This window comes from Sapajus apella, unplaced genomic scaffold, assembly GCF_009761245.1.
Source record: "Sapajus apella isolate SASKATOON/1434 unplaced genomic scaffold, GSC_monkey_1.0 scaffold14, whole genome shotgun sequence".
Lineage (NCBI taxonomy): Eukaryota > Metazoa > Chordata > Mammalia > Primates > Cebidae > Sapajus > Sapajus apella.
In genome coordinates, this window is record NW_022436954.1 from 4686908 (window position 1) to 4756111 (window position 69204).

General features: G+C 49.3%; 3 protein-coding genes and 1 long non-coding RNA gene across 9 annotated transcripts in view; 2 read left to right on the forward strand and 2 right to left on the reverse strand.

Annotated features, from left to right (window-relative positions):
- The first annotated feature begins 4642 nt into the window (after positions 1-4642).
- Positions 4643-7421, forward strand: MRPL11 (mitochondrial ribosomal protein L11). Of its 2 annotated transcripts, none has more exons than XM_032282748.1 (5): positions 4643-4974; positions 5367-5462; positions 5857-5950; positions 6037-6196; positions 6333-6489. In XM_032282748.1, exons 1-5 carry the CDS (start codon positions 4852-4854, stop codon positions 6403-6405), a joined length of 546 nt encoding a protein of 181 aa, XP_032138639.1. In that variant the 5' UTR covers positions 4643-4851; the 3' UTR covers positions 6406-6489. The 2 variants fall into 2 exon arrangements, with proteins under 2 accessions (XP_032138639.1, XP_032138638.1); XM_032282747.1 differs by lacking the exon at positions 6333-6489 and adding an exon at positions 7120-7421 and having other exon boundaries at positions 4734-4974.
- A 7009-nt stretch (positions 7422-14430) lies between these two features.
- NPAS4 (neuronal PAS domain protein 4) lies at positions 14431-20056 on the reverse strand. Of its 3 annotated transcripts, XM_032282749.1 has the most exons (8): positions 19703-20056; positions 18777-18928; positions 18495-18597; positions 18115-18376; positions 17824-17933; positions 17343-17478; positions 15787-17222; positions 14431-15175 (listed from the first exon to the last, which is right to left on the reverse strand). In XM_032282749.1, exons 1-8 carry the CDS (start codon positions 19875-19877, stop codon positions 15147-15149), a joined length of 2403 nt encoding a protein of 800 aa, XP_032138640.1. In that variant the 5' UTR covers positions 19878-20056; the 3' UTR covers positions 14431-15146. The 3 variants fall into 3 exon arrangements, with proteins under 3 accessions (XP_032138640.1, XP_032138642.1, XP_032138641.1); XM_032282751.1 differs by lacking the exon at positions 17824-17933; XM_032282750.1 differs by lacking the exons at positions 17824-17933; positions 18777-18928; positions 19703-20056 and having other exon boundaries at positions 18495-18770.
- A 3879-nt stretch (positions 20057-23935) lies between these two features.
- Positions 23936-32445, reverse strand: LOC116554697. Its single transcript, XR_004270277.1, has 4 exons — positions 31488-32445; positions 31221-31389; positions 30622-30739; positions 23936-24280 (listed from the first exon to the last, which is right to left on the reverse strand). It is a non-coding gene; the product is annotated as an uncharacterized LOC116554697 (long non-coding RNA).
- A 31068-nt stretch (positions 32446-63513) lies between these two features.
- SLC29A2 (solute carrier family 29 member 2) overlaps positions 63514-69204 on the forward strand; it is a 9752-nt gene continuing 4061 nt past the window's right edge. The window contains exons 1-8 of one of the 3 annotated variants that reach the window (XM_032282753.1): positions 63517-64223; positions 64473-64554; positions 65938-66101; positions 66290-66429; positions 66830-66964; positions 67634-67731; positions 67954-68038; positions 68918-69054. In XM_032282753.1, coding sequence (XP_032138644.1) covers positions 64195-64223; positions 64473-64554; positions 65938-66101; positions 66290-66429; positions 66830-66964; positions 67634-67731; positions 67954-68038; positions 68918-69054 — 870 coding nt within the window. In that variant the 5' untranslated portion in view covers positions 63517-64194. The other 2 variants (XM_032282754.1, XM_032282752.1) reach the window with 2 other exon arrangements.

Consider the following 69204-nt stretch of genomic DNA (forward strand, 5'->3'; position numbering starts at 1 on the left):
CCAATAGCACTACTTAGGATTAAAATAGCCCCAGGAAAAGACGTGGGGTTGTCCCCCTACAAGTTATTATATGGGCTCCCATATTTGGGCAGAACTACACCTCTCCCCTCTATAGAAACCAAGGATCAATTCTTAAGCAATTATATACTGGCCATATCCTTCACACTGTCATGCCATAGGTTATAAGGACTTCTGACTCAAACTCTGCCTCTTGAGTTCGCAGTTCACTACTTCCAGCCTGGTGACTTTGTGCTGATTAAGACTTAGAAATAACACAAGAGGCCGGGCGCGGTGGCTCAAGCCTGTAATCCCAGCACTGTGGGAGGCCGAGGCGGGTGGATCACGAGGTCAAGAGATTGAGACCATCCTGGTCAACATGGTGAAACCCCGTCTCTACTAAAACTACAAAACATTAGCTGGGCATGGTGGTGCGTGCCTGTAATCCCAGCTACTCAGGAGGCTGAGGCAGGAGAATTGCCTGAACCCGGGAGGCGGAGGTTGCGGTGAGCCGAGATCGTGCCATTGCACTCCACCCTGGGTAACAAGAGCGAAACTCTGTCTCAAAAAAAAAAAAAAAAAAAAAAAAAAAGAAATAACACAAGATCCACCCATGCTGGGAAGGTCTCTAGCCAAGATGTAGTTTATTATTCAATGCTCTTAACCACTGAAATGGCCATGTGAACAGCTGAACGGGGGTGGACTCACTATACTTGAGTCAAGGGACTAGTAAAAGAGACCCCAGAAGGGAAGGAAAAAGACTAGTGAGAAGTGCATGAGTCATCTGAGGAACCCTTAAAGTTAACTCTGAGAAAAATCTAAAAAGAACACATGGGCTGGTCCCATTTCTGGAAGTCAATATAGCTGGGATGACCTAATATACAAAGAGCAGAAGGTCAACATGGAAACTGCCAGTTGACTCCTCCTGACCCAATCACCCAATCTCCCTTGGTGATTAATGTGACCAAGACAGCAGGACTCCAAAGTATAAGATTTAATGCCAGGTCTTACCTTGTGGGAATTTGGAAAATCCAGTTCAAGCGATTCTCCTGCCTCTGCCTCTCTGGGATTACAGGCATGTGCCACCACACCAGGCTAATTTTTTATTTTTAGTAGAGACAGGGTTTCTCCATGTTGGTCAGGCTGGTCTCAAACTCCCGACCTCAGGTGATCCGCCCGCCTCAGCCCTGCAAAGTGCTGGGATTACAGGCATGAGTCACCACGCATGGCTCTGTTGACTGTAATAGACATAGTTCATCCAATCCACCTTCTTATTGATAGCCGACCACCAGAAGGTTGCTGACTCAAACCCAGCAGCTATTTGGTTTTGGGACTTAAATTCATGAGGCACCCGCCTTGGGACTCCTATTGAGTCAACATATATATTGGGATCCAAAGAATTTGTCAAATCCCTCCAGTTTTGGTGCCCATGTGTATTTTTGGGTATCTTATGGAACGTCAGGGTGGAGGGAATGGCCAATCGGCTAAAGCACAAGTCCTGGTCCAATTGGACGGTAACAGGTTATGGAGGTTCCTTTTCCCACAATACCACCAGACATTAGCCCGGGGTTTATGGAGAGCTGAGTAATTGCCATTGCCTGACTTGCCAGTGATGTTTAGGGTGTGGGTACAAGACGAGAGTTCTCCCACGGGCTTATTGAACTCTGCCCCCTGCCTAGAGAGGCAAAAGGAGTGGTACATATTCCCTGTAGAGAAGAAGGGGATTGCTCTGGGAACTGACCCCCGCAATGCAGGAAAGAACAATGACAGACTCTTAAAAGTCTCATTTCCCCATGCATCCTTGTCCTGGTATAGAGCCAACATGCAATGCATTCCTTCAGGATCAGTAGCCCATCCTAGGGAAATGGAACCACCTGTGCCTGAGGTCATCCCGCAGCACATCATAGCAGTTACTCTTGTTGAGAGCTTGTACTGAAAATTTGACCCATTCTACCCAGGCATTCACATCCCTGTACCCTGTCTCAATTTCTAAGGTTCGACTTGAATCCTTTACCTCAATTATTTTTACCCTTTTAGGATCGTTTACTTCAAGAACTAAAGTGTTTATTACGATCTGGGATTGGAGTAGTCCCAGGCAAATGGGTGGTTGAGTTCTTGATTCGTTTCAGAACAAATCACCCTAAGGGGGTCTTTCCCTGTGACGTCTGCCCCTTCCCCATATACCTGAGATGCTACTTTTGGTTCTTGGTTTAGAACAGCTGGATTGCCGGTGGTGATGGGTATAGGACTGCATTCTAAATTCTGGCAGTTATTTGGTGGGGAGCCCTTGGACAGATGTAGTTTATTATTCAAGGGTCTCCAGCTCGGAGTTACCCAACACATGTTTATCATCCAACCCTGAAATCGGGTAGTCCACCATACATCATCCCAGCTGGGGCAGGGTGATGCCCTACTGTAAGCTGTATCTGGTTCAAGGCAAAGATATTTATCCACCTGTGACAGCTGTCTCTGATTTTCCAATATTTTTTTTTTGTTGTTGTTAGAGACCAGGGTCTCAATATGTTGTCAGGATTGGTTTCAAACTCCTGGGCTCAAGTGATCCTCCTGCCTCAGCCAAATTGCTGGGATTACAGGCATGAGCCACCATTCCTGGCCTATAATAAAAGCATTTGCCTCATGTCATCGTGAGGATTAAATAATAATGCACTTGTGCTTAGGACAGTGCCTGACATAGAGCAAACGCTCAGAAAACAAGGTAAATGACATGCCAGGCAAGGTGTCAGAGCCCTGGCATCGGACATGCTTGACACATGAAGAATTTACTGACAACAGTATAGGTTTGAAAAGGAAAGTTTTATTTATTTGTTTATTTATTTTTATTTTTTTTGTGAGATGAAGTCTTGTTCTGTAGGCCAGGCTGGAGTGCAGTGGTGTGATCTCGGCTCACTGTAACCTCTGCTTCCCAGGTTCAAGCAATTCTCCTGCCTCAGCCTCCCAAGATTACAGGCACATGCCACCATGCCCAGCTAATTTTTTTAATTTTTAGTAGAGAAGGGGGGGTTCACCATGTTGGCCAGGCTGGTCTTGAACTTCTGACCTTGTGATCTGCCCGCCTTGGCCTCCCAAAATGCTTGGATTACCTGCTTGAGCGACCGCACCCAGCGAAAAGGAAATTTTTTTTTTTCACCCAGGTGTGGGTGGGCTGAGGCCAAAAAGGGCATCAGCTGGAAAGTTTTATTAGAAAGAAGGCCGTGCAGAGGGGGGCCTCAGCAAGACAGGACTGAGCAAACTGGTGGATTTTCCTTAGCGGCATTTATGGACCTTGAAGCAGGAGGTTGAGGGTAATTTGGACCACACTAGCCACATAGGTCATGATAAATGATTACATTCGTAGTAACTCTGGTGCCTTAATGTTAGCAAGTGTTGCAAAATGAGTTTTGGGATGGCATTCCTGAGATGTATAGAAATTCTAGTTGCTTATACATTTTAAGTTGAATAGAGGCCTAGAACCAGATGCTGACATTAGATACTAGGGAAGTTTAATTACTTTTAAATTCCTCATTAAAGGAGTTTTGTCTCTAGCGTCTGTTCAATGGTCACCAGGTGATTTTTGCTTTCCTCATGATACAGTAAGATGCTGCTTATTTGACTGGTCGCAGGTGATGTATCAAATGTTCTGGGTCTGTTAAGTCTCACAACAGCTCAGGTTTTATCTTAATTGTACAGATAATAATAGCACGTGCTTACTAGGTGCCAGACATTGTTTTAAGCACTTTGCTAACAGTCTTCACAACAATCCTGAGAGGTAGGTACTACACATTACAATACCTGCTGTACTGGGGAGGAGACAGAGCATAAGTAACTTGATCAAGTTCACATGCCGTAGAGCGATCATAGCTCACTGCCGCTTCCAACTCCTGGGCTCAAGCGATCCTCCCGACCAGTAGAGACAGGGTCTTACTGTGCTGCCCAGGCTGGTCTCAAACTCTTGGGCTCAAACGATCCTCCCGCCTTGGCCTCCCAAAGTGCTGGGATTATAGGCGTGAGCTACTGCGCCCAGTCCAGGGTCTACACTCTTTTTTTTTTTTTTTTTTTTGAGACGGAGTTTCGCTCTTGTTACCCAGGCTGGAGTGCAATGGCGCGATCTCGGCTTACCGCAGCCTCCGCCTCCTGGGTTCAGGCAATTCTCCTGCCTCAGCCTCCTGAGTAGCTAGGATTACAGGCACACGCCACCATGCCCAGCTAATGTTTTGTATTTTTAGTAGAGACGGGGTTTCACCGTGTTGACCAGGATGGTCTCGATTTCTTGACCTCGTGATCCACCCGCCTCGGCCTCCCAAAGTGCTGGGATTACAGGCTTGAGCCACCGCGCCCGGCACGTGTCTACACTCTTAACCGTACTGCCTTTCAACAGCATGTAAGGAACAGAAAGAGGACAGAGATTCCCGTTACCAATCAAGAGCTCCAGGTGTATTTCAAACCCTAGGATCGTCACCGTGTCCAGCAGATGGCGCACTGGCGCATAGCAATTGGCCGGACCTGCACACGGAGTCAAAACTACCTTACCCACAATGCTGTGGGGTATCACAGTCCCACCTCCTGGTTAGCTGTCCGAGATAGTGCCTGTGCGCGCACCTGGGGGAAAAAAATGTGTGTGCTAGACCATTCGAGCCCTCCCTTTATCTGCATAAGACAAGTTAAAAAGTATTTTCTCCTTCTCTCACCCTCCATGTCTTACTAGTTGGCGAGCAGTAGGACTGAAACAAGGCTGCTGTTGGCCTCACCTGCCTGAGCCTAACGTGAGGACCCTTGACCTCTGGCTCAAGATGGTGGCGCCCAGGGCGTCGCTCTTGCTGCTGCCCTGAGGTGAACTAAAGCTGGCAGCCCCGCATCATGTCGAAGGTCAGCCGGGCCACCCGGGCCCTCAGGAAGCCCGAGGTCGGCGGTGTGATCCGGACCATCGTGCGGGCAGGCCAGGCCATGCCTGGGCCCCCACTAGGCCCAGTGTTGGGTCAGGTGCGGCCATGGCGGGAACCGGGTGTGGGGGTTCGAGGGTGGAAGCTAGTACGCGGATGGAGGGCGCTGGCTCTGGAACCACCCGGGTCTCGGTTCAGATCTCGGGTCTCGGTTCAGATCTCGGCTCTGCGTCTCACACGCTTTATGTCCTTGTGCTGGTTACAAAGTGTCTTTCGCCTGGGCTTCCTCATCACTTCCTCGGTGTGCTGTAATGAGGATAACGTGGGAAGACGCCTACAAATCTTTTGGCGCAGCGCACCAAATGGTAGTTGAATCTGGGTAGAGATGGGAACCGAGAGAAGTGGAGACGAAGGAGGGAACGGACGGCGCCTCCTGGGCGGTAGGAAGCCGTCCCTTCCTCCCAGCACTAACCCCCTGTGCTTCCCTCACAGCGAGGTGTTTCCATCAACCAGTTTTGCAAGGAGTTCAATGAGAGGACAAAGGACATCAAGGAAGGCATTCCTCTGCCTACCAAGATTTTTGTGAAGGTGGAGTCTGGACTCTGATCCCTGGTTTCCTTCTCCCCTTGTTCTTCCTCGGCCCCTGGGGCTGGTCACCTGGGGTTGCTTCTCTGCTCCTGACTTGACTTCCTATTCCTAGGTTCCACTTTCCCCATTTAGGACTAGACCGTATTTTTCCTGAGCCCGCCCCATCTTGCCGTATTGCAGTTCCTCCCTTTGCCCCTCCATCTCAGAGCAGAGTTAGGGCAGGAATAGAGGGGACAGGGATGTTTGCTGCAGATTTATTTTTTCTTGTGATTCTGGGGTCTTTTTGAGGGTTGCCATAGGAAAGTGAGATGAAGGAAGCAGAGGCAGGACATTAGAAGTTCCCTGGGATGGGGCAGCAGGAAGAGAGAATCCCATATTTCTTTTTTCTGCTAAGCCTGACAGAACATTTGACATCAAGATTGGACAGCCCACTATTTCCTACTTCCTGAAGGCAGCAGCTGGGATTGAGAAGGGGGCCCGGCAGACAGGTGAGGGCCAGGATGGGCGTCGGAGATTCTGGGGGCGCCAGAAGGAAGCAGTAACACCTGAAGAGCCATTTGTTCCTTCCTTCCAGGCAAAGAGGTGGCAGGCCTGGTGACCTTGAAGCATGTGTATGAGATTGCCCTCGTCAAAGCTCAGGATGAGGTATTCGTCCTGCAGGATGTACCCCTGTCCTCTGTTGTCCGCTCCATCATTGGGTCTGCCCGTTCCATGGGCATTCGTGTGGTGAAGGAGTAAGTGTCCTGGCAGATGGCAGTGGGAAAGTCAGCTTTTGATTCAAGGAACCCTAGATTCTAGAGGAGGGGGCAGGGGTGGGAGGCCACATTCATTGATTTGGAATACACTTATTGGGCACCTGTTATGTATTGGACGTTGTTCTGCAAATGTTCTAAGAAATGGAAAGATTTCCATGAAGGATCCAAGTGGGAGAAGTTCAGTGTGATCAGGGTCTGTAGTCCTAGAGGCGAGTGGAGAATGGCATGAGGGAAGGACCAGTGGGGAAGGACTTTTGAGCTGCGTCAGGTTCATGCTTGTCCCTGAGGCAAACAGTGTACCCCTGTCATGGGGCTTTGGATGACTTCAGGAATTGTTTCATTAAAGCAAGATGTTGGGTGGGAGGGTGTCTGGCCTAGACAACAGGCTGGACAGAGACAGCAACTCAGCCCTTTACTGCTCTTTTGCTGCTGTGTCATATCCCATGTCAAGGCTGACAGTTGATTGTTTCCCAAGAAGGGTGAGGTTAAGCATGGAGCAGATGTGGACTTGACTTTTCTCAAATCTTTTCTTTTACTGGGAGCATGGAGATGGGTAAATCTGACCCCTGCCCTGGGAGAGACACACATGCTCAGCCCGTGATGTCCCTGTACAGCATATTTTGGGGCACAGAGTACCCCAGTTAATTTGGACTGGCGTATGGCTGATGTCTCAAAGGATGAGTAGGAATTTAATAAGGGAACAAAAGGTTGGGGGTTGGGAGATGGTGTCCCTGGAGAGGAAACATGAGCAAAGGTATGGAGGCTGAGAAGTCAGGGAGGGAGAAGGGGCCAGGCAAGCTGGGCTTTGAGACACAGGCCCCTTCTAGCCCCTGCAAGACGTGGGGTCCTGTGAGCTCCCGCCAGTGACCGACCATGTGCCAACTGTCTTTCTTCACTTACAGCCTCAGTTCTGAAGAGCTTGCAGCTTTCCAGAAGGAACGAGCCATCTTCCTGGCTGCTCAGAAGGAGGCAGATTTGGCAGCCCAGGAAGAAGCTGCCAAGAAGTGACCCTTGCCCCCCAAGTCCCAGATTTCAAAGGAAGCAGCTGGGAAGGGGGCCAGTTGCAAAGGCTGTGCCCAAGGGGAGGAAGGGAGGTCACACAAATATGGTGATTGTTTTTGTGACTTTGAATGATATATTTTTGTACATCTGGCTTTATCAAGGCATCAGGCCTGAATAAACATAAACATCCTTTCTTGCCCACTGTCAGCTTCAATCTTGGGACCCTGGGGAAGGGGACCGGTTTTGATGGTAGCCAACATGGGCAGACATTAGGAAATTGGGGTCTTCATGCTGCTTCTCAGATGTGCAAACTGAGGCTCAGCCAAGCCAAGTAACTTGTCCAGGTCCTTTTTCTTCTTTTTTTTCTTCTGCCTAAGCCTCTTGAGTAGCTGGGACTACAGACACACGCCACCATGCCTGGCTAATTTTTGTATTTTGTACTAGAGACGGTTTCACCATGTTGGCCAGGATGGTCTCCATCTCTTGACCTTGTGATCCGCCCACCTCCACCTCCCAGAGTGCTGGGATCACAGGCGTGAACCATTGCACCTGGCCTTTTTTTTTCTTTTTTAAGTTATCATTGTTTTGTTTTATTGCCCAAGTTCTGGATAGAACCCAGGCCTTCTCATTTGAAATCCTGTGTTCTTCCCCTCCCCAGGGTGGGAACCATGGGTGCTGGGGTTGGGGTATATTGCCTGCTGCTTCTATCAAAAATCTCTTATCTCTTAGGGACTTGCTAGCTTAGCAGAAACAGGTTCCTGTGGAGATCTCAGCTCACAGCCAGAGGCAGGGTTACTTCACAGAGTGCCCAGATCCCAGGGGCTATTTGAGGCCCTTCTACTAAGCTTCTGACCCTGGCTCTGGGTCAGATGTGGCTGAACATGAACTATTGTAAGGCTCACAGCTACCACAGAAAGACCAAAGCTTCAGCAGGTTTCTGTCTGAGGCAGAAGTCCTCGGGAGGCCCTTAGCCTTTTATTTCCTGATTGTCCTTTCAGAAAAGAGAGCAAGAGTTGGGGGAGAAAGGAGATTCGCATACAGTGAGCATGTGTTATGTGCCAGACACTTCATTTTACACTGAGAAAATATGGAAAGCATAGGTATATAAACACCTAAAAGGAAAACCTCATGTTATCCACCACCCAGATGATATTCCTGCCAATATTTGGTGTATATCTTTTCTGCTCTTTTTTTTCTTTGTGTGTATATTTATGTATAATGCATTTTGAAAAAAAGCAAGTTAGGGTCATACTCTATACATCTATACAACACTGTATACTTTTAACTTGGCAACTATTTAGAACATTTAAAAATTATCTTTCTGCAACTATTTTAAATGATGGCTTAGTAATCTGTCTTTTTTTTTTTTTTTGAGATGGAGTCTTGGTCTGTCACCCAGGCTGGTGCAGTGGCATGATCTTGACTCAGTACAACCTCTGCCTCCCAAATTTAAGCGATTCTCCTGCATCAGCCTCCCAAGTTAGCTGGGGTTACAGGTCCATGCCACCATACCTGGCTAATTTTTTTATTTTTATTTTTAATAGGACGAGGTTTCACCATGTTGGCCAGGCTGGTCTCAAACTCCTGACCTCAGGTGATCTGCCTGCCTGGGCCTCCCAAAGTACTGGGATTATAGACGTGAGCTACTGCACCCAGCCGAGACTTCATTTTCTTCTGCCTTAGCCTCCTGAGTAGCTGGGACTATAGGCATGCACCACCATGCCCAGCTAATTTTTGTGTTTTTAGTAGAGATGGGGTTTTGCCATATTGGCCAGGCTAGTCTTGAACTCCTGACCTCATGATATGCCTGTCTCATTTTCCCAGTGCTGGGATTACAGGCCTGAGCCACCACTCCTGGCCATTACGTTTTTCTTACTCTTTGAGTTTCGTGGACATTGTGTTAAAGGAACCATAGTTGCTTCAAAGTCCCCTTCCAGTGTCAGATGAAGTGAGTGATTATCTTGTTCCAATGACTAAGGTGAGTCAAGGTGGACTGCAATTTTATCAGACCTCTGGTTTGTGCCTATTCCTTGCCATGGCCCTCCTGGGCTTTGACTGAGAGCTTGGAAGATCTCCAGAAGACTGTGGGAATTCAGTTCTGCCTTTCAGAAGTTTTGAACTTAGCATTCCTCCCCATGCAGGTTTGAAATGTGGCAAATGTCTTGAAGGGGAGATGGTCATGAGTATGTGGCAGGCTGTTGCCCTAAGATACTCCATATGCAGTATATGTCAATAGTTTTTTCTACAAATACTGATTTTTTAAATTATATCAATAGTGTATATCGTTTTCTTTTCTTTCTTTTCTTCATTTTTTTCTTTTGAGACTGAGTCGCACTGTTGCCTAGGCTGGAATGGAGTGGAGCAATCTCAGCTCACTGCAACCTCTGCCTCCTGGGTTCAAGCGATTCTCCTGCCTCAGCCTCCTGAGTAGCTGGGATTACAGGCACACGCCACCATGCCCAGCTGAATTTTCGTATTTTTAGTAGAGATGGGGTTTCACCATGCTGACCAGGATGGTCTCGATCTCTTGAGCTCGTGATCCACCCGCCTCAGCCTCCCAAAGTGCTGGGATTACAGGCGTGAGCCACCGCGCCCGGCCTTATTTATTTATTTATATATTTTTTGAGATGGAGTCTCGCTCTGTCACTCAGGCTGGAGTGTAGTGGCACCATCTCAGCTCACTGCAACCTCCACCTCCCAGGTTCAAGTGATTCTCCTGCGTCAGCCTCCTGAGTACCTGGGAGTATAGCTACATGCCACCATGCCTGGCTAATTTTTGTATTTTTGGTAGAGATGGGGTTTTGCCATGTTTGCCAGGCTGGTCTTGAACTCCTGACTTCAGGTGATCCACCCACCTCAGCCTTCCAAAGTGCTGGAATTACAGGCATGAGCCACCATGCCCTGCCTTTCCCCTCCCTCCCTCATTCCCTCCCTCCTTCCCTTCCTTCCTTCCTTCCTTCCTTCCTCCTTCCTTCTTCCTTTTTTTTTTTTTTTTTTTTTTTGAGACGGAGTTTCACTCATGGTACCCAGGCTGGAGTGCAATGGCGCGATCTCGGCTCACCTCAGCCTCCGCCTCCTGGGTTCAGGCAATTCTCCTGCCTCAGCCTCCTGAGTAGCTGGGATTACAGGCACGCGCCACCAGGCCCAGCTGATTTTTTGGATTTTTTAGTAGAGACGGGGTTTCACCATGCTGACCAGGATGGTCTCGATCTCTTGACCTCGTGATCCACCCGCCTCGGCCTCCCAAAGTGCTGGGATTACAGGCTTGAGCCACCGCGCCCGGCCTCCTCCTTCCTTCTTCTTTCTTTTCTTTCTTTTTCTCTTTCTTTCCTTCGTTCCTTCCTCCCTCCCTCCCTCCCTCTCTCTCTCTCTCTTTCTTTCTTTCTCTTTCTTTCTTTTGATGGAGTCTTACTCTGTCACCCAGGCTGGAGTGCAGTGGTACAATCTCAGCTCACTGCAACCTCCACCTCCTGGATTCAGGTGATTCTCCTGCCTCAGCCTCCCCAGTAGCTGGGATTACAGTGTTTGTCACATGCAAAAATGAGGTGCCAGAGCCAGTATTTGAGCTCAGTCTTTGTGACTCCAAAATTTCAGCCCTTTCTCATACCTTTTTGCTCCCAGAACAGCAATCTGGTGTGGGTGGCAAGGGAACTCCTTGACAGTCAGATTTTGTTTCTGCAGTCATTTTGGAAGTACCATTGGGCAATTCCTTTCCTCTCTCTGGGCTTCAGTTTACCCATCTCTTCTAAGATGCAATATTGATGCTCTGAGCCACAGGGACCGTGCCAGGGAAGGGAACAGAAGCAGATAGTTCTATGTCCAGCAGGGGGCGCCATGGGCTCTTTCAACTTCGCACTGGCTGGCGGCCTGGCTCTCCAATTCTGAGTGTCAGGGTGCCTTCTCGTCCACACACATTACCATCTCGCGTCACTGCCACCAAATACCAGGGAGGGGTTTCTATTTTTTCTCCCATAATTTTTACCTTTTAAAGTTGTGGCGGTATTTTGTTTTGTTTTTTTCAAAACAGAATCTCACTCTGTCACCCAGGCAGGAGTGCAATGGCGCGATCTCGGCTCACTGCAACCTCTGCCTCCTGGGTTCAATGGATTCTCCTGCCTCAGCCCCCCGTGTGGCTGGGATTACAGGCGCCTACCACCAGGCCCGGCTAATTTTTTTGTATTTTTAGTGGAGACGGGGTTTCACTATGTTGGCCAGGCTGCTGTTGAACTCCTGACCTCAGGTGATCCACCCACCTTGGCCTCCCAAAGTGCTGGGATTACAGGCATGAGCCGCCGTGCCTGGCCTAGAACAGGTTTAGACTTAGAGAAAAGTTGTGAAGATCATACGAAGTTCCCACAGACCCCACAGCCGCTCTCCCGTTATCAACATTTTACACTTACATGGTGCATTTGTCACAATTAATGAGTCAGTTGATACGGTATTATTAACTGAAGTCCATACTTTATTCAGGATTCCTCACTACCTTGCGCCCTTTTTCTGCTCTAGTATACCATATTCTATTTCATCATTAGGTTTCCTTAAGTTTCTCAGATTTTCCTTTTTGTTTTGTTTTGTTTTTGAGGCAGGGTCTTGCTCTGTCACCCAGACTAGAGTGCAATGGTGTGACCATAGCTTATTGCAGTCTGTAACTTCTGGGCTTAAGCAATCTTCCCACTTTAGCCTCCCAAGTAGCCAGAATTATAGGGGCACACCACCATGCCCAGCTAATTTTTGTTTGCAGAGATTGGGTCTTGCTTTGTTGCCCAGGCTGGTATTGAACTTGTGGGCTCAGGCCATCCTCCCACCTCATCCTCGTCCTCCCAAAGTTCTGAGATTATAGGCATGAGCCACCACAAATGCCTGGCCAGACTTTCCTTTTTTTTTTTTCTGATGTCCCCAGGGAGGTTTTTAGATGGGACTCCAATGTGTGTCTTGAGCTCATGGTCACTTAAGATTCCCTCTGGGGAATTTAGGAACACATGTTTATGGTAGAAACTGATGACTCTAATGGAATCCTTGGATTGATATTCAGAAGTAGTTCCCTCAGTGGAGGGCTGTGCACCTGTAATCCCATCACTTTGGGAGGATGAGGTGGGAGGATCACTTAAGCCCAGGAGTTTGAGTCCAGCCTGGGTAATATAGTGAGACCTTGTCTTGAAAGAAACAAACAAAGAAAGAAAGAAACAAGGAAAGAAAGAAAGAAAGAGAGAGAGAGAGAGAGGAAAAAGGGAAAGAAAGAGAGAAGAAAGAAAGAAAGAAATTTTTTCAATAAATATAGTAAGACCCTCTCTCGAAAGAAGAAGAAAGAAAGAGAAAGAACAAAAGAAAGAAAAAGAAAGAAAGGAAGGAAGGAAGAAAAGAAGGAAGATTCCTTTCAAGGAGACATTTTGAGTATGCCTGCTATATGCCAGTCCTGTGCTTGGTGCCAGGGTCCTCCTGGGGCTGACAGCTCAGTTATTTTGTCCAAGTTGGAGAACAGATGCACAAGGATGGCAGAAGGCAAAATTCCACCCTCCTTTTCCACTCAAGGACCCAACCAAGGTGGAAAAGTGGTGACAGGTCCTCCGGAGTATCTTCCTTCCCATGGAACTCTCTTAAGGGCATGGCCCCAGAGCTGGAGGATTTGGAATAAAAGGAGGCTTAGGGGCTTTCTCAGGGTTACGCCCTCAGTTCCTGGAATCCAGCCCCTGTACTTCACTGGAGAAAGATGGAGGCATGGAGTTTCTTTCCTTTCCTTGAGAAAGAAATGTGCTCTAAGCCTTTGACGTCACCATTGCCTTCTAATTCAATTTGATAACTTAAGTCCATTCTGCACTTCTCAGCTTATAAGTGGACGCTATCAAGTTCTAACAGCATCTTTGGGAGATAAGTGCCGTATTTGTGAGTCCCACTTCACTTGTGGAGAAAGCGAGCCTCAAGTCCCATTTGGCAAATAATTGGTGGAGGTGAGATTTGAATCCAGGGTTCGCTCTGTTGCCCAGGCTGGAGTACAGTGGTGTGATCCTGGCTCACTGCAACCTCTGCCTCCCAGGCTCAAGAGATCCTCCTGCCTCAGCCTCTCATGTAGGTGGGACTACAAGTGTGCACCACACCCAGCTAATTTTTGTATTTTGTAAAGACAGGGTTTCACCATGTCGCCCAGGCTAATCTCAAATTTCTGGGCTCAAGAAATCTTCCTGCCTTGGCTTCCCAAATTGCTGGGATTGCAGGCATGAGCCACTGCTCCCAGCCCATCTCTTCATTTTCATTTGCCCTCACTCTACCCTGTGGCTGTTTGGCCTTCAAGCTTGGAGGAAAACAGCACTTTTGGAAACTTTTTTCTTTTGACCTACTGAATTATATTCTGTTCAGCTCAACTTTACAGACCTGGAGTGGCAAAAGGAGGGAGTTTCTCACCCCATGCTTGGGAGAGAGGCCCCTGCTCCAGCCCACACTTGCCCTTCTTGAGTAATCTGGGATGGGATGATTTGAGGTGGTGGTTCACTGGCTCTCGCAGCAGAGAAAACAGCCCAGGGTTGGGATGCAGATGCTCTGGGTATGTTGCCCACCCATGCATGCCTCTCACCAATGTGGGAGCAAATAACTTTTTACCTGTGGTCCTCAGTTTCTTCATCAGTGAGATGGGCTAATATGCCTGCTCGAGAGGCTTTGTTGCAGCAAATAAGATATGTAAAAGAGTGTGTCAGCTGAAAGCCCTGTGCAAGGATTACAGACATGTTTATAATTTCCAATGAGTTGATCCAGGGCCCCACAAGGAAGTTGCTTCCCTGAAGGATCAGGTGAAGAAATAACTTGTAAGCAGAAGCTTCAAGCCCGTGTTCAGAACCAATATCAAGTTGAATCCTCTTGTCCACCTCTAGGCCCTCTGTTCCCTCCCACACCATGAGCATTGTAAGCCTGGCGCAGGGAGAAGATGCTAATATTCTCTAGTACTGGATGCCAAGTGCCTTGAGGATAAGACATAACTTTTGTTGCAGCCCTAAACTTTCCATCATCTAGCACAGTATGGGCCACACAACGTACATATAGATGTTGAGTGAAAGAATGAATGAATGGGTAAATGAATGAATGAATGAATTCATGCGTAGATGAAGAAATGCTGGGGCCATAAACACGTTCAACTTTTACCTCGTGACCCCCAGGCTCCCAACCAAGCCTCCTGAACTTATCCGTCACTCTTCCTTTTACACAGCAGTGCATGACACCAGAGGTACCAAAAAGGCAAACTGGACTTTATTATAAAGTTGGCTACAAAGTCACCGCAGCACCACGAGGTGGCCATCTGGGCAGGCCCAGGCAGTCTGGCGGCCGGTTGAGTCCCGCACCAGGTACACGCACTCGTGCAAGCACATGTGTGACGGCAGGTCTGCCTTCCTCCATCGGAAAGGAACGTAGCGTCTCTTCGCACCCCCCACCCCAGGCGCGGGGCGCAAAAGTCACAGGAAGGGCCGCCAGGGCGGCAGAGTCCATCGGAATTGAAATCCCGTTACTGGTGTGTAGAGAATTCTACGTGGGTGTCAAGAGCCCCTCAGGGCACGGGCTGGCCCGGGTGGGCCCTGCCTTTCCCCCACCAAGGCCTAGAGGTGGCTTGGCCCCTAGGAGTGGAGAACTGGCCCAGGCCAATGGGGCAACGCGGCGGGGAAGTGACACTCCCCCATTCTCCGCTTGAAATCCCATTCAAGGAAACTCACTACGAGTGAATACAGATTGAAATGGAAACTGGGATCGCTGGAAGTCTCTTGATTTTAAAAAGAAGCTCCCCTCCCTTGCCCTCCCACCTCCCCCCGCAAATCCTGCAGGGCCTGGGGAATCATATATATCCCCCTCTGGCCCCCAGAATCCCCCCAACAGTCCCGGGGGGGTGGAGAGCGGCTCCACGTCTTGATGACAATATGCCATACTTGACGACGTTAAGTCACAGACTTATTCAAAACGTTGGTTCCCCTCCACTTCCATCTGCAGGGAGAGATAGAGAGAGAGCACAATCAGTTAGACCAATTAGGACAGAGGATCCTGGGGCTGAGAATGTGCTGATATTAGTATGGGTTTCAAAGATGTTGGCTCAATGATGAAACGATCCCCAGAGACTCAGTAGATTAGGGAGCAATTTGGATGGAGGGGTTGAAACTGAGGCTGTAGTCAGGGACAGCCTCATCTTTCTTTTACCAACTTCTATAAACTCTTGCTCTTTATCCCCTTCAGGGAGCTAGGATACTAGGATAGAGCTCTAGTCCCTCTTCCATCAGTTTGTTTAGTGCCCTAAGGAGAGTTTCTTTGATTATTTTCATCTGTAAAATGGGGTGGTGAAGACTGATCTAGTTAAGCACAAGCCCTTCCTTAAGGATTCCCTAGTACTCTATCCCACAGCCCCAACCCCTGCCAGGTCTACTTGTTCAAAACTTAAGTCTTTCATTTTTTCCTTATCCCCACTGCTACTCTTTGCAGCAGGGGATGTCATCCCTTAATAAAATAGAGGTACAGAGAGGGGAAATGATTCACCCAATTCTACCCAACGTTTCCTTGGCAGGAGAGGGACTTGGGTTCTTGGACCTTCTGGCTGGACTCACCTTCATGGAAGCTGTCTTGAACTTGGCTCTGGAGTTGATGCAACTCATCAGTAAACCCATCATAGGGGAATGCTGAGACACCTGTCTCAAAGGCGGTTTCATATGTGGCCAGGTCCTCCAGGAAGCTGTGGTCTTCTGGGGACAGGTTGTTGCAAGGCGATGGGGCCCCTCCTGGGCCCTCTGCCTCAGGATCCCCTGAACCCCATTCCTCATTGGGGTCTGGGGTAGAGAGATCCATGAAGATGTCTTCCACGGGCGTCTCTTCCAGGAACATGTTATCAGGGTCAGCCAGGAAGTCCAACTCCTGGCATTTCCAGGGTTTCAGGTCCAGGCTGAGCACAGGGGGGCCTGCCCCCGACAGGGACAGGTTGGAGTCCAGGGGCTCCAGTCCTCCAAGTGGCTCTAGTCCACCAGTGCCAGCCTCAGCTGAGAAGGGTCTGTCCATGCCCTGAGCCAATTGGCTGATCTGCTGGATGAGACGGTCTATCTCGTTCTGCTCCTTTTCAGAGTAGTGGAAGAAACTCTGTTTGACTGGAGAGGCCTCAGGTGTGAGCAGGCCTTCGGGCACCAGGGGGACATCCACAGAGAGGGGGCCCCGGAGCTGGGCTAGGGCCAAGAGCGTGCAGTCCCCATTACCAGGGCTGCTAGGACTTGGGGGCAACTTCTCATAGAGAAAACTGCATCCCTCCTGGGCGAAGTAAGTCTTGGTAGGATTGGGGCTCAGTTGCTCTGGGAAGGTTTGGCTGGGGCTGTCCAGGTGTGCTTGGAATGCTGTGCTGGGAGGAGTCAGCTGTTCATGGGAAGGGCTGCCCATAGGCTCTGGAAAGGTGGCCGTGCTGGGAAGCAGCTGGTCTGAGAAGGTAGAAGTGCAGGGAGTCAACTGGTCTTCGTAGCTTCTGACTGAGGTTTCAGTCAGCTGGCCTTGCAGTGGGCTAGTTAGTGGATCTGGGAAGGTTGCACTGCTGGGTGTCAACTGATCAGAGAAGGTCGCAGTGCTTGGAGTCAGCTGTTCTTGAAGAGTGCTGGATGGGCCAGGCAAGTGGGTCTGGAAGGGCTCATGGAGGCTGAAGAGGAAGGCACAGCCTCCTGGCTGGTGGGGTGTGTAGGGTGGAGTGCACACAAGATCCTTGCTCAGTTCTGCTTGGAGAGAAGGCTCAGGCCCAGAAGGGAATGCCAAGTAACTGAAGTCCAGTTCTTTGGAGGGTCGGGGAAGCTCTTCTGATGCAGAGACAACACTCAGTTCAGGAGCACTGGGGAAGCTGGTGCTTCTGGGAGCCCCCAGTGCTGTGGTAAAGAGTGGGTTAGTGCTGGAGCACTGTTCCTGGGAGAGAATGTTCTCAGGGAATGAGGGCAGCATGGTCGGAGTGCCCAGGACATAAGCTGCCTGGTTGTCTTCAGAGTTCAACTGCTGGCGGAGGCTCCAGGCTTCCATGTCACTGGAGAGGAGAGAAGAGGCAGCTGGTAAGGGTCTCATGTCCATTTCCAGGGCAGTTCCCTGATTTGTGTCTCCTCCATGCTGACCTCAGCTGCCCCCTAGACCCCTGCTTGTGGCTTACCTGATTGGGTAGTTATTGGCAGTAATGGGGCCCTCTGGACCTTCTGAGTATAGCAAGCAGTAAATCCATGCCCAGCCTCCAGTCTTGGCCTGTAGTCTCACCACCATCTCTGCCTGAATATCTCCACTCTCAGCCACTGGGGAGAAAGAAGATGCAGAGTTAGGATGCCCACCAGGCAACTCTACCTACTCCCCACCTTTGCTCACCTCTCCACTGAATTAAGATAGCCATGACATCCTCTCCTCTGACTACCCTCACCTGCACCACTCAGCTCTCTACCTTGACCTCACCACTCAGAGTCCCCCAATTCTGCTTCTATTATTGCCTTGAATCCTCACCCTCATGTTCACCCTATAGCATCTGAAATTGTTGGTCTCTGTTTTCTCCCCAGCATCACTCTTGGCTACAGCTCATTCTTTGTCTGGTCTCCCATGCCCTTTCTCAGCTTGCTCTCTTGTCCCCAGCCTCTCTGGACACTCACACAGGCGGTAGTGTTGAGCAGAAGCGTGGGCCAGGTCCTCGGGGTGCAGCAGTCCATACCATGATTTACAAAGCAGTTCACTGCGCTCAAAGCCCAGGTAGATTAGGACACTGGGAAGGTGGAAAGGGTGAGGTCAGCTTTCTGTTTTCCTTTCTTGATACCCATGCATCTCACTCCCTCCCAGATCCTCTGCCCCCCTAAACCCCATCCTCCCTGCCCCTGACTCCAGAATCTAGGGTTCCCTCAGCTCTGGCCTGCCTTTCTCTTGGAATCTGAACACTCCAGACTTACCTCTCAGAGATGTCCAGTAGGGCCAGGTCTTTAGCATGACGGCTCTGGAACATGGCCAGGAAGAGTGAGGCAGGGCCAGGGCCAGGGCCAGGGCGGGGTCTCGGCTCCAGTGGGGCACAGAAAGCTGTGAACACGGGGTTTCCTGCCCAGTAGGCCCCAGGTGGGTGAGCATGGAATCGGCCTCGAATAAGCACCAGTTTGTTGCCTGCACTCTGGCGCCTGAGGGACTTGGAGGTGTTGAAGCGGCAGCGGAAGAGGCGATCTAGATGGGTGAAGAGAAAAACCGTTAAGAGGGTGAGTGGCTGAGTGAGACAGTGGATGCAGGGGAGAAGGGAAGCAAGTGGGAAATTGGACTGAGGAGGGAAGAAGGGAGTCCTTACCAGTGTCCAGGGCAGAGGGCAGGGTGAGTTGCTGGCGCACAGTGAGGTGGTCAGCTGGGTCAATGATGTCGTAGATGCTGTCACCCTGGGCAACCAGGTCCACCTGGAGAAAGGAAAAGAAGAGATGACCATTAGTGAGAACAGCGGGAGTCAATCTTTGATCTATGATATCTTGTAGGGTATAACCTTTCCCTCCATAGTAATTCCCAGTTCTTCAGGAGTGGAAGGCTCATGGTGCCCCCTTCATGCCCAGCCTCAGCTGAAATGACCCTCAGCACTCACCATGGAGTGGCCCAGATGCTCGCTCACACTCTCAGACAGGTAGAGCAACTTCCCCTCGGCTGTGAACACAAGCAGAAAGCCGGGTAGTGCCGCTACGATGTCCTCAAGCTCTTGAGCTGAGAGAAGCCCCGTGGGGCCCGCCAGAGGAGTGCCTGTAGGGCGAGAAGACATGGTGAGTCAGGAGTAAGACTGGGAGGCAAAGCAGAAGTGAGGAAGGCATGGCCTGAGTTTCAAAGAATCCGGAGGAATTTCTCATGGACGTGCCTCTGCAAACACCTGTTGACCCGCTGCCTGCAGCTCTTGACCAGGGAACCTGTTGCTGTATCTCCATAGCCCGCAAGCCCTCGACTTCTAAACCGGGTCGGCGCCTCCTCGGCTCTGAATTTCTGAACCGTGGACAGAGCTCCCAAGGGGCTCTGAATCTCAGAACCGCGGACAGAGTTCCAAAGCGGACTGTGAGTTCAGACCCGTGGACAGCTCCCTGCTCGGCCGAAGCGGCCGTCAGCACCACGGGCAGCACCCCCCGAAGGCTACAGGAAACCCTTTCAGCACCGCGGACAGGGCTACGCTTCCCTAGACTCAGGCCGCTCCATCCCTGCAACTTCCCGGGCTTCCCTCCCCAGCTCCCTGAGCGCCTTTACACTGGCAGGCACCGAGGCCGCTCTGGCCTGGCTCTTCTCCTCTCCTCTCCTCTCCTCTCCTCTCCTCTAAGGCCCCTGGTGTTAGAGATACCGTCCAGGCTCTCTAACTCTCATTCAGAACTAAGGCGAGGTTTGGAGGGAGCTCAGGAGGAAAAATAGACAGTCCCGAATCTCCCCAGCTCGCCAGCACGCTGCCCTAGACATGCAGCAGCCCCAGCGGGTTCCCCAGCTCCAGGGTCTGCGGCTCCCGGCAGCTCGGATCTCCGGTAGTCCCAGCATGCTCACCTCCAGCGAAGAAGACGCCCTTGCGAGTGTAGATGCAGGCGAGGCTCATGATGTGCAGGTAGGACAGCCGGACCTTGTCCGCTTCGGCCAGCGGCAGCAGCTCCTTGAGGTTCCGGATCTCGGCGTTGATCTGGTCCCGGCGCGCCTTGGAGGCGCCCTTGGTGGAGCGGTACATGACCGGCGGCTGCGGAGCTCCAGCTCGGGCGCCCGAGCACCTTCGCTCCCGTCCCGACGCACCGGCGGCTTCCTCCTCCGTGCTTCCCAGTCTCTCGCTCAGGCTCGCTCTCTGCTCTCCTGGGCTCCGCTCGGCTGCGCTGCCCCCCTCGCCTGCCTCACGCCGCCTTATATAGCTCCTGCCAGGCGTGGGGGGCTCGTTTTAGAGCTGGGGGGCGGGAGAGCGGGAGGCTGGGCTAAGCGAGCTGCAGCGGGAGCTGCTGACTGGGGAGGGGGGCTCCTCCTCCCGCCCGGCTTCCGACGTCATCCCATGACGTAGAATGAGAGCGGGAGGGGGGCAAGCGAGGGGGGAGCAGGAGGCTGCGGAGGGGGCCGAGCCTGGCGGGAGCTGAGCGGAGAGGCAGGCGCTGCGTTAGGAAAGCTTGAATGGGGTGTGGGGACCCAGGCGTCCGAATGCGTTCAGTTGAGGGAAGCGACAGGGCCAGGATTAGGGCGGCCTGAAGCCCCCGGCAGGAGTCTGCAGAGGGCAGAGAGGGGCTGGCACTGACACTAATTTTTCTGAGGAGTTGAGGGAATGGGGAGGAACAGGGCTGTCTACAAATTCCCCTCGTTACTTGCCAGACAAGGTCACGTTCACATGCAGGGAAGGAGGACTTTCCTTGGCCTCCGTGGGACAGGTCACAGCTGGGGTTCCTCTCTGAGGACTACTCAACCTGGGATTCCCTTGGCCATTTTCAAAAAACAAATCCCCTCCCCCTCTTCCCAAACCGAGCCTTGGCGGTTTATCAGGGGGTATTCATGGGGGTCTAAGTCCCTAGGATGGGTGGAAAGACGGTCCGGTGGGAAAGGGACCAGCTGAATTTGGCGTTGATATTGTTTTCTCACAGCCACGAATAGAAACCAACACCAGCGCTAGGCTGCAGTGATTCTTGGTTTCCCTGTCAGCTAATTAACCTTAGCTGCTGAAGGGGGAAACTGAGGCAGGGACGCGGGGGACAGCGAGGACCTGGATCTGCACTTAGGCATCCCTTCCCCCCTCCCCCACCCCGTTACCGGCCCCCAAGCGAGCGCTTTCCCCCGCCCTGCTGCCAGCCTCGGTCTCCCCGCGGGCTGGGGGCGGGGGCGGGGCCGGGGGAATCCCAGCTCCATATTAGGACAGGAATCCTCCGGCGGCAGCCGCGGCTGCGGCGGCGGCGGGCGGGGCCTGACTGCCTCCGCACAGCTCAGCAGGGCTCCCCGCCCTGCCTAGGCGGGCAAGATGGGGGAGCAGCCGAGAAGAGAGGGGGCCTCGCCGGACCCTCCGTGACCCCTGCAGCTACCAGGGACCCTGTAACTTCGCCAGGCTCCCTCTACCCCTCTCCACATCTGTGGCGCTAGGGCTGCTGGCTCTGCCTCTCCACCTTCAACTCTCCACCTCTCACCTTCGTTTCTTTTTCTCCTAGCGTGCTTGGTGGTTGGCTTAGCTTAGTGCCCCGACCCCTGAAGCTTCCCCTTTCTTTATTCTCCATAGCCTGTCACCTTTGCCCTATCCGATACCCCCCCCTTTCTTTCTCTTTTCACCACAGATTATTGCTCTCTACAGGGTCGAGGAGATGCCGTTCTTATCCGGGGATTCAATAATGCAAGAAGCAAGAGGGCTAGCGAATGTTCTTATCTGAAATATCATTTGATGGAGTAGCTGTGTGTGCATGGAATCACTTAAGGGGCTGGAAATCAGACCACTTAAAAATTGGGAAGTCCCAGTCACACAGGAAGCCTGGAGATGAACTTTGACATCAAAAAGGACAGTTTGAGACCAGGGAATTCCCCACTCCTCGTGGAAAGGGGTGGTAGCAAGAGAGGTAGAGTGGGAGGAGAGGCAGTCGAGGAGACGTATGTCTTAAAAGAGGGGTACAAAGCTGTGGAGACCCTATCCTGGTGTCTTATGCATTTGGCAGAGGTTGGGGCCATCCTGTGGTAAGTGTAACAACTGAGGTGGAGGGAACGCTGTCCATGTGTCTGTCTGCCACTGTCTGTAATCCTATTGACATGGATGACAGAGAGATGGTTCCTTCTGGACATGGGTCTGTGTTGCTTCTTTCATTTCGATCTGACCTCTGATGTGCCCATCCACCTCTCTCTCTCAAGCTTCTATTTGAACAACACCTTGATCTTTGGGTCCCCTTCCATATGAAATTCCAGGGGGGTTGTTCCTGTGTTCTTCACCCACTGATGCTAAAGCTGCCTGGGAGAAATTCTGAGTGTCCTTCTCCACAATCAGAGGAGTCTACTGGGTGGGTCCCTTGGCCTCCAGAAATCTGAGCGAATCTGCACTAAAGGAATGGAGCTCTGGCAGCTGTCCGTGGTGCTGAAAAAGTCACCACGGAAGTGAGATAGGCTGCAGTTTGCCTGGGACATCAAGGTAGGGCCTGGGTTCCCACAGGCCTCAGAGTGAGCCTCCCCTTTGACTGTCCCCTTATTCTCTGTAGATGGATATGGGGGAGTTGCAAGGGGCCAATATTCCTGGGCTCTAGTAGGAGTGAAGTAAGCAAGGGAGGAGAACTGGGCTCAAGGGAAGAGCCCCTGGCTTTTTCCAGAATGGAATAGAAAGAAGCACTTTGGAAGGGAAGAAGGGTCTAGAAAGGGACAAGGGAGGGGGTAGAGAAGAGCTCATCCTAGTTCACCCACTCTGATTCAAGTTGAGAAGCTCTGTATGCCCCGATGTCTCCTCTCCCTAGGCCAGCTCCCACTCCCCTTGCCTCCCACCTCCATGAAGCTATTTTTAACTGTGCAGAACCAAAAATAGCTTGGCAGCAGCTTCAGGCCGTGGGAGAGGAGCTATTTATATCACCAGTGACGGTTCCGAAATAGCAAGCAGGAGGAGGGGGGTGGCTGGCACACTAGAGAGCTCCTGGCCGCTGCTAAAAATACTGGCAGTGTGAGTCATCCTGGCCTGGCTGAGTCACCCCACTCTCTCCCCCAAGTGGCAGGCAGCAGCAGCAGAACAAGCTAAGAATTAGAAGCCTGAGATGGGGGAGGCATCAGAGCCTGCTGGCTGTGGGAAAGTGGGCAAGGGAATGAATTGGGAGAGGGGCTTTGGGGTGAGTGTGTAGAAGGAATGGGAGAGCAGAGCCTCTCAGCCAAACCTACTGGGCAAGCGTGCAGCATCCCCAGCCAGCTATGCACTACTGCTCAGGAATGCTTGGGCAATGGAAGGAAAAGAGCCAGACTGTGTGTGTGTGTGTGTTCACTTGACTGAGAGTGTGTTTGTATGTCCTGTGTGTCTGCTTCTAAACCTGTCTGAACATATTTGTGTGTCTTTATCTGTGTATCTGTTTGCATGTGTGTTTGTAGCTGCAAGTCTCTAGCCCTGTATGTGTTTACCTATGTCTGCATCTATGTCTGTCTTTTTTAAAAAGTCTCCAACTTCTATGTTTGTGCCTGTGTGTATTTATGTCTACAACTTTCCATATGCCTCTCTGTCAGTGTCTGTGTTTGTGTCCATATCTGAGTCTGCTCTGGGTCTTTCTCTCAGCATCTGATGGCATGGTGGGATGTGCATGCATCCCCAAACTCAATATAGTTTCTGTTGCCCTCTCTGATGTCACTTGTTGGGCTCCTGCACCATCTATGTCTTTCTCACCTCTTTCTACCTAGCATCTCCCCCTCTTTCCAAGAACCCCCTAACCATTTGTGAAGCTCTCTCTGTTGCATGCAATCTGTAGTAAAAACATGGAGGAAAAGAGCCCCACATGACCTCTCCCTTTTCTCTTGAATCATCCTGAATTCTCCCTGGCCTGCAGGAGTAAGTGGTTTTCCATCACTCCATATTTGGAGAGCTGAGAGAAGAGAAGGGCTTTCTTTAGTTCCCAAAAAAAAAATTCCTGGTGTGGGCACAGGCATGCGTAGCGCGCATGCACACACACACAGGCGCACATACACATGCACGCACACACACACAACTGAGAGAATGAGAGAGAGAAAAAAATATCAAGGTCCCTTCTTTACTGAGACGAGCTCGCATCTGTTGCCATAGCAACCCACCCACTCTTTCCCCGAAAAATCACCAAGAAGAGGTGATGGCATCGAGGAGGGATTGGCTGATTCCTTTCTTTATTATTTTTTCCGAAAAAGGGTTTTTGTAACAAAAACAGGCTGTGAGAGCTCTTGCCCCTGTCTTGCATAGCTTTATTGGGAACCTGGTGGGGGGGCATCACCCCCCAGCCTTTATCAGAGAAGAGGAGGTGTATCTTTTCTAGAGATTTGGAGGAGGATGACCTCCTGGGAAGGAGTTGAAGGGTGGATGAGGAATCTGCTTCTTCAGAACCGGCATGGAGACTCCGGATACTAGTCTGGAGATTTGGAGCAAGAATCTTGACAGAGGGCTGTCAAAGTGTTATCTTGTCTTGCTCTGGACAAATGTGTCTATGAGAAAGAGAAAGCAGGGGGAAGGGAAGGGAAGTGAGGAGGGATAGAAAGAATATGAATGAATGAATCACTGGATGGGGCTTCAGAGAAGATGACAATATGCCAAAGGATGCAAGCTTGCAGTAGTGGTCAAACCAGACAGGTGGGCAAGATGGTGCAAGAAATATGTATTGATGCAATTGGTGGTGGCGCAAGTCACCAATGAGACCACAGCTGCAACTACTTAACTTGTGGCCATAGGTGAATGTTCCAGAGGAGCACTGAAGCCCATTTTTCATAGTTCTATTCCCAGTCAGAGTCCCAAAGGCCTCCTCCAAAGCCTGGCCACCAGCCACTGCAGCCACATCACTCTCTCAAGTGAACTGTTGCCTCCTGCCAAATGACTGGATGGTGGAAAGAAAGGGATTCCTTGTTTCCTCCCGTGCTTGGCTTGCTACAGAAATGGGGTCACTTGGGGCTGGAGCTTGGAAAGACAGATGAAGAATCTGACCCTGGAGAGAGACACCTTCCTTTCTGACAGGCTGCTGCCACCCTCAGCAGACAAGGGCATGGCCAGGTGAAGTTGGGTTGGGCAGTGGGTGCAGCTCCACTTAGCATCACACAGAGGGATGAAAAGACTTCAGATTTGCTCTGACCTGTTAGACCCATTCTCATGACAAATCTGACTGATATCATTATTATTATTTATACACAGAGCGCAGTGGCCTGATGATAGCTCACTGCCACCTCAAACCCCTGGACTAAAATAATCCTATGTGCCAGGCTCTTGAGTAGCTGGAACTACAGGCATAAATCACTACACCCAGATAATTTAAACTTTTTTTCTGCCCAGGCTGGTCTTGAACTCTTGACCTCAAGCAATCCTCACACCTTGGCCCCTCAAAGTGCTGAAGTTACAGATGTGAGCCACGGCACCCAGCCTTGACTGATATTATGATTCTTATTTGATAGATGGTGAAACAAAGGATCAGAGATGGAGAATGACTTAATCAAAGTCACACAGCAAGTCTCTGGCAATGCCAAGCCTCATCCCTAGCTCCTGCTCCCAACCTAGGCTTGTTCTCTTGCACCACGTGGTAGGGCTTAGGGCTAGGGTTTAAAAATTATGGACTGCAAATCTAGCCACATCTAGCCTGCTGCCTCTTTTTGTAAATAAAGTTTTATTGGAATATAGTCACATCCATTCATTTACTCATTGTCTATGGCTGTTTTCACATTACAATGGAAAAGCTGAGTAGTTGCAACAGAGACCATATGGTTCAAAAAGCCTTAAGTACTTTTTGACCCTTTTTCACTAACTGACCCTTTACAAAAAAAGTTTGCCATCCTTAGACTAGAGGATGAGTTCACACCAGGAATAGCTCCACTTGTTTCTTTTTCTCACCCAGAATGCTCTCTTAGTCCAGGGTATGCCAAGCTATCATTTAAGCTCCCTTTACTATTCCAAATGCCATGGAGAAGTAGTGCTCCTGGACACCTTAACGGAGGAGAGGTGGGAAGCCCAATGGGCCAGGCTCCTTATTAGCTTCCAGTCCCCTTTGTGTCATCCAAGCAGGATGACGCTCCACTTCCTGCAACAGGAGTTGGAACGGGCAATGAGGAGACAGGGTACCTCAATAAATCCCTATTCCAAACCTAGTCTTCAGGCTGCATTTTGGGAAGGGGGAGTCTCGGGGCTGGTGATTAAGGTATTGTCAGGAAGACAAAGTGTATGTATGAGAGGAAAAGGAGGGTATTGTGGGATCTTGGGCCTCCTGATGCCTCCAGTCTGACCCAGGGGAAGAATCTCTCTATGTCTTCTCAGAGAGGTTGATTAACTTGCCCAGGATCACACAGCTAGAATGAGATAAATCCACAATTGAACCCAGGTTTTCCTGACTTCTACTTTTTGTTTTTGTTTTTTAACTAGATTGTTCTTTTGGATTGGTGGATTTGAAACCAGAGAAAGGTTTTCTAACAGATTCCTAAGCACATCCCCAACCTGCGTCCACAGCTCTACGGTCAGTGCAGTGAGAAAAGGAGCCCCACGCAGAGCTGGCTTGTGCAGTGGCTGTGTTGTCTTCCGCTGCATCTTAGCAGGCTGTTTTCCTTTTCCTGAGGCCTTTTCATTATGCTATCACTCCCTCAATTCTACTTGCACATGAAAGCATTCAGAACATTTTATCTATTTATGGTTATGAAATCAACAAAGCTCATGTAACGAGGGTGCAGGCTGGCACCCACGCATTGAGACGGCCAGAGCTGGGTGAAGGAGCTGAGAGCCAGGAAGGTGAGGGGCATAGAACCATGGAGTGGGTGGGAGAGGGAGAGTGGAGCCCAGGTGGGAAAAATAAAACTTTTCTGAGCAACGTCCTGAAGGCAGGGCTGTGTGAAGAGGACACAAGGAATGCGGCGAGGAGCATGTCAGAGCAGCCACATTCCAAGAGAGAAAGGAAACCTAATCAACTAAAGCCACTTTCAAATGCAGAGCAGTGACCAACACTCCTGAAGTGCCCTGGGGAGGCTGGAGGAGACGACTTTCCCCACATTCATTTTCAGAGTCCTCTTCATCACCACTCCCAGCTGGAGAATTCCTCCTTGCCCTGCCAATCCTCCAGTGGAGTCTGGGGACCCCTCCAGTGTCCTCCAGCCCTCTGTGCTTCCTCATCACTGTGATCTGCACACTGCATTGTCCCTGAGTGTTTACTTGGCTGTCTCCACTATCAGCATCTACATCTGCTCTTCATGTTCCCAGCATCCAGCACAAGGCCTGGCACAGGGCAGGGGCTTGGGCATGTAAGTCATTCATGCAACCAACAGCTAGGGGCGGAGTCTGTGCCAGCCTCTGTGGTGATGACAGCTGGTCTTGGCCTCATGGAACCTGCAGCCTGGTGAGAGAGCAAGGGGTCTATCCAGCCACTTCAGTGGGCTACTGCTGTCAAGGAGGCACGCTGAGAATTCAGGAGAGAAAGAGGGGTGACCCTGCTGGAGGAATTGGCACTGGCCTCCCCAAGTTGGTGCATTTGAGTTGAGCTGCTGGTGACAAGTCAGTGCTGACTGTGCCAGGCTGTGCTGGGTGGGTGGTTGGGTGGACGAGGAGTGTGGCCTCATAAATGAGACTCAACACAGTCCCAGTAGCCACCAAAGAAGCCACTGTAGCTAAGGTTGTGTTAACAGGGGCACACAGCAAAGGTGGAGAGAGGGCAGCCTCTGTCAGGGCCAGGAATTTTGGTTCTAGGACTTGTGCTATGAGTTTAAGCCCAGCCTTGAGCAGAGCAACCAGTGGGGAGGGGCTGACTGCACCTGGGGCTGCGAGGGAGGGCCCAGAGCATCCCCCAGGCCTAGCTCTGGTAGGCCCTCCAGCCTGTCTGGCCTCATGCACCCCCCCTTGCTTCTCTTCTAGTTGCATGAGCCTTCTTCTAGTCCTTGGCCTGCCACCCTCCCATCTGCCACAGTGCCTTTGCACATACTGTTCCCTCTCCTGGGGTGCCACTGCCTCTTTCCTCTGCCAAGTTCTTCCTGTCTTCCCATTGAGGAAGGCGACTCAGGCATCTAGGATCACCTCCCCCTTGACTTCCACCCCACATTTCAATAGAATAAAAGACTGGCTGACTGGCACCTCTTAAATCATCTTCCAGTAAAAAGCAGGCTTGGTATTGGGGAAACTCTGGAAGACACTGTTTTTACTTAAACAAGATCGAACCCCCACTCCACTCCTCCATCTGGAGACCAGAAACCTTTCATATGTGATTCCTAAAACTGTAAACCCAAGACTTTCATATGTGATTTCTAAGGCTATAAACCTAAGATCCTTCCAGGTGTAATATCTAGAGTGTACGCCTATATAAAGGCAGAGCTTCTCTTTGTTAGCTGAGCTGGGTCATTTAGACAAATTATCGCCTGGCTCCCAGCCGTAATAATAATAATAAACACTTCCTTCCCAGTTTGGTGTTCGAAAGGTCTGTTTTATGTGGCTGCTCCTGCTACACGTTAGCTCAGCCCAAACATGACCTCCTCTGGAAAGCCTCCCCTGACCTTCCTACTGAGGTCAAATCCCCAGTTACAGGTTCCCAGGCACCCCGGGCCTCTGCTGGCACTTGGTGTTACAGCGATTTAATACTTTATTTTGGTGAGGAATTTATTGTCTCTCCTCCACTAGACAGCAGTCACCATGGCAAAGGACCGTGACTGCTTTGCCCACTGTCAACTCCAGCATGGAGTAAAGTGCTTTATAAACATTTGTAAGACTTTTTTTTTTAAAAGACGGGGTTTCACCATGTTGGTCAGGCTGGTCTTGAACTCCCAGCATCAGGTGATCCGCCCGCCTTGGCCTCCAAAGTGCTTGGATTACAGGTGTGAGCCACCGTGCCCGGCCCAAGAAATTTTTAAAAGATGGAAGGAATAGAGAGATGTTCCTCAGAGAAGAGGGGGCTTGAGGGGGTGGTTTGGCATTTGCAGATGTTTGAAGGACCATCAAGAGGCAGAGAGAGAGACATGGTCCGCGTGGAAAGGCTGGTGGGTGGGGGTGTACCTGAAGCAGGAGAGGAGGATCTGGGCTGGGTTCTGCCTCCTCCACAGACTGCCTTTGTGACATTGGTCAGTTAAGTGGCTTAACGTCTTGTGCCTCGGTTTAATGATTTGTTAAACACAGAAATGGGGAGAATGATGGTCCCTCCACCAAGGGACTGATGTATACATTAAAGGAGTTAAGTAGTTAAAACACTCAGAAAATGCCTGGTGCATAAAAGGAGCACAAGAAATGCTCAATGGCAGAATGTTGGTCATTATCTTAACTTTAAGAAAAATACCATTTTGAGCATGGCTATGCAGAGACAGTAAGGGCTGGTTCAGGAGGTGAACCTGTCCTGGCACTGCAAGTATAGAAACAGCCTGGGTACCCACTGGCAGTTTTGGTCCAGGCCAGGTCTGAGAGCACCAGATGGAGTCAGCCAGGCTGGGGCTGCAGCCTGGAGAAGTCGAGGGATGCACAAAGCGGCCCTCAGGGCTCTGGCTCGGGCCTCAGCAAGCCCCTTTCCTGGGCAGCAGCCTTCCCCTCCACTGCTCACCAAAACCAGGGATGGAGGGCTTGGGCCAGGCCCAACACACCCTCCTGGTGCTCAGCAGCCCAGCTCCCCTTGCCATTCAGAAGCTGACCTGACCATGGTCTTCCCAGCTTAAGAGCCTCATGGCTCCCACGATCTCCCATTACTAAACCTCCTCCAGGCCGGCACCTGCTCTCTTCCCCTTCTGCTCACAGGTGCCTTGGCCTCCAGAGGCTCCAGCTTCAAGTCTCTCCTTGTTACTATCAGGGCACAGCTTGTAACATGGGAGTTTACAGATGCGGCACCTACCCACACCTTGTGTACCTGATGAGTGTTAATTCATGAAAACTCACAGCAGCCCTATGACATGCCAGCCATTATTACTCCCACAGGCCCTGGGCCAGCTGAGAGGGAGTCTACAGGGAATGGTGCAGGGGTCCCAGGAAAGACTAATGGGGTTTAAGGCTCCAGTGGTCAGAGATGGGCAGGGACTGGGCCTAGGAGCCACAAAGAAGAGACCCCCACGAGCAGGGTAAATGGTGCTCTCCATGCCTAGGAATGCGGGAACCACAGGGAATTGGGTGAACCATGGTGAACAGGGCAGAGTTACTGTTATGGCTGCTGATGGAGCAGCTTTTGAAGCCAGGAAGGGCTGAGCACTGGTGGGAGTGAAGGAGCACCAGGAAGCTTTGGTGGAAAGGACCATCAGGTTGAAGGGAAAGCTCCTGAGTTGCCAGCCCTGACAGGGTGCGAGCTGGGAGGGCCTTCTGCCAAGGAATCCAAGGTCCAGGAAGAAGAGGTGAGCTCAGTCTAGATGTCAGCGGATCGTGTTTCGTGCAGGGGAATAGTTCCGGACAGGAGCAGCGGAAGACGTGGATTCTGTTCCCAGCTCTGCCGCTAGCCTGTTAGAAGTGTTCTGCAAACCTCTTACCCTCTCTGGGCCTCAGCTTTTGTATTTGCAAAATGGTAGTGGGTTGGACCCTTTAGCCTCAAAGGACTCTCCCAACCCTCTGGAGCATCTCTGGGCCTGCTGGGCCCCCTGTCCCAGTGCCTCTTGGCTTTGGAAGTTGAATGCTACAACCCCAAGCCCCAGTTTCAGGTGGTGACAAGCCCATTGCCCAGTGCTAGGGTCTGAGTGGCCCTGAAGGCTCCCAGAGGACCAAGTCCTCGGCCTTGGATGGGCAGGGACCCTGGAGACCTGGCCTGTGTGGACGAAGGGGAGCAAGTACTGGGACTGAGCCTGTAGTTTTTCTTCTTCCACCCAACCCATCGGGGGCCATCCTCACAGCTTGGTGCTAGGTACACCAGGGGACTCACCGCTGGAGGGATCCGATGGGTTCCAAGGTGCACAAAACAGACGCCCGGATCATCCTCAGGTGGTCTACACAGCCTGTGGCTAAAGCAACTGCTGTCTCCAGCACTCCTTAGCTTCAGTCTGGTGGGAGGAAAAAAATCCCCTTGGCAGTGTCCTACAGGCAGCCACAGAGGGCCCCCATAGCCTGGCCAAGATGCTCAATTTCGGAAAATCCCAGACTCATAATTGGAGTGGGGGCCTTTGAAAGATGGTCTTGGATGACTGAGGCCTAATGCAGAGAATGGAGTGACCCAAGTGACACGGCTGGTACTTGGCGGAGATGGACCTGGGCCAGGTCCTTGTTTTCTGGTGCAGTGGCCATGTGGGCCTCCCACGGGCTGGCCTCTCGGGTCCAGGTGGCTGAGAAGGAGCCTGAGCCAGGGGGTGGGGTTCTAGGTCCTAGTCTCAGACTTGCTGTGTGACCTTGGCAAATTGTGTCTCTCCGAGGGCTGCCTGAGTCTCCCCCTTCTGCACTGACTGCGTGGCACTGGGAGTGGACGCTCCATAGAGGAACCATTCAAGGTCCCAGGGCTAGCTGTGTGAGAGTAGGAACTCTCCTCACCACCCTCGGAGCCCTCAAGTGTTGCCTTGTGTGTTCAGCTCCACCTCTGGGTCCCCCATCCTGGTCCAGAGAGGGGCCTAGGGATGTCTGGAAGCCATGCAGCTCCTTGAGAAGGGTCAGGCACTTTCCAGCTGTCCTGCGGGTCCTGGTCAAACGCCTCCAGGAAATGCTGCAGGGAGAGGGCAGAGGTCAATAGGAGCAGCAGGGGGTCCAAGGGCTGGGTCCATTTGGCTCTGGGGATCCCTGCCAGACCTCCGCAGGCCACACCTCCATCCAGAAGCCAACTGGTCCTTGTAGGCAGTCTGGGGAAAGGTTTGGGTCCAGAAAGTTCCAGAGCTGGTGGCTGCAGGAATCCTTCAATGGAGGTGACGTTTGCAAGCAGCAGCAGCCTAGTTGGTCGGTCGTGGAGTCCGTGACATCCAGAAGCTTTTCCAAAAAGCCTACCCAGGTTCAGACCGCGCTGGGGAAGGCGAGGCAGCTGGTGGCAGAGCAGAGGTGTCCAGCACCTCTGCTTGGTGCACACAGACAGGGCTGGCTGTGCTCAACTGTAAGGAACAGGGCTTGACCTCTGGCCAGGAGGTCAGCAGCCGTGGGCTCTGGCCCATGCTCTTCCTCCAGGAACATGTCGTGTGGCCCTGGTCAATCACAACTTTCCTCCGGGCCTCAGTTTCCCTTCCAGTTTAAGGAGGGGGTTGGAGCAACTGGTAAGGGGCTTTCTCGGGATCCTAACTCTGCTCCAGGCTGAGCTCAGGAAGAAAAAAGTTAAGGGGCCCGGGGCCTGGAGGGAGGCAAAGGTCTTCAGAGTTCCAGGGTGGCCCCGAGGGCAGTAAAGTCCTCACCTGGTGTTTTCACCCTGTGGCCTTGTCCAGAGAGGATCTCCGAAGGCGCTAGGCCTGGCATCTCGCTTCCTTCCAAGGTTTGGACAGAAGTCTCCCCTGTTGGAGGAGGGGGGCGGGGGCCAGGGGCAAGGGCAGGACCTCCCTTCTCCCTGGTTGAAATGTCCCCATAGTGGGTGGGGGCGCTAAGATGGGGGTGGGGGAGGGGGCGTGTGGCGCCGGGGACTCCCCGGGCCGGGCCGGAGCAGGGCTCACGGCTCGGGGGCGGGGGCAGCTCCCGGGCTCTGGTGGAGCCGCCACTCAGCTGGTTGCCTTAAAAAGGCGCCAGCGCGCGCGCATCAGCAGAAGGGCTGCGGCTCTCTTCCAAATTAGGCAAAAATTGGGAGGCCGCGGGAGACGAGCTGTGAGAAGAGCGCGGACGTCACCCGGGGCCTCCCTCTCCCTCCCGCTCCCCGCGCCTGCATCACGTCCCCATGGCAACGGCGTGCCGCGGCTGCGATGAATGAGCCACCGCGAGGACAGGCGCGCGCCGAGACGCGCGCCCCCCTCCGCTAGGCGTCACGGCTCCGCGACTGCCCAGGGGAAGGGGGTGCAGCCCGGCTCCCGGAGGAAGGGAAGCCCCCCTCAGATTCACAAAAGCCCGGGACCCATTCATTCCCAGCTGATCTTGTTGCGTCCCGGGAGCCCGGGGGCTAATCAGTCCAAGAGTCCTCTGGACTGAGCCTCTGGTTCAGGACGCCCCGACTCCCCGGGCCCCCCTTACTCGGCCTCTGCTCTCCCGGGATCAGCCCTCCGCTAACCAAAGCCTGCGGAAAACCAGGTATTTTGCAGCTTAGCGCCACTGCGTGGCCTACCATGGCGCTGCGGCGGGCGTGCTTGGCGGCTGGGGTCCCGCCGTCTATGTCGCCCTCTGGCGTCTGCAAGCAGGGAAGAGCGCAAAAGAACTCAGCAATTTTCACACCAGAACTCTGATTAACGCGGGACTCATTATTAATCGCTCTTGTGATTAATTTGTGATCAATCACACTTGTGATTAACGTTCAGCAAGCGCGCTCCATGTGTTAGGCACTGTGCTATGTGTTTTCTTCCTATAACTCCATGTCATTTTCACAGCAACTCTGTAATGCAGAATATTACTGTCATTTTATTTTATTTTATTTTTTTGAGATAGGGTCTGACTCTGTCGTCCGGCTGTAGTGCAGTGGCATGATCTCGGCTCACTGCAGCCTCCGTCCCCAGGGTTCAAGCAATCCTCTCACCTCAGCCTCCCCAGCACCACCACACCCGGCTAATTTTTGTATTTTTAGTAAAGATGGGGTTTTGTCATGTTGCCCAGGCTGGTCTCGAACTCCTAGACTCAAACAATCTGCCTGCCTCAGCCTCCCAATGTGCTGGGATTACAGATGTGAGCCCCTGTGCCCTGACGTTATCATTTTAAAGTGAGAAAAACTGAAGCTGAAAGAAGTTGTGGCTTTGCCTAAGATCCCATAGCAGCATGGGGTGGAACTGCCTCCTGAACTCATGCCTGCGAAAGTGCTCTTGAGCCCTTTCACTCCCACAGCAATTGTCTCTTTTGCTTAATGTTCTCTTTTTTTCTCCCTTTTCTTTGAGACGGAGTTTCACTCTTGTTACCCAGGCTGGAGTGCAATGGCGCGATCTCGGCTCACCGCAACCTCCGCCTCCTGGGTTCAGGCAATTCTCCTGCCTCAACCTCCTCAGTAGCTGGGATTACAGGCACGCACCACCATGCCCAGCTAATGTTTTTGTATTTTTAGTAGAGACGGGGTTTCACCGTGTTGACCAGGATGGTCTTGATCTCTTGACCTCGTGATCCACCCGCCTCGGCCTCCCAAAGTGCTGGGATTACAGGCTTGAGCCACCGCGCCCGGCAATGTTCTCTTTTTTTCCCCCTTTTCTTTATTGATAAGTCATTGTGGATACTATTTTTTGCTGTATCCATCAGGGTTCTATTGCTGAAACCACTCTTACCGTTTTAAGCATTAAGGGATTCTATACAGGGTTTCAGTGTTTATAAAATAATTGGAAGGGCTGGAGAAATGGGCTCTCCACTGGGCTTTCAAAAATGACATAAAAAACAACCCTGTAGAATCAGCCCACCCTGGGGTACTTTGAACTCTGCCACAATGTGAGGCTGGAGAATCCTCTGTTCCTAACCACTGGCTCTGAGTGACATCACTTTGGCTAAGGATTGGGAAGCTGCCACTGCGAGCGTTGATTCTAGGAATGCACTGTCTTGGCTGGCATCTGAGAGGCAGAATGTCAGTGTCAGGACTGCTGGCTCCAAAACTGGTTGAGCCTGAGCACTGGACAGCAGGATAGATGCATCCGCACTGCTGCCCATTTCATGGGAATGCATCTGGCTGGCGGCATCTAAGTCACATCCAGATCCCTTGCTGTAAGCAAGTCTGGGAAACAGTGTGTTTCTCTTTGTAGTCTCTGAAGAACAGGAAAGCACACTGGCAAATGATCGGGAGAGGTGATGAGTGAACCAATTCACCACACCTAACCCTTTCAGTCACTCAACATTCATTTGTGTCCTCATCCTCAAATATCCAACAATGACATGAACCAACACCTGGCTCCAACACAAACATTCTCTCTCTTTCTCATACAAATACAAAAGCACTAAGTCATGCTATATTAGTCTGTTCTTGCATTGCTATAAAGAAATGACTGAGACTGGCTAAATTATAAGAGAATCAGCTTAATCGGCTCATGGCTCTGAAGGCTGTACAGGAAGAATGGCAGCATCTGCTGCTGGGGAGGCCTCAGGGAACTTACAGTCATGGCGGAAGGCAAAGTGGGAGCAGGCATCTTCACATGGCTGGAGCAGGAGGAAGAGAGAGCAGGGGGAGGTGCTACACCTTTTAAACAACGAGATCTCATGAGAACTCACCCAGTATCACAAGAGAATAACACGGAGGGGATGGTGCTAACCCATTCATGAAAACGCCACCCATGTGATCCAATCACCTCCCACCAGGCCCCGCCTCCGACATGAGATTTGGTGGGGACACAGATCCAAGCCACATCACACTCCTTAAAAGAGAACATTAGTAGCTCAATGTTCCATCAGTCATCACATCCATTTCTGGATATTATTCAGCCTTCTTTGGTTCAATCCCAATTCCATCTTGATATCCTGTAACTTGTGGACTTAAAATATGAACCACCGTCTATACCCTCCATCAGTTCTCTACCTTGAGAACACTGACATTTTGGGCAAAATAATGTCTGTTGTGGGGGACTTTTCTGTGCATTGTAGGATGTTTAGCAGCCTCCTGTACTCTATCCACTAGATGCAGTAACACTCCCCCTTCCCAACTCATGGCAATTGAAAAAGTCTCTAGAAAAATGTCTCTAGACATTGCCAGAGGTCTTTGTATTAGTCCGTTTTCACACTGCTATAAGGAACTTCCTAAAACTGGGTAATTTATAAAGGAAAGAGGTTTAATTGACTCAGTTCTGCATGGCTGAGGAGGCCTTAGGAAACTTACAATCATGGTGGAAGGGAAGCAGGTACCTTCTTCACAAGGTGGCAGGAGGGAGAAGTGAGATTGCAGAAAAAAACCGACACTTTTAAAACCATCAGGTCTCATGAGAATTCCCTGTCATGAGAAAAGCATGAGGCAAACCATCCCCATGATCCAATCACCTCGCTCCCTGTAAATGTGGGAATTACAATTCGAGATGAGATTTGGGTGGGGACACAGAGCCAAACCATATCAGTCCCCCACGGGCCAAAATCACCCCTGGCTGAGAATGATCACCATACATAAAACAGAAGAGGAAAGGTAGAGGGGAAGAAAAGTGCAAATGGTTACATAATAGGACAAGGACAAAGCATTTGATGCCTGTTGGAATCTTCATTTCTGCAATGAGCCTAAGGCTGTCGTTGATATTTACAACTACCTTTTTTTTTTTTTTAAATTTTTTTGAGATGGAGTCTTACTCTGTCACCCAGACTGGAGTGCAGTGGTGTGATCTTGGCTCACTGCAGCCTCGGCCTCCTGGGTTCAAGCGATTATCCTGCCTCAGCCTCCCAAGTAGCTGGGATTACAGGTGCACACCACCGTGCCTCACTAATTTTTGTATTTTTAGTAGAGATGGGATTTTACCAAGATGGCCAGGCTGGTCTTGAACTCCTGACCTCAAGTGATCCACTCACCTTGGCCTCCTAAAGTGCTGGGATTACAGGTGTGAGCCACCACACCTGGCCACAACCTTTCTTCATGACCCCCTCCACCTTCTCTTTGCCTTCAGCCTGTACCATGGCTGATCAGGGTGTTTTCCCTGGTAGAGTGACACAAATTTTCAACTCTATAGGATTTGAACCATTAGTGAATCTGCAGAAGTTTTTGTTATGAGTCCTCAGTTCTGTTCCTTCCAAATCTGGGACTATTGGGCATCATCATCACTACCATCATCCATTACAGATAAACTTACACAGTGCTTACTATGTTTCAGGTGCTAACTAAGTACTTTACCTATATTAATTCAGTCGACAGCATAGAACTTTATGAGGTAAGATAGTATTATTATCTTCTTTAAAATTGTAAGAAGAGGTAATAGGTGTACAGAAAGTTTAATAACTTGCTTAAGGTCACATGGACTGTAAGTAGCAAAGCCAGGCCTTGAACCCAGGCAGTCAGCTCAAATCTAAGCTCTTAACTCCTAAGGTAATAATACTTCTCACAACAGCTAAACTGTTATCCAAGGCCCTTGTGTAGAGCCACAGTTTAGAACAACTCTCCACAAAACAAAGTGGACTAGATGTGCCCCTGAAAACTCTATCTGCTTGGAGGGATCTCTTTGCATTGTCTTTCAGTGACACGCATGTGTGGGCTGTGATGCTGCAGCAGTCCAATCGCAGCTGGTACCACATCATGCAGAACCCTCTGTGCGCTGAGCTCAGAACCCCTCAGCAGGCCATGGGTGTGAGTGGAGGGAGAGTCTGGGGTCACTGGAAGTGGGAGTCTCCTGCTCGTTAGACCCACTTCTGTTTCCAGGCTATGCTTGAGCTTGAGGCCATGTGGGCACCTTTGACTTAAGGATGAGGAATGACTTTGCAAGCCCAGCCCATGGCTTGGTGGATCAGGCAAAACTCAGTTCTTTATGAGTATCTCAGCTTGTGTTCTGCAGAGGGTATGGTGCTACAAAGTACCACAGACTTGGGGAAAGCCCTGTGAGATATGTGTATCTCACAGTTGTGGAGGCTGGAAGTCCAAGATCGAGGTGTCAGCAGGATTGGCTCCTTCTGAGGGACTTCTTCTCTCTGTCTTCAAATCGTCTTCTCTCCGTGTGTGTCTGTGGCCATATTTCTTCTTCTTATAAGGATACTGGTCACAATGGATTAGGGACCACTCTAATAATCTTATTTTTATTTATTTATTTTTTTGAGACGGAGTTTCACTCATGTTACCCAGGCTGGGGTGCCATGGCACGATCTCGGCTCACCGCAACCTCCGCCTCCTGGGTTCAGGCAATTCTCCTGCCTCAGCCTCCTGAGTAGCTGGGATTACAGGCACGTGCCACCATGCCCAGCTAATTTTTTGTATTTTTTTTAGTAGAGACGGGGTTTCACCATGTTGACCAGCATGGTCTCGATCTCCTGACCTCGTGATCCACCCGCCTCGGCCTCCCAAAGTGCTGGGATTACAGGCTTGAGCCACCGCGCCCGGCTAATAATCTTATTTTAATTTTACTTCTTTAAAGACTGTTTCACCAAATATGGTTATATCCTGAGGTACAGGCAGTTAGAATTTCAATACATAAATTTGGGAGCAGAGGAGAAGACGGACACATCAGCCCATAACACAGGCTAAAGAAAAAGAAAAATTACAGGATCACATTAATTGATACAGAAATTGCATTTCAGTCCAGCTGTGGTTGATGCCTATAATCCCAGCACTTTGGGAGGCTAAGGCGGGTGGATCATTTGAGATCAGGAGTTCAAAACCAGCCTGGCCAATGTAGTGAAACCCCATCTCTACTAAAAATACAAAAATTAGCCAGGCATGGTGGTACATGCCTATAATCCCAGCTACTCAGGAGGCTGAGGCAGGAGAATCGCTTGAACCCAGAGGGCAGAAGTTGCAGTGAGCCAAGATCACCCCACTGCACTCTAGCCTGGGTGACAGAGTGAGACTCCATTTCAAAAAAAAAAAAAAAAAAAAAAAACATGCTACTCAAAAGGTGAGATAGGAGGATCGCTTGAGCCTGGGAGGTTGAGGCCGCTGTGAGCCGTGATCGTGCCATTGCATTCCTGCCTGGGTGACAGATTGAGACCCTGCCTCAAAAAAGCATTTTGCAAAATTCAACAATCATTCATGATAAAGACTTTCACAAAAGTAGGAATAGGAGCCTGGGTGCAGTGGCTCACACCTGTAATCCTAGCACTTTGGGAGGCTGAGATGGGTGGATTGCCTGAGCTCAGGAGTTTGAGACCAGCCTGGGCAACAAAGTGAAACCCCGTCTCTACTAAAATACAAAAAAATTAGCCAGGCGTGGCGGCAGGCACCTGTAATCCCAGCTACTCAGGAGGCTGAGATAGGAGAATCACTTGAACCTAGGAGACAGAGGTTGCAGTGAGCCAAGATGGCACCATTGTACTCCAGCCTGGACAACAGAGCAAGATTTCATCTGAAAAAAAAAAAAATACATTAATAAAAATAGGAATAGGGGAAATGCTCTCAACTTGATAAAAAGCATTTACAAAAACACAACAGCTAACACTATACTTAATGGCAAAACTGAATGGCTTCTAAGACTGGGAACAAGGAAGGGATGTCAGATCTCACTGCTTTTATTTTTATTTTATTATTATTTTTGAGACAGGGTCTTGCTCTGTAGCCTAGGTTGGAGTGCAGTGGTGCTCACTGCAGCCTTGACCTCCTGGGCTCAGACAATTCTCCCACCTCAGACTCTCAAATAGCTAGAATTACAGGTGTGCACTACCATCTTAATTCAACTTAGTACTAGAAGTTCTTGCCATTGAGATAAGTCAAGAAAAGGAAATAAAAGGTATATAGATTGAAAGAAGGAATGAAACTGTGCCTATTTGCAAATGACGATTCTTTACACAGAATCTACAAAAACAACAACAACAACAACAACAACAAACACTCAACTCTAGAAGTAATAAATAACAAAATTGCAGGATATATGGCTGGGTGTGGTGGCTAACACTTCTAATCCTAGCACTTTTGGAGGCTAAGGTGGGCGGTTAGCTTGAGCTCAGGGTTCAAGACTAGCGTGGGCAACATAGTAAAACCCTGTCTTTATTTAAAAAAAAAAAGATTGCAGGATATAAGCTCAACACACAAAAATCAATTGTATTTTTATGCACCAGCAATGATCACATGGACACAGACATTAAAAATATAGTGTTATTTGTTTTATTTATTTATATATATATTATTTGTTTGGTTGGTTTTTTCAGACAGAGTCTCTTTCGGTCACCCAGCCTAGAGTGCAGTGGTACGATCTTGCCTCATTGTAACCTCCACCTCTTGGGTTCAAGTGACTCTCATGCCTCAGCCTCCCAAGCAGCTGGGATTACAGGGATGCACCACCATATTCAGCTAAGGTTTGTTTTCTTTCCTTTTCTTTCTCTTTTTTTTTTTTTTTTTTTTTTTTTGAGATGGAGTCATGCTCTGTTGCCAGGCTGGAGTTCAGTGGTGCAATCTCGGCCCACTGCAACCTCCACCTTCCAGGTTCAAGCGATTCCCCTGCCTCATCTTCCCGAGTAGCTGGGACTATAGGCACGCGCTGCCACACCTGGCTAACTTTTTGTATTTTAGTAGAGATGGATTTCACCATGTTAGCCAGGATGGTCTTGATCTCCTGACCTTGTGATCTGCCTACCTCAGCCTCCTAAAGTGCTGGGATTATAGGCGTGAGCCACCGTGCCCGGACCTTTTTTGGATTTTTAGTAGAGATGAAGTTTTGCTAAGTTGACCAGGCTGGTCTTGAACTCCTGGCCCCAGGTGATCCGCCTACCTTGGCCTCCCAAAGTGCTGGGATTGCAGGCATTAGCCACTGTGCCTGGCCATATAATGTCATTTATAATTGCTTAAAATAGAAAGGAAATGCTTAGGCGTAAATCTAAGAAAATATACACAGGAATTGTAAGCTGAAAACTGCAAAATGCTTATAAAAGAAATCAAAGATTTCTCAAGGACCTAAAAATAGAAATTCCATTTGACCCAGCAATCCCATTACTGGGTATATATCCAAAGGATTATAAATAGATCTATTATAAGGACACATTCACATGAATGTTCATTGCAGCACTTTTTACAATAGCAAAGACTTGGAACCAACCCAAATGCCCATCAATGATAGACTGGACAGGGAAAATGTGGCACATATACACCATGGAATACTATGCAGCCATAAAAAACGATGAGTTCATGTCCTTTGTAGGGACATGGATGAAACTGGAAACCATCATTCTCAGCAAACTGACACAAGAACAGAAAATCAAACACGGCATGTTCTCACTCATAGGTGGGTGTTGAACAATGGGAACACATGGACACAGGGAGGGGAGCATCACACACTGAGGTCGGCGGGGGGGACTAGGGGGGGGGCAGCGGGGGGGGGGGGGGAGTTGGGGAAGGATAACATGGGGAGAAATGCCAGATATAGGTGATGGGGAGGAAGGTAGCAAACGAAATTGCCATGCATGTACCTATGCAACAATCCGGCATGTTCTTCACATGTACCCCAAAAACTAAAATGCAATTAAAAAAATATATATATATATAAAGAAATCAAAGAAAATATAAATAAATGGAGAGACACAGTGTGTTCATGGACTGGAAGATAGCATAGTGAAGATGTCAATTCTCTCCAAGTTGATATATAAATTTAACTCAATTCCAATCAAAACCCTGCAGGATTTTTTACAGATATAGACAAGATTATTCTAAAATTTATGTGAAAAGACAAAATAGGCCGGGCGTGGTGGCTCACGCCTGTAATCCCAGCACTTTGGGACACCGAGGCTGGCTGATCACTTAAGGTCAGGAGTTTGAGACCAGCCTGACGAACATGGAGAAACCCCTCTACTAAAAATTCAAAATTAGCTGAGCTAGTTAATTTGTGGTGGTGCATGCCTGTCATCCCAGCTACTCAGGAAGCTAAGGCAGGAGAATCGCTTGAACCCAGGAGGCTGAGTTTGCGGTGAGCCAAGATGGAACCATTGCACTCCATCCTGGGCAATAAGAGCCAAACTCCATCTCAAAAAAAAAAAAAAAAAAGGCCGGACGCGGTGGCTCAAGCCTGTAATCCCAGTACTTTGGGAGGCCGAGGCGGGTGGATCACAAGGTCAAGAGATCAAGACCATCCTGGTCAACACGGTGAAACCCCGTCTCTACTAAAAATACAAAAAATCAGCTGGGCATGGTGGCACATGCCTGTAATCCCAGCTACTCAGGAGGCTGAGGCAGGGGAATTGCCTGAACCCAGGACACGGAGGTTGCGGTGAGCCGAGATTGCGCCGAGCCGAGATTGTGCCATTGCACTCCAGCCTGGGTAACAAGATTGAAACTCCGTCTCAAAAAAAAAAAAAAAAAAAAAGAAAGAAAAAGAAAAGGCAAAGACAAAATTAGTTTAAATAACTGAAAAAAGAATAAAGTCAGTAGACTCACTCTAAGAATTCAAGACTTATATAGCTACAGTCGTCAAGACTGTGTGTGGTGTCAGCAGAGGGATGGACACCTAGATGAATCAAATGGTATAGAGAACCCAGAAATACACCCACACAAATATGCCCAATGATTTTGGACAAAGGTTCCTCAGTGGAGGAAAGACAGCCTTTTCAGCAAGTAGCATTGCAGCAACTGTACATACATAGGTAAAGAAATCAAATCACCATCTAGTTTCATAATCTAATACACAAATTAACTCTAAAAGGATCACAGACAACACCAAATGCTAGCAAGGTTACAGAGAAACTGGGTCGCTCACACATTGCTGGTGACAATGTAAAATGATGCAGCCATTCGAGAAAAAGAGTTTGGCCAATTCTTGAAAAGTTAAACATGCATCTACCAGACAATCCAGCAATTGCACTCCTAGGCATTATGAAAACTCATGTCCACATGAAAACCTGCATGGGAATGTTTACAGCAGATTTATTTGGAATAGCTCAAAACTGGAAACAACCCAAATGTCACCCAGTAGGTAAATGGTTATAAAGCCTGTTAATCAATACCGTGGAAGAGTGCTAGCAATAAAAATCAACAAACTTAGCTGGGCATGGTGACTTATACCTGTAATCCCAGCACTTTGGGAGGCTGAGGAGGGTGGATCACCTGAGGTCAGGAGTTCGAGACCAGCCTGGCCAATCTGGAGAAATCCTGTCAATACTAAAAAATACAAAACTAGCTGGGCATGGTGACACATGCCTGTAATCCCAGCTACTTGGGAGGTTGAAGGCGAAGAATTGCTTGAACGCCAGAGGTGGAGGTTACAGTGAGCCAAGATCGTGCCATTGCACACCAGCCAGGGCAAAAAGAGCAAAACTCCATCTCAAAAAAAAAAAAATCCCAAAAAATAAAAAAACTGAGGTTGAAAGACCTCCTCATTATGTCTGCATTTCCTAAAATGTTGGAAGAGTTTAGCTGTTGTTTTTCATCTAATTTCAAATGGCTTTCACCATGACACAGTTTCTTTTGTACTTTCCCCAATGAACTAAGCATGGAAATACCAAAAGAAACCTACAATATGATTTCTTTGACATAAAGTCCAGAAGAGCTGCTAGCATCTCCAAGGGAATCACCAACCTTGGCTTCATCCGTAGGTCAATGGGATGTTTCTCCTCTGCTTCAGCTGAAACATTATCTTGGCAGGATCTCACCTGTAATTGGGTCCTGCCACTCATCCACCTGTTTCTCACCGTAACTCTGATGTCCCTCTCAAAGTTCTGCAGTCTGTTCTCTATAAATGAAACATATCAGTTTCATTTCAACAGATTTTTTTAAATTTATTTTTTGTTTAATTTTTATTTATTTATTTTGTGACAGAGTCTTGCTCTGTTGCCAGGCTGGAGTGCAATGGTTCATCTCGGCTCACTGCAACCTCTGCCTCCTGTGTCCAAGCAATTTTCCTGCCTCAGCCTCCCAAGTGGCTGGGATTACATCTGTGTGCCACCACCCCCAGTTAATTTTTGTATTTTTAGTATAGACGGGGTTTCACCATGTTGGCTAGTATGGTCTCAATCTCTTGACCTCGTGATCCGCCTGCCTCAGCCTCCCAAAGTGCTGGGATTATAGGCGTTAGCCACTGAGCCTGGGCTCATTTCAACAGATTTTAAATCATCACATACTAAATCATTTTGCATTTATTCCCATGTTAAAGTGGTCCTCCTACCACAGCCTCCCAAGTAGCTGGAACTACAGGCATGCGCCACCTTGCCCTGCTAATTTTTGTCTTTTTAGTAGACACAGGGTTTCACCATGTTGGCCAGGCTGGTCTCAAACTCACAACCTCAGGTGATCCACCCGCCTTGGCCTCCCAAAGTGCTGGGATTACAAGTGTGAGCCACCTTGTAATCCGCCTGGCCCCTCCTACCGTCTTTGAAGCCTAGAGTAGTAAGACCAAGGAGCAACTTCCTTGAGAGGGAGCTCACATCCACTGAGTGAGGTTTCCCCTTTAGCGTTAGGATCTGACAGGTTGATTACACAGTTCAGGTGACTTCCAACTCCATTGCCTGTATAAGCCCATCTTGCTGGAAATGCAGTCCTCGGCCTCATCAATAGAGGGCGCTGAAGAGACACTGGAGGAGACAAGTGCAGCATCTACTTTCTGTAGCACTCAGCTCTTGGGTTGGCACACTTTTCCACACCAGGCTCCTGCAGGGCACAGCTTCCATAGCATCTGGCCCACACATAATAGTTTTTCCAAGGACCAGATCTTGCTGAGCTCAGCTTCTCCAGCTCCCAATTCCTGAGCACGCACTAACCAGCAGCACCTGGTGGCCAGCAGCTTCCCCTGGCATAGCCTCTGGCAGCTTTGCGGTGTTGCCAAAGGCACTTTGGCTGTCTCCTCTAGCCATGGCCTTGCTCTCTCCAGCATGGTCTGGATCCCTGTCTTGGAGTAGGGCTCTTCCTTGGGGACTCTATGTTAGCCCTCAGGCCCATGGCTTCTCCCTGTATCTGCTTGCTCACCCTCCTTCCCTCCTTTCTCTCTCTCTCCCTGCCACCCTCCCTTTGTTTCCTTCCTTCCTTTCTTTTTCTTTCTTTTCTTTCTTTCTTTCTTTTGACAGGGTTTTACTGTGTCCCCAAGGTTGGAGTGCATGGATTGTGTGATCACAGCTCACTGTAGCCTTGGCTTCAGGGGCTCAGGTGATCCTCCCACCTCAGCTTCCCAGCTAGCTGGGACTACAGGCTCACACCACTGCACCCAGCTGATTTTTAAAACTTTTTAGAGGGACAGGGTTTCACCATGTTGCCTAGTGGTGGTCTCAAACTCCTGGGCTCAAGTGATCCGCTCACCTTGACCTTCCAAACTGCTGGGATTACAGGTGTGAGCCACTGCACCCGGCCTATTTTGTTGTTCTTTAGTGTTCTCTTTAACTCTCACTAGTCAATCCTGCATTATTTCAATCCCCTAATAATTCCTCATGTTGGACTTCCCCTGTTCAAACGACTGTGTGGATTCTGTCTCCTGATTAGTCCCTGACTGATATAATACTGTTGTAGTTAATATTCTACAAGGGAAGGCTAGCTTCATTGCTCTTTTTTAATTTTTTCTCCCTTTTTTTTTTTGAGACAGGATCTTACTCTGTTGCCCAGGCCAGCAGGCCAGACTGCTGTGGCATAATCATGGCTCATTGCAATGTTGACCACCTGGGCTCAAGTGATCCTTCCACCTAAGCCTCCCAGTTAGCTGGGACTACAGGCATTTGCCACTACGCCTGGCTAATTTTTTATTATTTTTTGCAGAGATGGGGTCTTGCCATGTTGCCCAGGCTGGTTGCAAACTCTCGGGCTCAAGCAATCCACCTGCCTCAGCCTCTCAAAGTGCTGGGATTACAGGTGTGAGCCACTGTGCCTAGCCCATGGTTCTTTTTGAATCTGTCATTAGGCCGGGTGCAGTGGCTCATGCCTATGAGCCACTAACCCCAGCCCTTTGGGAGGCCGAGGCGGGTGGATCACTTGTGGTCAGGCGTTCAAGACTAGCCTGGCCAACATGGTGAAACACCGTCTCTACTAAAAATACCAAAATTAGCTGAGCATGGTAATGGGTGCCTGTAATCCCAGCTACTCAGAAGGCTGAGGCAGGAGAATCGCTTGAACCCAGGAGGCAGAGGTTGCATTGGGCCAAGATTGCGCCACTGCACTCCAGCCTGGGCAACAGAGCGAGACTCCATCTCAAAAAAAAAAAAAAAAAAAAAAGTTAAATCTGTCATTAGTTATTCTCTCTCATGTCTTCTCTAAGATGAATTTCAAAAGCAGTTTTCATATGCGATAAAATTACCCTAAGATTTTAACTGTAACAATAAAATAACGTGTTAAGTTGTTGAGAAAATAATATGTTCAGTTGTAAGTTGTTGAGACTTTTTTTTTGAAATGGTGGTCTCACTCTGTCATCTATGTTGAGTGCAGTGGTGTGATCTTGGCCCACTGCAACCTCTGCTTCCCAGGCTCAAAAGCAGTCCTCCCACCTCAGCCTCTCAAGTAGATGGGCACCACAGGTGCACACCACCATGCCAGGCTAATTTTCTGTATTTTTGGTAGAGACGGGGTTTTGCCATGTTGCCCAGGCTGGTCTCAAACTCCTGAGCTCAAGTGATCCTCCTACCTCAGCCTTTCAAAGTGCTGGCGCCCAGCCTGTTGAAACTTAATATAAAGCTTCCTACCGAAAAACATGAGTTAGCCCCTAAAGGAGGTAATGCTCTCGATTGCTGTCTGCTCATTCTTGCTCATGGGAATTTGCTTCTTCCTTTGGCTGTAAGCATGCTGAGAAGGACTGTGTTCCGCCGAAGTGTTCTCATAGTTGCTTTTGCTGTTTTTAGTCTGTTAGAGCTGCTGCAACAAAATACCATAGACTGGGTGGCTTGTAAACAACAGAAATTTATTTCCTGATGTTCTGGAGGCTGGAAAGTCTAAAATCAAACACCGTCAGACTCCGTATCTGGTGAAGGCCTGTTTCCTGGTTCTCACATGTTCTCACATGATGGAAGCGCTGAGGGAACTCTCTGGGCCTCTTTTTTTTTTTTTTTTTTTTGAGGCGGAGTTTCGCTCTTGTTACCCAGGCTGGAGTGCAATGGCGCAATCTCGGCTCACCGCAACCTCCGCCTCCTGGGTTCAGGCAATTCTCCTGCCTCAGCCTCCTGAGTAGCTGGGATTACAGGCACGCGCCACCATGCCCAGCTAAGTTTTTGTAGTTTTAGTAGAGACGGGGTTTCACCATGTTGACCAGGATGGTCTCGATCTCTTGACCTCGTGATCCACCCGCCTCGGCCTCCCAAAGTGCTGGGATTATAGGCGTGAGCCACCGCGCCCGGCCTGTCTGGGCCTCTTTTATATAGACACCAATTCCATTCATAAGGACTCTACCCTCATGATCTAATCACCTCCCTCCATACTGTCACATGGATGATTAGCTTTCAACACATTCATTGGAGGAGGAGGACAAACATTCAGACCATGGTGTAGAAACAGCCTGGGATTCGTTTGATTTTATTTTATTTTTAGAGACGGAGTCTCACTGTGTCGCCCAGGCTGGAGTGCAGTGACGTAATCTTGGCTCACTGCAACCTCTGCCTCCCTGGTTCCAGCAATTCTCCTGCCTCAGCCTCCCAAATTGCTAGGACTACAGATGCATGCCATTATGCCCAGCTAATTTTTTGTATTTTAGTAGAGACAGGGTTTCACTGTGTTGCCCAGGCTGGTCTCAAACTCTTGAGCTCAGGCAATCCACGTGCCTCGGCCTCCCAAAATGCTAGGAATACAGGCGTGAGCCACTGCACCTGGCCACCTGGGATTAATTTTTATGATAATTTATCAGCTTGAATTTCCCTTGGAATAGACTGAGTCAGGCTCCTTGCCTGTCTGGAGATAAGGAAACCTTGTTTTATTCCCAGCCAAGGCAACAGCTGAGATGAGCTTTCTGGTTGCCTTTCTGGCCAGTGGGAAGCTTATTGGTCTTCCTTACAAAGTGATTGCAGCCCTTCACAGGTCCTGGCTTTGTGCAAGGATCTTATTGCTAATTTAACCCCTGTCAAAACCTGAGATTCCATCTTCTGTTCCTGAATGCGTTTAAAAACCAATCTTTCTCCCTTGGGGAACTCGTAAGCAAATGTTCGACTGCCCCCTTGTGGAGACTCCAGGCAAGGCCAAGATGGCCTTTTTAGCCAATCTGTTTTTGTCTTTGACAGTCTCGTTCTCTTCCCCAGACTGGAGTGCAGTGGCGCAATCTCAGCTCACTGCAACCTCCGTCTCCCAGGTTCAAGCGACTCTCTGGAGATTAACAAATTAGAATGGTAGACACACCCCTCCCTGCCATCCATTTATAATCTGAGAGGGCGCCCACCTATGTTTAAGGGGGAATAATTTTGCACTGAGTGACACAAGAGTGACTCAGCTCTGGAGGACCCTAGGATGTGAAATTGTATGATGTTCCTGATCTCTGTCTCTCTGCTTTGTGTGTGTGTGTGTGTGTGTGTGTGTGTGTGTATAAAGAAATATGGTCTTGGCTGGGCGCAGTGGCTCATGCCTGTAATCCCAGCACTTTGGGAGGCTGAGGCAGGTGGATCACTTGAAGTCAGGAGTTCGTGACCAGCCTGGCCAATGTAGTGAAACCCCATCTCTACTAAAAATACAAAAATTAGCCGGGCATGGTGGTGGGCACCTGTAATCCCATCTACTCAGGAGGCTGAGGCAGAAGAATAGCTTCAATTGGGGAGGCAGAGTTTGCAGTGAGCCAAGATGGTGCCACTGCACTCCAGCCTGGGTGACAGACTGTGACTCTGTCTGAAAGAAAGAGAGAGAGAGAGAAAAAGAAAGAAAGAAAGAAAGAAAGAAACATGGTCTCACTCTGTCACCCAGGCTGGAATGCAGTGGTGTTCTCTGTACAAACTCCTGAACTCAAACTATGCCGCTGCCTCAGCCTCCTGATAAGCTGAGACTACAGCCACACACTACCATGCCCAACTAATTTTTTTTTTTTGAGTTGGAGCCTTGATCTTGTCCCCAAGGCTGGAGTGCAATAGCATGATCTCAGCTCACTGCAACCTCCACCTCTTGGCTTCAAGAGATTCTCCTGCCTCAGCCTCCTGGGTAGCTGGGACTACAGGTGCCTGCCACCCTGCCTGGCTAATTTTTGTATTTTTAATAAAGACGGGGTTTCACCATGTTGGCCAGGCTGGTCTCAAATGCCTGACTTCAGGTGATCTGCCCGCCTTGTCCTCCCAAAGTGCTGGGATTACAGGCATGAGCCACTGTGCCTGGCCACATAGGTATTTTTTAGTAGAGATGGGGTAATATGGTTTGGTTCTGTGTCCTCACCCAAATCTCACCTTAAATTGTAATAACGCTGTGTTGTGGGAGGGACCTTGTGGGAGGTAATTGAATTGGGGCAAGTTTTTCCTGTGCTGTTCTCGTGATAGTGAATAAGTCTCATGAGATCTGATGGTTTTATATAGGCAAATTCCCCTGCACATGCTCTCTCTTGCCTGCCTTATGTAAGACGTGGCTTTGTTCCTTATTCACCTTCAGCCATGATTGTGAGGCCTTCCCAGCCATGTGGAACTGTAAGTCCATTAAACCTCTTTCCTTTATAAATTATCCAGTCTTGGGTATGTCTTTATTAGGAGTGCAAGAACAGACTAATACAGTAAATTCGTACCAGTAGAGTCGGGTGCTGCTGTAAAGATAACCCAAAAATATGGAAATGACTTTGGAACTGGATAAGAGCAGAGGCTGGAACAGTTTGGAGGACTCAGAAGAAGACAGGAAGATGTGGGAAAGTTTGGAACTTCCTAGAGACTTGTTCAATAGTTCTGACCAAAGCGCATCTCAGATGGAGATGAGGAACTTGTTGGGAACTATAGTAAAGATGATTCTTGCTATGTATTACCAAAGAGACTGGTGGCATTTCCCCCCTGCCCTAGAGATCTGTGGAACTTTGAACTTCAGAGAGATGATTTAGGGTAACTGGCAAAAGAAATTTCTAAGCAGCAAAGCATTCAAGAGTGATTTGGGTGCTATTAAAAGCATTCGGCTTTATGTATTCACAAAGATATGGTTTGCAATTGGAACTTATGTTTAAAAAGGAAGCAGAGCATAAAAGTTCAGAACATTGCAGCCTGACAATGCTGTAGAAAAGAAAACCCTGGCCAGGTGCGATGGCTCACGCCTGTAATCCCTGCACTTTGGGAGGCCAAGGTGGGCAGATCATGAGGTCAAGAAATTGAACCATCCTGGCTAACACGGTGAAACCCTATCTCTACTAAAATTACAAAAAATTAGCCAGGTGTGGTGGCACGTGCCTATAGTCCCAGCTACTCGAGAGGCTGAGGCAGGAGAATCGCTTGAACCCAGGAGATGGAGGTTGCAATGAGCCAAGATCACACCGCTGAACTCTAGCCTGGTGACAGAGTGAGACTCTGTCAAGAAAGAAAGAAAGAAAGAAAGAAGGAAAGAAGGAAGGAAGGAAGGAAGGAAGGAAGGAAAAAAAGAAAGAAAAGAAAGAAAGAAAGAAAGATCAATTTTCTGAGGAGAAATTCTAGCCAGCTGCAGAAATTTGCATATGTAACGAGGAGCCAAATGTTAGTCACCAAGACAATGGGGAAAATGTCTCTAGGGCATGTCAGAGACCTTTTCCGTAGGCCCTCTTATTACAGGCCAGGAGGCCTAGGAGGAAAAACTGGTTTCATGGGCTGTTCCCAGGGCTCCCGTGCTCTGTGCAGCCTAGGGACTTGGTGCCCTGCATCCCAGCTGCTCCAGCTGTGGCCAAAAGGGGCCAATGCATAGCTTGGCCATGGCTACAGAGGGGGCAAGACCCGATCCTTGGCAGTTACCACATGGTATTGAGGCTACAGGTGCACAGAAGTCAAGAATTGAGGTTTGTGAACCTCTGCCTAGATTTCAGAGGATGTATGGAAATGCCTGGATGTCCAGGCGAAGGTGTGCTGCAGGGGCAGAGCCTTCATGGAGAACCTCTGCTAGGGCAGCGAGGAATGAAATGTGGGGTGGGAGCCCCTACACAGAGTCCCCACTGGGGCACTTCCTAGTAGAGCTGTGAGAAAAGGGCCACCATCCTCCAGACCCCAGAATGACAGATCCACCCACAGCTTGCACTGTGCACCTGGAAAAGTTGCAAACACTCAACGCCAGCTCGTGAAAGCATCCAAGATGAGGGCTGTACCCTGCAAAGCTTCAGGGGCAGAGCTGCCTGAGGCCATGGTAGCCCACCTCTTGCATCAGTGTGACCTGGGTGTGAGAAACAAAGTCAAAGGAGATCACTTCAGAGCTTTAAGATCTGGCTGCCTGCTGGGCATGGTGGCACACGCCTGTAATCTCAGCACTTCGGGAGGCTGAGGCAGGTGGATTGCTTGGGGTCAGGAGTTTGAGAGCAGCCTGACCAACATGGTGAAACCTCATCTCTACTAAAAATACAAAAATTAGGCCGGGCGCGGTGGCTCACGCCTGTAATCCCAGCACTTTGGGAGGCCGAGGCGGGTGGATCACGAGGTCAAGAGATCGAGACCATCCTGGTCAACATGGTGAAACCCCGTCTCTACTAAAAATACAAAAAATTAGCTGGGCATGGTGGCGCGTGCCTGTAATCCCAGCTACTCAGGAGGCTGAGGCAGGAGAATTGCCTGAACCCGGGAAGCGGAGGTTGCGATGAGCCGAGATCGCGCCATTGCACTCCAGCCTGGGTAACAAGAGCGAAACTCCGTCTCAGAAAAAAAAAAAAAAAATTAGCCAGGCGTGGTGGTGGGCACCTGTAATCCCAGCTACTCAGGAGGCTGAGTCAGGAGAATCACTTGAACCTGAGAGGCAGAGGTTGCAGTGAGATGTTACTCATCTTTCTTCTTATCATGCTGGCATATGGTAGTAACATGTGCTGCTTCAGGACACCAACTCAGAAGCAAGATGTCCTGGGTTCAAGTCCTGGCTCTGCCTCTTTCCATCTGCAAGGCCACAGACAAGTGACATAACTTCTGTGTGCTTCCATCTCTTCACCCATAAACTGGGGAAATTACAGCACCTCCCTCATAAGGCTGTGATGATTAAAAGAGTGGATACATGTGAAGAGCTTAGGACAATGACTAGTATATACAAAGTGTTCAATCAATGTTATTTATTTATTTATTTTTTTTTTTTTGAGACGGAGTTTCGCTCTTATTACCCAGTCTGGAGTGCAATGGCACGATCTCGGCTCACCGCAACCTCCGCCTCCCAGGTTCAGGCAATTCTCCTGCCCCAGCCTCCTGAGTAGCTGGGATTACAGGCACGCACCACCATGCCCAGCTAATGTTTTTGTATTTTTAGTAGAGACGTGGTTTCACCATGTTGACCAGGATGGTCTCGATCTCTTGACCTCGTGATCCACCCGCTTCGGCCTCCCAAAGTGCTGGGATTACAGGCTTGAGCCACCGCGCCCGGCAATCAATGTTATTTTTAAGTCACTAAAAGCAAAGCAAGGGCTGGGCATGGTGGGTCACACCTGTAATTCCAGCACTTTGGGAGGCCAAGGCAGGCAGATCACCTCAGATCAGGAGTTCGAGACCAGCCTGATCAACATGGGGAAACCCCATCTCTACTAAAAATACAAAATTAGCCAGGCATCATGGCACGTGCCTGTAATCCCAGCTACTTGGAAGGCTGAGGCAGGAGAATTGCTTGAACCCGGGAGGTGGAGGTTGCAGTGAGCTGAGATTGCACCATTGCACTCCAGCCTGGGCAACAAGAGTAAAACTCCATCTCTTAAAAAAAAAAAAAAAGCAAAAAAAAAAAAAAAAAGAAAGAAAGAAAGAAAGAAAAGAAAAGCAAGTAAACAACAGTAAAAACCAAACACAAAGCCCCTTACGTCACCATCGGCCTGGGGCTGCCTACCTCCCTGCCCACAGGCTACTTCCCTGGGGCCTGAGTTTCCCTTTGCTTCCGGTGCTTGGATATTTCCCTTTCTTCCTTGCAAGTTCCCTTAATTCTACATTTGTGGACTTGGATATTTTATTCCACACCCCTCAGGGTTGTAGTTGGAAAAATTCAACACTAGCCTAAACTTCTGTTCAGAGTAGAAGCTTCCTCCATGTCACTGTCCTTTCTGCCCCACACCTCTGAAAGCATCAGAATGGAATTAGATGGTGTTTTCACTGGGGTAGGCTAAGCTGCTGAAACAAATAGGCCCCAGAAATGTTGCATTTTCTCTCACATAATAGTTTAGGGTAGGGGTTCCAGATTGGTGAGGATCTCTGTCCACTCCTGTCATCCAAGCCTCCAGGCTGGCATCAGAGCTGCCTTTACACAAAGCTTCCACGAGCTTCTGGTTGTGGCCATTCCAGCCCCAGGATGGGGAAAAGACCATGGAGGCCATGCAATGAGAACTTCTATAGGCTACTTCAGAAAGCAGCGCATGTCACTTCAGTCAAATTCTGCTATAGGCTGGGCATGGTGGCTCACACCTGTAATCCCAGCACTTTGGGAGGCTGAGGCAGGAGAATCACTTGAACCCAGGAGGTAGAGGTTGCAGTGAGCCGAGATTGCACCACTGCACTCCAGCCTGGGAAACAGAGTGAGACCTTGTCTCAAAAACAAAAACAAAAACAAAACAACAGCAACAACAAATCAACTAGAGAGAACCTAGCATATGGACAAGGCTAGGGACCCTGGGAAAGGAAGCATAGATCACGTGACATGCCCAGTTACAAGTCCATTCCCACCAAAGAAGAAGAGAAAGGCTTCTGGTGGGTAGCAAGCATCCTCCACCACAGAAGAAAAACCACAGGGTCCTGCCTAATGAAACTTGGGTGTGGGACAGGAACAGGACATTCGAAAAGACCTTTCTGAGGATGGGGCATTTCAGGAGGAATCAGAGTTACTCACACAGAGGTAACACCCTCCTCTTGGCCTTGAGAACAAAAAACCTGGAATATTTCAGGAACCAAAAGGGCTGGCATGGTGGGGACTAAGGGAAGAGGAGCTGGCGATGGTGCTGAGGAGAGGGCAGGAGCCCACTCAGGCAGGTTCTTGCAGGCCGTAAATAGATCCAGCTCTAGCTGGGAGTATGGTGGGAAGCCATCCAAAATTATAAGCAGGAAATTGATATCATCCAATTTTTATTTTTAAATGATCACTCTGGCTGCCAGTGCCCAGATCTTGGTGCCCTCTCTCTCTCTCTTTACCTTTCTCTCTCTCTTTCTTTTTATTGAGATGGAGTCTGTTGCCCAGTCTGGAGTGCAGTGGCTTGATCTTGGCTCACTGCAACCTCTGCTGCCGGGTTCAAGCAGTTCTCATGCCTCAGCCTCCCAAGTAGCTGGGACTACAGGCACGCGTCACCACACCCAGCTAATTTTTTAATTTTTATTTTTAATAGAGACAGGATTTCTCCATGTTGGCCAGGCTAGTCTTGAACTCCTGACCTCAAGTGATCCTCCTGCCTCAGTCTCCCAAAGTGTTGGGATTACAGGCGTGAGCCACCGTGCCCAGCAGAGATACTCCTTACTCCAGGAGATAGAGCTTAGTACCATCCTCCTGTGACTGTAGGCTGGACTCAGCAACTAGCCTCCAAAGAACAGAGTATGGAAATGACAAACAGTAGCTTTATACTAGAGAAACTTGGCAAATGCGACTTAACCAGGTAACCAAAGTCCATATCAAGAATATCTGCATAGGCCAAGCGCAGTGGCTTATGCCTGGAATCCCAGCACTTTGAGAGGCCAAGGTGGGCAGATTGCTTGAGCTCAGGAGTTTGAGAACAGCCCAGGCAACACGGTGAAACTCCGTCTCAAAAAATTAGCTGGGCGTAGTGCCATGCACCTGTAGTCCCAGTTACTCAGGAGGCTGAGGTAGGAGGATGGCTTGAGCCTAGGAGGTGGAGGTTGCAGTGAGCTGAGATCACACCACTGCACTCCACCCTGAGTAACAAAGTGAGACCCCCCCCACCTCAAAAAAAATCTGCATAGAAAAACCAGCATTATCAAAGTCAAGTGACAAAGTAAGAAAAAATTCACAACTCATATGACACACAAACGTTTAGTTTTCCCAAAATAAAGACCTCCTACCGTTCACTATTAAGAAGGAAAAAAAAGACCAACCACCCAGTAGAAAAATGGGCAAAGATCATAAAGTTCTCAGAAAAAGCGGCTTTTAAATAGATTTAGCTTGAACCATATAAAGTTGCCAGTATTGACTTCTGACTTATGAAACTGACAACTTCGGCCAGGCGCCGTGGCTCAAGCCTGTAATCCCAGCACTTTGGGAGGCCGAGGTGGGTGGATCACGAGGTCAAGAGATCGAGACCATCCTGGTCAACATGGTGAAACCCCGTCTCTACTAAAAATACAGAAAATTAGCTGGGCATGGTGGCACGTGCCTGTAATCCCAGTTACTCAGGAGGTTGAGGCAGGAGAATTTCCTGAACCCGGGAGGCGGAGGTTGCGGTGAGCCGAGATCGCGCCATTGCACTCCAGCCTGGGTAACAAGAGCGAAACTCCGTCTCAAAAAAAAAAGAAAAAAAAAAAAAAAAGAAACTGACAACTTCATATGATTTAACTATTAAAAGTTGCTAAACCACAACAAAAAGTTAAATGCCAACTAAAACTATACTGATACAATTTTCCACCTACAGTGCAGTTAAGAACAAAACATGTAACAGCATGCTGCTAGCTGGATAGCAGGCAGCAACATGTATAGCTGGTGGAACTGTGAACTGCTGCAATCTCTGTAGAGAGCCATTTAGCAGCATCTATTAAAATTATAGGTGTAAAAAAAAATTACAGGTGTACGTATCCTCAAAAGCAGTTCCACTTCTAGGAATTTCACCTACAGACAAATTCCCAAAGGTTATTGCACCATTATTTATAATAACAGAGGAATGGAAATAATCTACTTTATTTTTTTGTTTGTTTTGGCTTCTTGTTTACTTTATGCTTTCTTTTTTTTTTTTTTTTTTTTTTTTTTTTTCATTTTGTAATAATGTAATCTAAATTTCCCATAAGGGGGCGGCTCATGCCTGTAATCCCAATACTTTTTTTTTAAGAGATGAGGTCTCACTATGTTGACCAGGCTGGTCTCGAACTCCTGGTCTCAAGAGATCCTCCCATCTCGGCCTCCCAAAGTATTGGGATTACAGGCATGAGCCGCCATGCCCAGCCAATAGTGGACTACTTTAAAACATTTTGGTTTAGCTATACAATGAACAACTATGCAGACAGTACATAAAAACAAGTTTAAGGAATCAGGTAATATGATTCAGAGAAACTGCTCCTGGTACAGTGCAACTAAAATACTGGGGAAAATGTGAAAATATCTTTCTGACAAATGGTTAAATAGGAAAAGTAAGAGAAATTCTTACTTCGTAAACTTTTTTCATAAAGAGCTTCAAACTTACAGAAAGATAGAATAGCACGATGAACACTCATAAACCCACAACCTAGGTGGCAATTGTTATTTTGCAACATTTTCCCGTCTATATGAAAAAATATAATAACACATAATTACATATAAAATACATATAAAGACCAAGTATCATGATTATTTCAACCCTAATTACTTCCCATACATGCTGAATACTTTCTTAAATTACCAATGTTCAGAGATAAGAGTTGGTGTGGTGCAGCCAACCACTTCCAGCAGTGGCAAAGAGGGTTGGTTTTTTATTTTGTCTTGTTTTTGCTTGTTTGTTTTTATTTCTTTTTACTATTTTTTTGAGACAGAGTCTAACTCTGTTACCCAGGCTGGAGTGCAGTGGTGCAATCTCAGTTCACTGCAACCTCCACTTCCCTGGCTCAAGCGATTCTCCTGCCTCAGCCTCCTGAGTAGCTGGGACCACAGACGTGTGCCATCACACCCGGCTAATTTTTGTATTTTTAGCAAAGATGAGGTTTCACCATCTTGGCCAGGCTGGTCTCGAACTCGTGGCCTCAAGTGATATGCCTACCTTAGCCTCTCAAAGTGCCGGGATTACAGGAATGAGCCACTGTGCCTGGCCTGTTTTTTATTTCTTTTAAAATTATCATTATGGATTCATGGGCTTTTATAGATTCAATATATTTGCTCAATTCTAATCATTTTTTTTTAAAGGGCTCCCAAGAGATTTCCCAACCACAAGTCTGTCCTCACATGAGTTGGGAGCTAATGAGATTTTGTGGCTCACCTAAGAAAAAGTTAGCAGCAGGAGACTCAGCAAGTCACTGCATTGTTCATTGACCACACTTGGCCATCAAGGATCTTCAGAAAACAGCTTTCTTATTTAAAAAAAATTGCCTTCTCAGCTTTCTTATTAAAAAAATTAGAAAATACTACAAATCAATGAATGTTTTCCCACTTTGTTAGTAGATTGAACCAAGGGAAATTGACATTTTTGTGGATTAAAAAGCAATTTGATAAAAAGCATCTGCAAAAAAACTACAGCTACAATGTACTTGATAGTGACAAACTTGAAGCTTTCCCACTAAGATGAGGGACAACCCAGAAATGTCCCCTCACCACTGCTTTTCAACAACCTACTGGAAGTTCTAGCCAACACAATAAGTTAAGAAAAGGAAATAAAAGGCATACAGATGGAGAAAGAAGAAATAAAGCTGTCTTTGTTTGCAAATCACATAATTTTCTATGTAGGAAACTTGAAAGAATCAAAAAAGCTTCTGGAACTAATAAGTAATTATAGCAAGGCTGGAGGATACAGGTTAATTTCAAAAGCCAATCATTTTCTCATATATAGTATTGAATAAGCAAATTTAAAGCACATTATAACTTCCATTAGCATCTCAGAAATGGAAATACTTAGGTGTAATAAATATAACAAAATATGCAAGATCTATATGAGGAAAACTACAGGACTCTGATGAAAGATATCAAAGAAGAATGAAATAAATGGAGAAGTCTGGGACTGGTGGCTCACGCCTATGATTCCAGCACTTTGGGAGGCCAAGGTGGGGGCATCACTTGAGTCCAAGAGTTTGGGACCAGCCTGGGCAACACAGTGAGACTTCAGCTCTACAAAAAATGAAAAACTTAGCTGGGTGTGGTGGCACATGCCTATGGTTCCAGCTACTCAGGAGGCTGAGGTGGGAGGATCGCCTGAGCCCAGGAGGGTGAGGCTGCAGTCAGCTGTCACCGCACCATTGCACTCCAGCCTGGGCAGCAGAGTGAGACCCTGTCTCAAAATAAATAAAATAAAATAAAATAAAATAAAATAAAATGGAGAGATAGTTCATGTTCATGGATAGGAAAGCTTCATATTGTTAAGAAATCTCTCTTCCCAACTTGATCTATAGATTTAGTGTGATTGTAATCAAAATCCCAGGAAATTATTTTGTGGATATTGACAAACTGATTCTAGAGCTTAGATGAAGTGTCAAAAGACTCAGAATAGCCAACACAATGTAGAAAAAGAACAATGTCAGAGAACTGACACTACCCAAATTAAATACTTAATATAGTGGCCAGGCACAGTGGCTCACTGCTGTTATCCCAGCACTTTGGGAGACAGAGGAGGGAGGTCAGGAGTTTAAGACCAGCCTGACCAATACGGTAAACCCTATCTCTACTAAGAATACAAAAATTAGTTGGGTGTGGTGGTACACACCTGTAGTCCCAGCTACTCAGGAGGCTGAGGCAGGAAAATCGCTTGACCCTGGGAGGCAGAGGTTGTAGTGAGCTGAGACTGCAGCACTGGACTCCAGCCTGGGAGATTGAGCGAGACTGTCTCAAAAAAAAATTAATATAGCTACAGTAATCAAGACAGTGTGGCCGGGCGCGGTGGCTCAAGCCTCCCAGCACTTTGGGAAGCCGAGGTGGGTGGATCATGAGGTCAAGAGATCGAGACCATCCTGGTCAACATGGTGAAACCCCGTCTCTACTAAAAATACAAAACATTAGCTGGGCATGGTGGCACGTGCCTGTCATCCCAGCGACTCAGGAGGTTGAGGCAGGAGAATTGCCTGAACCCAGGAGGCGGAGGTTGTGGTGAGCCGAGATCGCGCCATGGCACTCCAGCCTGGGTAACAAGAGTGAAACTCCGTCTCAAAAAAAAAAAAAAAAAAAAAGACAGTGTGCTGTGACAGTGAAAGAATAGACAAATAGATCAATGAAACGGAATTGAGAGCCCGGAAATACACACAGCAAAGCGAAGACAGTCCTTTCAACAAACGGTGCTGGAACAACTGGACATCCACATGCGAAAAATGAATCTAGACACAGACCTTAAGCCATTCACAAATGTTAGCTCAAAATTGGTCATGTACCAGCCTGGCCAATATGGCGAAACCCCGTCTGTACTAAAAATGCAAAAGTTAGCCAGGTATGGTGGCACGCACCTGTAGTGCCAGCTACTTGGGAGACTGAGGAAAGAGAATCACTTGAACCCGAGAAGTGGAGGTTGCAGTGAGCCAAGATTGTGCCACTGCACTCCAGCCTGGGTGGCAGAGCAAGTCTCGTCTCAAAAAAAAAAAAAAAAAAAATTGGTCATGTAAAATGCAAAGCTATATAAAATGTCTAAGCTGTACATACTATATAAAACTTCTAGAAGATAGCATAGGAGAAAATCTGGATCATCTTGGGTATAGTGATAACTTTTTAGATACAACTCCAAAGGCACAGTGCATGAAATAAGTAGTATAGGTTGGACTCATTCAAATTAAAAAGTTCTCCTCTGCGAAAGACACTGTTGAGAGAATGAAGAGACAAGCCACAGACTGGAATAAAATATTTTCAACACACACATTTGATAAGAGACTGTTATCCAAAATATACAAAAAAGGGCTAGGCATGGTGGCTCATACCTGTAATCCCAGCACTTTGGGAGACTGAGGCAGTTGGATCACCTGAGGTCAGGAGTTCAAGACCAGCCTGGCCAACATGGTGAAACCCCATCTCTACTAAAAATACAAAAAATTAGCTGGGTGTGGTAGCTCATGCTTGTAATCCCAGCTACTGGGGAGGCTGAGGCAGAGAATTGCTTCAACCTGGGAGATGGAGGTTGCAGTTAACGGAGATTGAGCCATTGCACTCCAGCCTGGGTGACAGGGTAAGGCTCTATCTCAAAAAAAAAAAAAAAAAAAAACAAAAAAACATATATGGCCAGGCGTGGTAGCTCACACCTGTAATCCCAGCACTTTGGGAGGCCAAGGCAGGTGGATCACGAGGTCAGGAGATCGATGCCGTCTTGGCCAACATAGTGAAACCCCATCTCTACTAAAATACAAAAATTAGCTGGGCGTGGTGGTGTGAGCCTATAGTCCCAGCTACTCAGCAGGCTGAGGCAGGAGAATTGCTTGAAGCCAGGAGGCGGAGGTTGCAGTGAGCCGAGATCACACCACTGCACTCCAGCCTGGTGCCTGACGAAAGAGGACTCTGTCTCAAAAACAAATAAATAAATAAAACATACATACATACATAAAACAAGATATCACTGCATACTTATTAGAATGGCTAAACTCTAAAACACAACACTGGTGCCCACAAAAATGTGAAGCACCAGGAATTGTTTCATTGTTGGTGGAGACAAAAAATGGGAGAGGAACTTTGGAAGACAGTTTGGCAGTTTCTTGACAAACTAAACAGTCTTACCATATGATCTAGCAATGGTGCTCCTGGGTATTTAACCCAAATAAATTGAAAACTTATGTCCACACAAAAACCTACACACAATTGTGTATAGAATCTTTATTTGTGATCACCAAAACATGGAAGCAACCAAGATGTCCTGAAATAGGTAAATGGATAAACTGTGGCAATTCATACAATGGAGTATTATTTAGCAATAAAAATAAATGAGTTGGCTGTGCACAGCGGCTCCTGCCTGTAATCCCAGCACTTTGGGAGTCAAGGCAGGAGGCTTACTTGAGGCCAGGAGTTCGAGACCAGCCTGGCCAACATGGCAAAACACTGTCTCTGCTAAAAATACAAAAATTAGCTGGGCATGGTGGCAAGCACCTGTAATCCCAGCTACTTGGGAGGCTGAGGCAGGAGAATCACTTGAACCTGGGAGGTGGAGGTTGCAGTGAGCCAAGATCATGCCATTGCACTCCAGTCTAGGTGACAAGAGTGAAACTCCATCTCAAAAAATTTAAAACATTAAAAAAAAATTTTTTTTTAATGAGTTATCATGCCATGAAAAGACATGGAGGAACCTTAAACACACATATAAGTGAAAGAAGCCAGGCTGGGTGCAGTGGTTCACGCCTGTAATCTCAGCACTTTGGGAGGTTGAGGCCGGTGGATCACTTGGGGTCAGGAGTTGGAGACCAGCCTGGCCAACATGGTGAAACCCCGTTTCTACTAAAAATACAAAATTAGCTGGGTGTGGGAGCTCACACCTGTAATACCAGTTACTCGGGGGTCTAAGGCCGGACAATTGCTTGAACCCGGGAGGCGGAGGTTGCAGTGAGCCAAGATCATGCCACTGCACTCCAGCCTGGGCAACAGAGTGAGACACTGTCTCAAAAAAAAAAAAAAAAAAAAAGCCAGTTAGAATGGCTACATACTGTATGATTCCAATTTTATGACATTTTGGGAAAGGCAAAACTATAGAGACAATAAAATCATCAGTGGTTCAGGAGATGGAGGGGAGGGACAATGAATAGGTAAAGCCTAAGGGACTTTTAGGGAGGTGAAATTATTCTGTATGGTGGGTATGTGACATTATGCATTTGTCAAAACCCATAGTATGTACAATGCCAAGAGTGAATCTTGATTGTAGCCTGTGGACTTTACAGTTGTTAATAATAATGTATCAATATTGGTGCATTAATTGTAACAAATGCACCATATCAATGCAAGATGTTCATAACAGGGGAATCTGGGTGGCAGGTTGAAAGGGTGGGTATATGGAACTCTACTATTTGTGCAAGTATTCTGTAAATCTAAAACTGCTAAAAATAAAATCTATTTATTTTTAAAAACCATGTTGATAATTTTTCTGAGCCTAGACTCTAAATCCTTTTTACATTTAGACCAAATGTATTATTTGCAAGGCTTGAATATACACAGCATTCTTAGGTAACACAACTACTGTCTATGTCGAGGGACAGATGCAATTTCACTTCTTTGGAACTTTACCAAGACTTGGTCACATTTCAGAAAATTACATCCTAGCATAAAGAAAAGACAACTATTTAAGGTGATGGACATCCCAATTGCCCTAATTTGATCTTTACACATTATATGAATATATTCAATTATCACATACACCCCGAAAATATGTACATCTATTATGCATCAATAAAATAAATAAATAAAAATAAAATTTAAAACATAAATGATGAAAAAAGTTTTTTTAAAAAAGAAAAGAGGCCGGGTAAGGTGGCTCACGCCCGTAATCCCAGCACTTTGAGAGGCTGAGGCAGGCGGATCACCTGAGGTCAGGAGTTCGAGAACAGCTTGACCAACATGGAGAAACCCCCGTCTCTCCTAAAAATACAAAATTAGCCAGGCGTGGTGGTGCATGCCTGTAATCCCAGCTACTCAGGAGGCTGAGGCAGGAGAATCACTTGAACCCAGGAGGCGAAGGTTGAGGTGAGCCCAGATTGCGCCATTGCACTCCAGCCTGGGCAACAAGAGCAAAACTCTGTCTCAAAAAAAAAGAAAAAAAGAAAATCCTGGCAAACTAGTGGGTCTCTTGAGTGGCCAGTTTCACTGCATGCTTGTATCGCACATGAGTTTGCAGCCGTGGGTTCACTGCAGTTTTATAAAGAGGGCAAGCATCTGACAGCTTCATGTACCATGAATATGAACACATTCATACATATTGTGTTATTACTAAATAATTTCCTTTATGACTCCTCTGCAGAACAATCAGGATATTATATTGACATCAAATGTTTTTGTGTATAAGTAGGTTTTGCTCTATATGAATTGCATTGCAGGATAGTAAAAAATATTTATTACAAGGATGATGAAATTCACCCCAGCTGACTCCCTGTCCTTTGAAATAAAATCTGAACTCCTTACTCAGCCCTCAGGCTTGCCATAACCAGCCTGGCTGCTGTAGAGACTCTGTCCCCTCCTCCCACCAGTGCCAGCCAATGGAATCTATTTGTATGTCCCAGAATGTGTCAGCACTCTCTTGTCCCTTGTCTTGGGACAGGCTGTTCTCTCCCTGAAATGCCTTCATCCTCTCCCTTCACTGTCTCAACAAATACAGTGCTCCCCAACCTCCATTCTTCAAGTCCTTCCTTCACAACCTGTGCCACAGGGGGCTGCCCCAGCTGCCTCACTTGATTTTCTTTAAATGACTCATTTTCCATAAATAAATTGATTTTTCAAAGAAAAGTTGCTATCATGATCATAAATAGGAAACTAGTCTGAGTAACCCTGAAAATAAAGTTGCCATAAAAATAATGTAAGGAAAATACAAGTTAATAACGTTAGATAGAATTGTCAGCAGTTGCCTGAGGCTAACCGAGGGATAGGAATGGGGTGGCAGATTAAGAAATGTTAGCAACCTGTTAACACCCTTGGCATATTCAGAAGCTTGAAAGAAAATGGAAAGAGTAACTTTCTCTTTTAGCCTAATTTAATGCTGTCCTTGTTCTCCCTAAAATCACCTGCATTTTACTACAACCCATTTATCACTCAATGGCGCTAGAGGCTGCCAGTAAACCAGTGGACCAGACAATCACAGTCTTTGCCCCTACAGACTCACAGCCGGCTGGTGGAAAAACACAAGCAACCTGGGAATAGCTATAAAATGTCATTGCTTAAGAAAATAGTTTGTGGTTGAAAGCAGTGGCTCACACCTGTAATCCCAACACTTTGGGAGGCTGAGGAGTGCCATCACCTGAGGTCACAAGTTCAAGACCAGTCTGGCCAGAAGACGAGTTCCAGACTAGCCTGGCCATCTTTTTAGTAGAGGTGATGAAACCCCGTCTCTACTAAAAATACAAAAGTTAGCTGGGCGTAGTGGCGCGTGTCTAGTCCCAGCTACTCGGGAGGCTAAGGCACCTGCACCGCTTGAACCTGCCTGAGAGGCGGAGGTGGAGATGGGGCCACTGCATTTCCACCTGGGCGACAGAGCCAGAAAATAGTTTGTGATTTAGGGCCTCTCACTTCTCCAGCGTCCTGGATACGCCAGGGGATTGTAGAGAGCCCACACCTATTCGAAGATCATAAGAGTAGGAGCAAATTAATGATTTCTAGTCTTTTTAAAGTTTTTTTTTTAACAGAAAAAAAGACTGGGGAGTGGGTGCATCTTACTATGTTTAATGTGTTGTGGCGTGGGACCGCCGAAAGTAATGCTGTTTTTTCCAGGCACTCCCCGCGACCCAGCTCGGCGAAGCCCGCCAGGACTGCGGGCGAATGTCGGCTGCTCTGGTTCCCCGGCCCGGGCCGGTCTCGGGTTACGCTCTGGGAGGGGCTCCGCAGCGGCTCCCTAGTTAGGGGGCGCCCGGGTGGGCTCACGCGTTAGGGGTCGCAGGAGCGGCTCTGGCATCATCTCGGAGCTGGCGAAGCGGGAAGAGTCCCGCGCCAGGGCTGCCCCCAAAGAGCTCTCGGCAGGGGGTGGGGGTGAGGTTACCCCCCGCCCCTCCCCCCGCCTTCCCCTCTGCCGCAGGGATCCGGGACCGGAGCCCGCGGAGGGGACAGGGGGTGCGAGGAGGGGCTGTGCCGGGAGCGAGCAGCATCGGAGGCCGGGAGGTGGGGCGGGGCCCGAGCCGGAGTCCTGAGTCTCTGCGGCGGGTGGGGGATGGAGAGAGGGGTGGCGCGACCCTCTGTCCCCGCCCCGGGGGCGGAGCCCAGGTCCTAGCCTGCGGAGCGCCAGTCTCACCGAAATCCGCCCGGGGCTACCTGCGCCGCTCCCGCCGCCCGGTACCCAGATTCGCGGAGACCCGCCCCCACCCCCCCGCCCCCCGCGTCCTGCGGCCCTCGGCCCCTGCGCAGGTGCAGGTGCGGCTTCCCCGCCCCTTTCACCCAGGCGCACCTGCACCGGCGGCCATGGCAAGAGGAGACGCACCGCGGGACAGGTGAGTGGGCCCAGGTGGGTACGGACTGGAACCCGAGTGGCCAGGGGCGTTGCAGACCCGATCCCTGGAAGCGCTCCGAGGCTCAGAGAAGACCGGCTCGAACTACAATTCCCATCAGCCGACTGCCTTGGCCGCCGGAGCCGGGGTGATGGGGGTTGTAGTCCGCTCCGGAGGGGGCAGCCTGGGAGGCGGGAGGGCCCGCGGAGGCGGGTGCGTCCTCGGGGTGACCTTCCCAACCGATCCCCACAGCTACCACCTGGTCGGGATCAGCTTCTTTATCCTGGGTCTGGGCACCCTTCTTCCCTGGAACTTCTTCATTACCGCCATCCCGGTGAGACTCGCGGCGGAGTGGCAGCCCGTGGCCACAGCCAGCACCCCTCTCTCCCGCCCGTCCTTTGGGATGAGGCTTACCCGGGGCTTCTCCACCGCGCGTCTGTGACCCCTCGTTGTGCTCATCTGTGGGCTGAAGCTCAGAGCTTCAGAGAGGGGAATGCTTCCCCCATGGCTAGGAAAGCAGAAATTCAGGAATGCCCGCATCGCAGAGAAGCAAGGCCACCAGCCCACGGGGTCTGGCACGAGCCAAGGTGCTGCCCACTTACCTTCTCTATGTGTTGTTATTCCTCAGTCAGTCACCCCAAAAGTCGGTTATTGAACCTTTGATTTTCTTTGAAATACCATGAATAACATTCATTCATTCATTCAACAAACTTTGTGCACCTACTGTGGAGCAGGCACTGGGGACACAGGAGGAAACAGCAGGGAGGCTCTTCAGGAAACGCAGGAAGGTGGGATTTGCATTGTCTTTGGGACCGGGTTATTCATCTGTATTCACTGCAACAACTTTACAAATGCCTCTTGGGTACCTGGCTCTGTGCTGGGCCCTGGAAACCCAGAGATGAATCAGCCCCTGGTCTTGAGAGCAAGAGGGGGCCAAAGAGCTATTAATAACGTAACATGATGCTGCCATCCCAGGCTTGCAGCGGGTCCCCAGGGGAGGGAGAAAGTTCCTTCTGCTTTGTGGAAGAGATTTGTAAGTTGGGAGTAGGGCAGGCAGAGTGCATAAGGAGGGGTGTGGCCTGGAGGGCATTTGAGGCAGAGGTGACAGCCATGCCAAGGCAGACAGGCAAGAGAGAGCCAGCCTGTTTAGAGAGAGATCCAGAGCCAGGACTGCCTGGAGCTTAGCAGGTTGGAGCAGAAGATGAGGCACAAAGGGAGACTGGGATCTGATTCTGAAGGGCTGTTCCATTTGGGGCTTTGCCCTGCAGGCAATAGGGAGGCATGGAGCAGGGTGTTGAGGTTAAGCAGAGGAATGGCAGGCTATGTGCTCTAGAGAGAATGCAGTTGGTCAGCACCTAGGCCAGAGCCCGGCTGACGGTAGGTGCTCAGTAAATACCCACGGAATGAATGAATTTAGCAGCTGCTGCAGGAGTAGAGGTGGGGGCTGGAACCAGGGCACTGATGAGGAGTGGCCGTCCAAGGCTGGATTGAGGCTCGTGCTGGGGTCTCCTAATGCTTGGGGTCTGTCCCAGACTTCAGCCATTCAACTCAGCACACATTCATGAAGGGAGCTCTGACTGTGTGCCGGGTGCTGGGGACAGAACAGGGACTTGGCAGACAAGCCCCAGCAGACATTAGGAAGCCATCACAAGTGAGGGGAAAGGCAGCGGGGGAATGCTGAGAGGTGCTGACCCTCCATCACCTCTCCACCTGGAAGTACTTCCAGGCAAGACTGGCAGGACACAGCAACAGCACAGCCAGGACCCTGAGCACCAACCACACGGGATCTGAGGATGCCTTCAACTTCAACAACTGGGTGACGCTGCTGTCCCAGCTGCCCCTGCTGCTCTTCACCCTTCTCAACTCCTTCCTGTACCAGTGGTGAGAGGCCTGTCCTGGCTCCTGTGCCCCCTGCCAAGGCAGCTTCATTTGGGCCCAGGAAGGCCTCCCCACCCCCGACTCCCACCCCTATCCCCCGCCAGCCCTACTGCCCAGCTCCATTGCTGAACCTCTTTCCCCAACCTCCTCTGGCCTGGACCATGCTGATCCACTCTGCCCCCTCTGAGCAGCATCCCAGAGACGGTGCGCATTCTGGGCAGCCTGCTGGCCATACTGCTGCTCTTTGCCCTGACGGCAGCATTGGTCAAGGTGGACATGAGCCCCGGACCCTTCTTCTCCATCACCATGGCCTCCGTCTGCTTCATCAACTGTGAGCATCTCTGCCCCCTCCCCAGCCAGCCCATGCAGGGCTTCAGCCTGGCCTCCTCATCCCTGAAAGGGCCCAGCATATCTGAGAAGGGAAGACAGCCTCATAGTCGCTTATATCCCTGGTGAAGAAACTGAGGCCCAGAGGGAGGGGAAGAGTCACTTGTCCAGGCCTCACAGTGCCCTAGGAGCAGGCCTCCTGGTCGACAGCTCTACAGACCAATGGTTGCACCTCAGAAGAGGACTGAATGGCAGGTGTTGCCCCGAGTGCCCAGAGTCCCTAGGGAAGCTCACACCTGCCCAACCTTGTCCAGAGTCCCCTGTGCATCCAGCAGACACCTCCTCCAGGGAGCCGCTGAGGCCTGCCCAGTTGAACAGCAGCCCCCATCCCTGTCCCTCCGCAGCCTTCAGTGCAGTCCTGCAGGGCAGCCTCTTCGGGCAGCTGGGCACCATGCCTTCCACCTACAGCACCCTCTTCCTCAGTGGCCAGGGCCTGGCTGGGATCTTTGCTGCCCTTGCCATGCTCCTGTCCATGGCCAGTGAGTGCAATTGAGTGGCTGGAGGGCTGGGGTGGCCTCTGAGGTTTGGGGAGCAGAGAGGGCATGTGAGAGCAAGAACCTGGGTTCTGGGTGAAGACAGAGGTGAGGGGGTGATATGGAAATGGGGATTGGGTCTGGAGCTAGGGAGTGGGGCCCATGGGCCCTGGACGTGGAGGAGGAGTAATAACCAAGTGAGGACCGGGTTAATCCAGGGCCAGGGGCAGGATTCCTGGGGCCAACACTGGCATGTGACAGCAGGTTGAAGTTGAAGGATGAGGGGATGGGTTTGGGATTCAGGTAGACTTGGGTTTGAATCAGCTTCAGTGCTCATCAACTGGGGGCATCAGACAAGGCTTGTCACCTCTCTGCTAGTTTCCCCACCTATGTGATTGTTATAGCTCCCTGCTTAGATTGCAATGAGCACACAATAAGAGAAGGCTCCTGGCACATAGTATGTGCTCAACAAAAATGACGCATAGAGGAAAGCGAGAGAAGTGTGGGGCTGCTCCGGGGCCCTGTACAAGATTCCCAAGTCTGTCAGTGAAGGGAGGAGTGGAAGAGGCTGGGAGTGGGTCTGAAAAGTGCACAATGGGAAATGGGACAGGAGTTGGAAGCCCTGTGGGAGCCGGCGGGACCAGGTGCCTCTCTTCTGTAGCTGTTTCTCTGCAGGTGGTGTGGACGCCCAGACCTCCGCCTTGGGGTACTTCATCACGCCCTGTGTGGGCATCTTCATGTCCATTGTGTGTTACCTGAGCCTGCCTCACCTGGTGAGCCTGCTGTTGGGCTCGAGGCCCCACCTCAAAGCATCTCTGACAGAGTCCTGAGTCTGAGGCCCTGAGAAAGGCCAGGGGAGGCGAAGGAGAGCTGGCCTCAGCCCTGACCGCCAGAGAAGACACTGAGGGACCCCAGCCTCTAGGCCAATGGTGTGGGGAGGGATCCAGACACCTCAGCCAAGCCAGGCAGGCCCAACACTTTCCTGTCCTCTGCAGAAGTTTGCCCGCTACTACCTGGCCAAGAAACCATCCCAGGCCCAGGCTCAGGAGCTGGAGACCAAAGCTGAGCTCCTCCATTCTGGTAAGCCCTGTGACCCTCCTGGGGAAGTGGGAGATGCAGGGGAAGCTAGAGCCACCTCCCCTGGGAAGCACTTCCCTCTGCAGCCAGAGCCCACCCCTAGTAGCCTTGTGCAAACAGGAAGATCATGATGGGCAGTTGGTAAGGTTAAAGTCATCCCTGCTGTTCTTCAGGCCTGTTTCCACCTCTATAAAATGAGGCGGCAATAGAGCTTCCATACCTGCAAATTTTGGATCCAAAGACCTCTGAATTTGAATCCTGGTTTCACAACATCTCAGCTGTGTGGTCTGAGACAAACCACTTAGCCACCTTACCCCACTGAACCTCCAAGTGTTATTTGTAAAGCAATGGTCGTGAGATAATCCATCTAAGGTGCTTTGCTCATGCCTGACCCACGCATGCACTTCCTGGTAGCTATGCCTTTCCATCGTGAATTCCCTTCACCTGCAGCCTGGGCTGGAGCAAGATCACTGGTTTTTTGTTTTATTTTGTTTTGGTTTTGAGGCAGGATCTCAGTCTGTCACTTGGGCTGCAGTGCAGTGGTGCAATCATAGCTCACTACAGCCTCAATTTCCTGGGCTCAAGTGATCCTCCTGTCTCAGCCTCCCAAGTAGCTGGGACTATAGGTGCAGGTCACCATGCCTGGCTAATTTCTGTACTTTTGTAGAGATGGGCATTCACCATGTTGCCCAGGCTGGTCTCGAACTCCTGAGCTCAAGCAATCTGCCCGCCTCGGCCTACCAAAGTGTTGGGATTACAGGTGTGAGCCACTGTGCCTGGCCAAGGATCACTTGTTTTAACTGCTGGGAATCTCTCTGATAGGCCTAGAAGTTGGGAAACCTGGGTCACAGGATGACCCTTCACCCTCCCCTCTTGCCCCAGATGAGAAGAATGGGATTCCCAATAGTCCCCAGAGGGTAGCTCTGACCCTGGATCTTGACCTGGAGAAGGAGCCGGAACCGGAGCCAGATGAGGCCCAGGAGCCAGGAAAACCTTCAGTTTTCATTGTCTTCCAGAAGGTTTGGCTTGGATATAGCCCCAACCACCATCCCTGGGGAAGAATGGGTCTTACATTGTCTCCCCCAAGGTCATAGGGTCATAGTGGGTCAGGGACATAGCTGGGCCAGGCCCCAAGTGCCCTGCTCCCAGATGGGGCTTTGGCCAGAGGG

Bases quoted from the DNA above. Each gene is read 5' to 3' on its own strand.
- MRPL11 (XM_032282747.1), top strand. From the start codon at position 4,852: ATGTCGAAGGTCAGCCGGGCCACCCGGGCCCTCAGGAAGCCCGAGGTC. The intron at 5,951-6,036 runs GTGAGGGCCAGG...CCTTCCTTCCAG, and splicing joins GAAGGGGGCCCGGCAGACAG to GCAAAGAGGTGGCAGGCCTG. The intron at 6,197-7,119 runs GTAAGTGTCCTG...CTTCACTTACAG, and splicing joins GGCATTCGTGTGGTGAAGGA to CCTCAGTTCTGAAGAGCTTG.
- NPAS4 (XM_032282749.1), bottom strand. From the start codon at position 19,877: ATGTACCGCTCCACCAAGGGCGCCTCCAAGGCGCGCCGGGACCAGATC. The intron at 17,479-17,823 runs GTGAGTGTCCAG...CTTTCTCCCCAG, and splicing joins TGCTCAACACTACCGCCTGT to TGGCTGAGAGTGGAGATATT. The intron at 17,223-17,342 runs GTAAGCCACAAG...TCTCCTCTCCAG, and splicing joins GCCAATAACTACCCAATCAG to TGACATGGAAGCCTGGAGCC.